At 34.1% G+C, this 72,089-nt stretch overlaps 3 non-coding genes across 3 annotated transcripts; 2 read left to right on the top strand and 1 right to left on the bottom strand.

The window, feature by feature from the left end:
- Window positions 1-7,458: 7,458 nt before the first annotated feature.
- LOC112805105 (small nucleolar RNA R71) lies at window positions 7,459-7,562 on the bottom strand. Its single transcript, XR_003203714.1, has one exon. It is a non-coding gene; the product is annotated as a small nucleolar RNA R71 (small nucleolar RNA).
- A 47,749-nt stretch (window positions 7,563-55,311) lies between these two features.
- Window positions 55,312-55,415, top strand: LOC112805022 (small nucleolar RNA R71). Its single transcript, XR_003203636.1, has one exon. It is a non-coding gene; the product is annotated as a small nucleolar RNA R71 (small nucleolar RNA).
- Window positions 55,416-60,087: 4,672 nt separating this feature from the next.
- On the top strand, window positions 60,088-60,191 carry LOC112804345 (small nucleolar RNA R71). The gene has a single exon (XR_003202954.1). It is a non-coding gene; the product is annotated as a small nucleolar RNA R71 (small nucleolar RNA).
- Window positions 60,192-72,089: the final 11,898 nt, after the last annotated feature.

The following is a 72,089-nucleotide window of genomic DNA, read 5'->3' as shown; positions in this document are numbered from 1 at the left end:
TTCAAAACATAATCATTTTCCAATCAAACAAAATTCAAACTTCCAAATATCAAATTGTTACCGAATCTCAAATCATTTCCATAATCAAATCATTTTTAATATCAAATTATTTTTACAATAAAATATACGAATCAGATTTTCAATAAACCATTTTGCAACAACTCAACTCGAGAAAACCAGCAAAATCCAGATTTCAAGCAACCAATCCCATCAATCATAATAATTCAGCCATAATCATCAAAACACATTCAAACACTCAATAATCATTTTATCACAATTCATAAATCAATCCAACAATCACGAATTCAACCAAATCAGTCAGATAAATATTCACCTCCATCCAAAACAGTTCAGTTCAATCTATAAAACTCACAAAACCATAAAAATTTATTTTTCATATTAATATCAACTTGTAACAATTCTTTAAAGTAAAATAAGTTTAAGAAAAGCAACCCTTACCTTAAATAGTCAAAATCTGAAAGCTATACAGCGCATCAAAAACGTCTTTTTCTTGGCACGCAACAGCGGTAGTCACAACCACAACTTCATTCCACCTCCCAACAACTGCCACGACTCTAATCACTACATGAAACCTTAAAAACTCAATCCTATTGCAATAACGCTGCAATTTTCTCAGCAACATATAATAGAAATAGTGACTAAAAAGATTCAGAACAAGGAACAGCTTATCAGACTTACGAATAATCAAGAAAATGGAGCAGCGGCAGCTCCAGTGACAACATAGCGACTTGGTGACGACGTACTAGCCCCTCTTTCTCGCATGCAACAACGCTAATATCCACCACCGTCTCTCCTCTAGTCAGACCTAAAGAGTGACAATGGTAGCTTCTGACGGGTTCGATGGTGACGACTCGTGAGGAGGACGACGACAGTGCAGATAGCAGCAGTGACAACGTCAACCCAGTAGCAGTAACTCCTTCTCGCGCGTCCTCTTCCCTGCCCTGTCCGGTGATGATGATGGCGACGATGGAGGCTCCGCGATGACAACAAGGCGCGGTGACCGGGCGATACTGCTCTGACGGCGGTGTGGGTCTCCTTCCTCCTCCTCTCTTCGATCGCATTGCTCCATCTTTTCGCGGTGGCCATTGGCTCCCCACGTGCGATAAATTGGCGGCGGATCGGCGGCAGCAAAGCCTCCCCCTCCCTTGCTTCTTCTCCATTCAGCTCTCTCTTCCCCCTTCTCTCTTGGCTTTCTTTCTTTCTTTCTTATCTTTGTCTGTGTGTGCGGCAGTGAGGAGAAAAAATGTGAGGGTTAGGATTAGTTAAAATTTGGATTTTAATTTGGGAATTAGGGTTTGGGTAGAGTATTAATTTAAAATTAAATTTAATCCAACATAATTAACTTTAAAGTTATTATTTATTTTTCAACCTACAAATATTTTTAATTAAGTACTCTAATTTAAAATTAGAGATAAATAAATAATTTTTTTAGTTCATAAAAATTAATCAAAACTTTCAATTATTTAATTTAAATGATATAAAATTCTCATTATTTTTAATTATGAAAATTTTCAAATTATAATTAAGAAATTATCTAAATAATATAAAAATCTTTAAAAGTATACTCTTGAATAAACAATATAAATCATAAATAATTTATTATTAAATTTTCAAAAAATTGGCATCTTACACTTTTCTTTTCTTTCTTTCTTTTTTTTTTCTTTTTTTGAGTATTTTGGATGTGGAGCTACACATGTAGGAGGAAGAAACATTAAAAAAAATTGTCTATAAAAAATATTTTCAAATAAAAAAAAGTTTTATATCTATTTAAAGAAGAAGATGTATCTCATTATTTTATAACATATTTTGAATATATTAAAAACGAAAGATACTCAAATTTTCTATTTTTACTCATTAAAATTCTTTATGATTAAATATTATATCTACTTTAAAAATATAATTTAACATAGAGATTTTTTTTAAAAATGTAGATTTAATATTTTCTTTCTACGATTTATAAATGTTGTTTGGTAATTTTTATGAATAAAAATATTTCTTTTGTTAAAAAATAAAAAATAAAAACCTTATTGCAAACTCCTCTCCCATTCCACAATAGTATATTTCCACTATCTATAACAAACACTGAAAAATGACAGATCCCTATCAACAGCCTTAATCCGCCATAATAGAGTCATTTGATGCGTCAATTAGGTTTTATTGGATGCCTATAGGCCCTACATGCAGTCTAAAAGTTTGATTATTGGTTCGTATATCAAAGTTTTCAAATACAGTACCTAATCTCTTTCTTTAAGCAAATTATTGTTTTACTATTAATAATGACCCCTTTTAAAATATTATCTATGTCATTATCTATAGAGATGGTGAGTGGTGATCATTGGCAAATGCATTAAGTAATTTAGAATTGGGTCGGGTTATCTCTTTCAACGACTATGAGTTTGTGCTAATTTGTAGAATTATTATATGTAAGATTAAAATGTCAATAAATTAATTTCAAGTTTAAAATTCATAATTTAAAATAAGTACAAATTTAATATTTTTAAAAATTGAATTTTATTTGCAAATTTTTTGAACCTTATAGCAATTTGTTAATAATTATAAAAAAATAAACATAGAAAAATTTGTTAACTGAAATATATCTTTAAATATCACAAATTTATTTATGTTCTTACATCTAATTAAGTTGCAGCGTTATAACTTTTCAATAACTAGAGTGATAGTTAGGAGTGGTAAACGGGTCGAAATTTGTCGGATCGGTTTGCGTAACCTGCCAAAAAGGCGGGCCGCACTTAAAATTTAAAATCGTCAAATCTAAAAAAGTCCGTCTAATTCGTACCCGCTAATCCATGGACTTTAGGGGGCTTCGACGGGGTGAGGTGGGTTTCTCCGGCGGGCCAAGCGTTTTTTTGTTAAGGCCGTTTTTTTATAAATTTTTGTGATATTATTAATCTACAAGAGGATGAAGATGATAATTGAAGATATTTTAAATTATATTTTGGATTATGTTTTATTTTTGATTAATTATAAATTTGAACATATTTAATTATATGTTTTAGAAATATTTGTTTTACTTTGGGTAATGATAATTTTATTATTTTATTTTAAAAAATTTAATTTATGATTGTGTTGATTACATATTTATAATTATAAGAAATTTAATGTTTGTGAATTTAAAAATTATAAATTTTTTAATATTTTTAAAAATTATAAATTTATTAAAATAATTATAAAATTATATATATTATTTAATATTTAACCATTTACAAAAAAGAATTTTACGAATTTGGCCTTGATCTGCTAACCCACCATTAAATAGAATAGGAGAAGAATTCAGGATCAACTCATCCATAGTGAATTAGTGATGGTTTACATCATCATAATTTATAATTATATTTATTTTTTTTATATTTTATACAAATATAATTTGTCAATACTTCCGGGCAGGCATGCGCACCTATCCTTTTCTCATAGTCACTCATGCAATTTTCGGTGCTGAAATCAAAAAAGAAAAAAAAAAGATATAAAAGCAAAAACCCTATCTAACTCGAGAAAAAAACAACAAAAGCAGAAGTCTTTTCTAAAAGGAACTTCTATTAAATCGGAACACACTGAATATGCCACGACTAATGGTGGCTTTGGCCTCATCACTTTTCCTCCATGTCACCACATCTTATCTATTTTCTTCCACCTTTATGATAACCATAAGTTACTTATCATCCTAATCTTTTATTATTTAGGTTCATATTTTTTTTTTAATTCCCACTTTTCATCTACTAATTGACTATTTGTTGATTCAACTATGCTAAGTAATTAACACAGAATCAACTTCAGCCAACTCCTATTTAAATTATATTTTAAGATTTATAAAAAAAATCAATAATATACTAAAAAAATATATATTCAAAAAAACATTTAAATTATATGAAAAAAAGTTTAAATTAATCTAAAAAAATTTAAATCACATTAAATTTATTGTTAAAGAATTATAAATATTTCTTTTTTTTATAAAAAAAATCGGCATCCTAAACTCCAATATACTTTTTACTAAAGAATAAAAAACATCCACAATATACCAAAAAATATCTAAATTAATATCCACTTTACATAAAAAAACATCCACAATATACTAAAAAAATTTCAAATTATACTCAAAATTCAAATTACATGAAAAAAAACCCAAATTATATCAAAAATTCTAAATCAAATCGAAAGAAGAAGACCAACGACGGCAGAGAGCGGGATATGAGGGCGGGGTGTGAGCACACGTTCGTGAATGGCAGTGTGTAACAACCTCATATACAAATTCTTATGCTCGAGTCATAAGTTAATAATAATAAGGTGATACGACTCGCGAAGTTTAGGTCGGTTAGGGTTACATAATTAAAACAGCTGACGAAAGTATTTTCTATCTCTCCTAAAGGTACATCATGGTCTCTATAGGCAAGTTTCAAACTAAATATATACATACATCATGTTACAGGTTTTCCAAAATAAAAGGAGAAATTCTTAATAAAGTATAAAACAGTACCAAAATAGACTTTGCCGTCATCCAAACGAATTCAGCTCACTGCTGAGTACCGAGACCTGCATATGAAAATTAAAAAATATATACGGAATGAGAACCCCCAACCCATGGGTTTTTAGTACGGTAAAAATGTCAAATAAATACAATGCACTATAACATGGACTCACTAAGTATTCCTAAGCTCCATACCTCAACATATTCATCCTAAGTTCTTACTAGTCCATAACTAAGCAACTGTTAGAAGGGATACTAAATCTAATCCATCTTTCTCATCTTTCCCAACTTTTAAGACTTCCAATAGAACAACACTCAATGTTAGACGACACCAGCATGAGAGACCTCTCAGGTGTTCAAGCATAAGCAAAGCAGACAAATAAATACACAAGTAGTTTCAAATAAAGCATTTAGCATATAGACATTTAAGATGCACAACTAGTCAAGCCAAGATAAGAATAGCAAACCCAACCAAGTCAAATTAACACAAATAATGTATGCGTGTCCTATGGCTAATGAACTCATCTGTCGATTATATAGCCAACCCAATATGTCCTGGTAGCTAACTTTGGATAATCCCTGCGTGCGCACATCTCTCAAGAGAAATCACTTCGTCTTGGAGGATAAAATCTGAAAAGGTTTAAGTGTCGACGACACTTACGAAGAATGGTCAACAAACCGAAAACAAGTAGAATCACTCTACTATGGCAAGTGGAATTCAAATGCCTTGCAAAACAAGTAGAATCACTCTACTACTGATGCGAGAGCATCTTATACCCTTTTTACTAGCATTTTCTAATTTACTTTTACTTGATTTTAGTGCAAAAATCCTATTTGGATGCTACTTTGAGTTGTCTTGATATTTTTATGATTTCAGGTGCAATTCAGAGTAATTTGACAGAGTTTGGAGCAAAAAGAGAAAATGCTGGCAACAACCTCGCTGGGCGCTAAACGCCCAACTGGCGTTTAGCGCCAGCAAGGGATTAGAATCAGAAGCATGCCACTCCCCCTAGGGTGTTTAACGCACATCTCTGGCATTAAACGCCAGCAAGCAGTCCGAATCACACTTATTTGGGCCTCCAATTGGACTTAGCACTTCTTTGTTTTATTTTATTTTTTTTTTTTAATTTTTATTTACAAATAATATCTTTTAGGTCTAGCATTAATTATTAGCTTAGTATTTAAAGAAAAAGATCATTGTTGTTTAGGATATTCTTCCTTCCACATGTTGTCAGAACCCTAGTTTCTCTGTAAGTCATGAGCAACTAAACCTCCTTGGTTAAGGTTAGGAGCTCTATTTATTTCTATAGATTAAAATTATTTCTATTTTAATTTATGTTTGATTCAGTTCTTTTTCATTCTTAATCTTATGAACTAGGTAGAACGAGAGTGTGACCCTTTTCTACATGAGTTCTTCTGATTCTCGAGAGAGTTATCTCGCTTGAACTACAACTTGAAAACAAATTCCTTTTCAATCACTAATTACATGAACTCAATTGGATATGTGACATATAATCCTGTTAGTTTTGGGTAATTAGGGTTTTCGTGGCGCTAAACTAGTTTTTGGAACTTCACCCTCTACTAAGAATTAAGTGACCACAAGAGTGGCAGTTAATGAAGGTTACAGGAGGCTAAATCACTAAGAGATTATGGTTTAGACATTTATGGTTTGCCATGAATGAATCACTCATTGTTAAAATAGTTGGTAAGATATTTTAATCCAGAAAGATAAACTTCTTTGAGACCTTAACTGTTTTCTTATACTGTTTCTACACCAACTGTTTATCTGCTTTCTTTACTTTCTTTTTTATTGTTTATGCATTTTTACCATCTACAAACCCCTTTTCTGATTCGCCTAACTAAGTCCAACCAGACAACCATTGCTTGCTCAGTACGACAATCCTCGTGTGATCGACCCTCACTCACCTAAGGTATTACTTGGATGACCCAGTGCACTTGCCGGTTAACTTTGTGAAAATCCTAAATTCTGCACCAAGTTTTTGACACCATTGCTGGGGATTATTTGTGATTGACAACAACCAGTTGTCTTGTTGCATAGATTAGGTATTTTTTATTAGTTTTTGTTTAGTTATTTTTTCTTTTCATTCTTCGAATTTTTATTATTATTCTTTATTTTTGAATTTTTATTTTCTTTTAGTTTCAGATTTTAAGTTTGATGTCCCTTTAGTATTTTTTTTCTTTTTAAATTTTGAAAATTTTTTATTCCTTTTTTTAATTTTGAAAATTTTTAGCTTATTTTTGCATTCTTATTTTCAAATTCTTTTAGTAAATTATTTACTTTAACTTATTTTATTTCTTTTACATAGGATATCTCACTGGGAGTTCTCTATACTCTGACATAGAGACTCCTACCTTTTCTTTGTCTCTTGTTTGTTTATGAGCAGAAACAGGGACAAGGAACCCCTTATCGAGTTTGATTCTGAACCTGAAAGGACCTTGAGGCGGCGTTTGCAACATACCAAAGCTTACAAAGCCAGAGAGAATCTCAAGAAGACTTTTGAGAAGGAAGCTGAAGAGCCCACTATGGCCGCTAATGGTGGAAACGTGAACGCTAGGGAGTAAGCAAGGAAAGTGCTTGGCTCATACGCTGCACCCATTCCTGACTTCTATGCGCGCAGTATAGCTGTACCTACCATTGGTGCAAATAATTTTGAGCTTAAGCCTCAACTGATCACTCTGATGCAGCAGAATTGTCAGTACCATGTACTTTCGTAGGAGGATCCCAACTGATCACTCTGATGCAGCAGAATTGTCAGTTCTGTGATACTGTGAAGACGAACGGAGTGAAACTTGAGGTATACAAGCTCATGATCTTCATTTTTGCTCTGATGGATAGAGCAAAGCAGTGACTTGACTCTCAACCCAAGGAGAGACTGGACATGTGGGATAAGGTGGTCACAGGGTTTTTGACCAAATTTTTTCTACCTCAGAAGCTGACCAAGTTGAAAGTTGATGTCCAGAGCTTCAGGCAAAAGGATGGAGAGTCCCTCTGTGAAGCCTGGGAGAGATTCAAGCTGATGATAAGGAGGTGCCCTCCTGACATATTTTCTGAGTGGACCAAGTTGCACATCTTTTATGATGGCCTTTCTAAAATGGCTAAGAGGTCATTGGATCACTCTGCAGGTGGTTCTCTACACATGAAGAAGACGCCTGAAGAGGCGAATGAGCTTATTGAGATGGTTACCATCAACCAGTATTTATACACTTCTGAGAGGAACCTTGTGAACAGTGAAACTACTCAGGAAAAAGGAGTCACGGAGGTGGAATCACAAATGCCGGGGAGCAAGCAAAGAGAGTGCTTGGCTCATACACTGCACCCATTCCTGACTTCTATGGGCGCAGTATAGCGGTACCTACTATTGGTGCAAATAACTTTGTGCTTAAGCCTCAACTGATCACTCTGGTACAGCAGAATTGTCAGTACCATGTACTTCCACAGGAGGATCCCAACAAAATCATCTCTAACTTTCTGCAGATCTGTGATACTATAAAGACGAATGGAGTGAACCTGAGGTTTACAAGCTCATGATCTTCCCTTTTGCTATGACGGATAGAGCAAAGTAGTGACTTGACTCTCAGCACAAGGAGAGCCTGGACATGTGGGATAAGGTGGTCACAGGGTTTCTAACCAAATTTTTTCTCCCTCAGAAGCTGACCAAGCTGAGGGTGGCTATCCAGACCTTTAGGCAAAAGGATGCAGAGTCCCTCTGTGAAGCCTGGGAGAGATTCAAGCTGATGATCAGGAGGTGCCCTCCTGACATATTTTCTGAGTAGACCAAGCTGCACATCTTTTATGATGGCCTTTCTGAAATGGCCAAGAGGTCATTGGATCACTCTGCAGGTGGTACCTTACACATGAAGAAGACGCCTGAAGAGGCGAATGAGCTTATTGAGATGGTTGCCAACAACTAGTATCTATACACTTCTGAGAGGAACCCTATGAACAGTGAGACTACTCAGGAGAAAGGAGTCACGGTGGTGGACACACTAGATGTTATTCTGGCTTAAAATAAGCTGATGTCTCAGCAGATTAGTATGGTCTCTCAGTACTTGACCAGGATGTAAGTTTCAGCTATCAACACTCAAGATGTATCCTATGACATGACTGGAAACTACACCCAAGGAGACGCTTGTGACATTGCTCAGCTCACTATGGAGGATGTTAATTACATCAGAAATTCCTCTAGAAATCCCATCAATGACCTTCTATTTGAATACCTTTAATCAGTGATGGAGGAATCTCCCTAACTTTGGGTGGATGGAGCAGCAGTAGAAGCCCTAACAAAGCTTCAAACAATGAAGGTGGAACTAATTAGAATAGGTTCAACTGCAGGCAATTCCAACCCTCTAAGCAGCAGCAAGAGTCCTCTCAAAAACACAGTTTCTCTGACTTAGCCACAATAGTCTCTGGCTTTCCAGGACCACTCATAGCTTCATACAAGAGACTAGATCTTCAATTCAGAACTTGGAAGTTCAAGTGGGTCAGCTGAGCAAGGGGATACCTGAGAGACCTCCTAACACTCTTCCAAGAAATACAGAGGTAAATCCAAGGGAAGAGTGCAAAGCCCTTACCATGGGCAAGGAGGCCAAGCTTGAAAAGGAGTATGCTGTGAAGTATTTAAAGGAGAAAAAGGCTCAAGAAGAGACTGGAAGTACACTAGTACACGCCCTAGTAGTGGTGAAGGAGCCTGAAGTACAGCATGGTGCGCGAAATTTCAACTCACACAACTAAACTGGCAAGTGCACCGGGTCGTCCAAGTAATATTTGTATGTTTCCTTGATACTTTTTTTTCCCTTCCGTAACTCCCTTACCTTCCTCTTTTTGTTTGTTGCTTTCTATCTCCCTTACTCTTTGGTGCACGAAATTGTGATCTCAATGGCGCCAACAACTTAGTACGCACAATTGTATTCTAAACTCTTTTTCACAACTTCGCACAACTAACCAGCAAGTGCACTGGGTTGTCCAAGTAATAAACCTTACGTGAGTAAGGTTGATCCAACGGAGATTGTCGGCTTAAAGCAAGCTATGGTCATCTTGTAAATCTCAGTCAGGCAGATTCAAATGGTTATGGAGTTTTGATAATTAAAAGATAAATAAACATAAAATAAAGATAGAGATAGTTATGTAATTCATTGGTGGGAATTTCAGATAAGCATATGGAGATGCGTTATTCCTTCTGAATCTTCGCTTTCTTACTATCTTCATTCAATCATTCATACTCCTTTCCATGGCAAGCTGTATGTAGGGGGATCACCGTTGTTAATGACTACCGTCCATCCTCTTAGTGAAAATGGTCCAGCTACGGGTTACGTAGGGCTAATCATCTGTCGGGGCGTAATCATCTGTCGGTTCTCACTTGTGTTGGAATAAGATCCAATGATCTTTTTGCGTCTGTCACTACGGCCAACAGTCATGAGTTTGAAGCTCGTCATAGTCATCCCATCCCAGATCCTACTCGGAATATAATAGACAAGGTTTAGACTTTCCGGATCTCAAGAATGCTGCCAATTGATTCTAACTTATATCACGAAGACTCTGATCTCAAGGGATTTAAGGCTCTGTTATCAGGAGAGGCAATCAAACGCATAGACCAGGAATCCAAGAGATATGCATTCAAGCTTGTTTTCATGTAGAACGGAAGTGTTTGTCAGGCACATGTTCATAAGTTGAGAATGGTGATGAGTGTCACATAATCATCACATTTATCATGTTCTTGTGTGCGAATGGATATCTTAGAACAAGAATAAGTATGAATTGAATAGAAAACAGTAGTAATTGCATTAATACTCAAGGAACAGCAGAGCTCCACACCTTAATCTATGGTGTGTAGAAACTCCACCGTTGAAAATACATAAGTGATAATGGTGTTCATTGGCTTTGGCCCCAGAGGGGGAACTAGAATGACCCAGACGTCTAATACAATGAGAAAAGTAATATTTATACTAAAACTAGAAGCTAAGGTTTACAGAAATAAGTAAATGATGCAGAAATTCACTTCCGGGCCCACTTGGTGTGTGCTTGGGCTGAGCATTGAAGCTTTCATGTGTAGAGACTTTTCTTGGAGTTAAACATCAGCTTTTATGCCAGTTTGGGCGTTTAACTCCAGCTTGTATCCTGTTTCTGGCGTTTAACGCCAGAATATGGCAGGAAGTTGGTGTTTAAACGCCAGTTTGCATCGTCAAAACTCGGGCAAAGTATGGACTATTATATATTGCTGGAAAGCCCAGGATGTCTGCTTTCCCACGCAATTGAGAGCGCTCCAATTGGCTTCTGTAGCTCCAAAAAATCTATTTCGAGTGCAGGGAGGTCAGAATCCAACAGCATCTACAGTCCTTTTTCAGCCTCTAAATCAGATTTTTGCTCAGGTCCCTCAATTTCAGTCAGAAAATACCTGAAATCACCGAAAAATACACAAACTCATAGTAAAGTCCAGAAATGTGAATTTTTCTTAAAAACTAAAAAAATATACTAAAATCTAGCTAGATCCTACTAAAAACTACCTAAAAATAATGCCAAAAAGCGTATAAATTATCCGCTCATCACTCTTCTTTTTCATTTTTTTGCTTCTCTTTCTTTTTCCTCCATTTCAGTTTTTTCTTTTTTACTTCTAATTTCTAGCACCATTTCTTTGGTTGATTTGGCTACTCTTTTGGTTTTGTTGTCATTTCGTTTGGATAATGTATATTCATTTTGAATCTTTCCCTCTTTGGCTATTTCTTTACTTGTTGGCCATTTTTCCTGTTTCTTGTTCTGTCCCTATAGTAGCTATTAGGCTTCTATTCCTCTCCCCCTCTTCGACAACCGATTGTTTATCGATTATTGTAAATTTTTCTAGCTTTTCTAATAACTTTTTTTGGCCCTGTTGGGTGGCTTCCTTCTGGTTTTGACTTGTTCTTGCCCCTTCTTCCTCTTTTTGCTTTTTGTTTGCTGCTACTTCCACTTTAATTCCTATCATTTCTGATCTTATCCATGCTCTAAGTTCTCTGGACTTCTGTTGTCTTCCTTCCTCTTTCTCTTCTGCTCTTTCACAATAGCTTTCATTGTGACCTAATAAGTCGTAGAAGTAGCAAAGGGTTGGGGAGTTTTTTATATTTGAAGTATACCCATGTGATTTCATCTGCAGTGCTGCCAATGTTCACTTCCCTTTTGATTGGCTGGTTCACGTTGATCTTCACCTTGGTTTTGATGAATATCCCTTTACTATTGTTTGCCTAAAAAAGGTTGTATTCTTGCACTTCACCTGCTACTGTTGCTAACTTCCATCCGAGCTTGGTTGTTTTACAATATTCTGGTAGGTTCTAGATCTGGACATACACTTTAGCTTTTGAGAAATCCGTCTCTGTAGGATTGGTATTTCTTTTCCATTGTGCCATTATGAGCCATGAGTTTCTGAAGATTCATGGGCTTCTTTTTAAGACTCTTTTCTTATATGTTTCCTTCTTGAAAAAGAACTGGTATAATTTGTTTTGAATCTCCTTCATTTGAAAACCTTTGGATTTTTTCTAGATGTTGAGCATTGTATTTTGAACCCAGTTTGTGTTGATGGTTTTCTCAGTGATACATTTTCTCACTAGGCTATATTTGTACTTTTGGATCCCTTCTTCAATGTGTCCCTCATCATATATAACCAGTGTCTCATCTTTCTATTCATTTTTGTGGTTTTGGGTCTCTTTTCGTACTTACTGAACTTGATGCTTCTATTTCAAGTTTGTGGTCAGCACTTGATGCTAAAGACTCAATTGTAGTAATGGATTCTGTTCACGATAATGTTACGGATTGGTATTTACTACACTCTCCATTTCTATTTGGTTTTGTGTCCTAGTAGAATGAGAGAGAATATCTATCTTTGACAGTTTTAATTGCCCTTAAGTTTTTTCTCCATTTTAAGTTACATTGCATTGGGAGATTTCCACTTCTATTATTATTTATTAGTCTCTCTTTTAGATAATTGTATTCTTTAATTACTTAAAATTTATATATTAATAACAACAACAACAACCACTACAAAAAAAACGTATTTTTCGATGCAAAAAATCGACGGTTATCCCTTCCATCGATATTTTTCGATGGCTTGCTGTCGATATTTTTAAAAATAAAATAATAAAATCGACGGCATAGTCGTCAATTTTTTTATGCTGCATTAAACCTTTTTTAACTATCGTCGTATCATCGACGAACTTGGGGTTGGAAATACTTTTATTTTAAAATCAACGAAAATGACGTCTATTTTTATATTTAAAATATCGACGATGTTTATGTCGATAAATTTGAACGGTCTAGATTGCTTTCTAAAATCGAATAAATGGTGTGGATTTAACGTATAAAATAGATGCAAAAGTCGTTGCTTTTTTTAAACTAAAATCGACAACCCTATCATCGATTTTTATTGCTAAAAACATCAGCCCCGTGCCCATTTTCCGCCTCCAAGTTCAGAAAAAATTTTACCCCAAATTCCTCATCAACTCTCCTTTTACCCCAAATTCACCAACCCGCATTCTCCCCTGCCGTGCCGCTGTCGCTCCCTACTGTCGCTCCTCTTGCTCGCGCCGCCTGTCGCTCCGCTGCTGCCGCGCCGCCGTCGCTCCTTCTCTTTGTTGCCGCCGTCGCTCCTCCTACCTTGATTTTTTTCCGCTCTCTCTCAATCAAGCTCACAAAAACCAGGTATTGTTGTTACTAAACTCTTTCCAAAGCCAACTTCAGATAATTTTGAATAACGTAGGGTCTATCAATCGACAATGTATTATGCATCACAAGAAATCACATGATACTGCCTTGAAATTGTTAGGAAGTTCATTGAAAATGCATACCCCACTTCTTCATATAATGTCCCACAGATTAGCCTCTTGAAATTAATGATATACATTATTATTACACAGTGAAGACCTTACATTGTACTACAGCTACTCCATTAATTAGTAGACATGCTTTAGACATCTCACATGTTTATTCAAATTGAGATTGTTTCTAACAATGAAATTCTAGACCTTGACTATGACTTTATCTATTATCTTTGAAACTATTGCTAGTAAGCCAATACCAACCTAAGCTTTTTCAAGTACACCAGATTAGAAGTTCCAACTGGAATTTGAAACCATGGACAAACATGTTCCAATTACGCTTCCTCTTGATTATATATGGTGGGCCTTCTAATATCTACCATGAACTAACATTTAAGTTTCACTTGAGCACCTAGCATTTGATTGCAAGTGGCTGCTTTATTAGCCATTCCTTGACGAGGTGGGGTATGCATTCTTAACAACAACTTAATCCTTGATAAAGGCCTCTAGGACAATACCATGTGATCTCTCATGTAGTGATGTATATGCATTCCATCATTTTAAAAAATATTTAATCTTAGAAATAGTTTTCTAGAGAATCTTAAAATCTATAAATACAGTTGCTCTTGCCTTCAAAAACAACACAACTCATTGACAATCTTAAGTGTTAAACACTTAAAAGCACATTCTTCTTAAACTTGGGAACTTTTTCTTGCTGTTATTCTTACATACATCTTTAAAAAATGGGTTTCCATTTACCTGTTATTCGAAGGACATCATCATTCTCAGCTAGCCAAGTAGCTTCAAAATCTGTGGAAGTCCCAAAGCGGCATCTAGCAGTATATGTTGGAGAGAAACAGAAGCGATTTGTGATCCCCGTTTCATACTTGAACCAACCTTCAATCCAAGACTAACAACTCTGCATTTGAAACCTTCGTTGATCCTAATTCCAAAATTAAATATAAATATAAATAATTATGCAGAAAAACTTAGAATAAACTAACCTTTTGTACAGGTTTGTTATGAACTTTTGGGTTCACAAACTCATTAACCCCAATAAGCATGAACAGAATATCATGAAAGAAATTAGACAGTTAGAGATGGTTAGTATAAATTAGACAATTAGAGAAGAGATGACTGTAACAATTTAGAAATATTTTAGGGAAGTGAATATAATTTATCCAAAATATTATTACTTAGGTGATTCAAATTAATATCTTCAAATAATAAGAATCAATTCTATTGAAACTAGGATCTATAAAAAAGAAAAGAATCCTATTGAAACTAGGAAGTAGGATTAGAGAAGAGCTATACTAGATCTTCGTACTAGATTTTGTGCGACGAATGAGATTTGAGTCTTTTGATTCTCTTTACTTCAGGCTCAATCGTAAAGGACTCAATACTTCAGGAGATGCAAAAGCTACGGTCTCTCTTGACCTAACCTAAATTATCAATTTCGCTGGTGAGTGAGGGTCGATCCACGAGGATTATAGGATTGAGCAAGCTATATTTATCCTGCAGATCTTAATCAGGCAAATAGAAAGATAGTGGTTGTTGTAAGTGTATGAAATAAACAATCAATAAAGAAAATAAGTAGAAACAATAATGAGGAATCGGTTAAGGCCTCGGAGATGTCTATCCTTCCGGATTGATACTTCTTACTGTCTACTTTAACAACGAGTGATTGATTCAATGGCAAGGCTGTAAATGATTAAAGCCGGGGCTATTGGTCATTAATCTCCTCTGATCCAGATCAAACGCCAGTGCTAATGGTCATTCAATCTGAATAAGGGTAAAACTCACGCAATGCAATCCCTAGTGATCCTATTCAAAACACCACAGATAAGGTCAGATCTTCTAGATCAGAGAATGATGCTCAGTATTCTAGCCTTAATGCCACAGAGACCTCAATTACCCATGACTAACGAAATTTTATGTCACATATCCCAATTAGCCTAGATACTCTCTTAGAACCTATGATGTATTCTCAAGTTGCAGCGCAATACTATCCGGCTAAGTGGAATCACTCAACTATGCCAAGTGGAATCACTCAAATGCTTTGCGAAATAAGTAGAATCACTCTACTGGTGATGCATGAGCATCTTATACCCTTTTTACTAGCATTTTGTAGTTATTTTTAGTTAGATTTTATTTACTTTTACTTGATTGTAATGAAAAAATTCTCTTTGGACGCTACTTTGAGTTGTCTTGGTATTTTTATGATTTCAGGTGCAATTCGGAACAATTTGGTGTAGTTTGGAGCAAAAAGAGAAAATGCTGGCAACACCATCGCTAAGCGCTAAACGACCAGCTGGCATTTAGCGCCAGCATAGGATCAGAATTATAAGCGTGCCACTCCCCCTAGGTTGTTTAACGCACATCTCTGGCATTAAACGCTAGCAAGCAGTCTGAATCACACTTATTTGGGCCTCCAATTGGACTTAGCACTTCTTTGTTTTATTTTATTTTTTTTGTAATTTTTATTTACAAATATTATCTTTTATGTCTTGCATTTATTATTAGCTTAGTTTTAAAGGAAAAGATCATTGTTGTTTAGGATATTCTTCCTTCCACACGTTTTCAGAACCCTAGTTTCTCTGTAAGTCATGAGCAACTAAACCTCGTTGGTTAAGGTTAGGAGATCTATTTATTTCTATGGATTAGAACTATTATTCTTCTATTTTAATTTATGTTTGATTCAATTCTAAGGATTGTTTTTGTTCTTAATCTTATAAACTTGGTGGAACAAGAGTATGACCTTTTTCTACATGAGTTCTTTTTATTCTCGATAGAGTTATTTTACTTGAACTACAGCTTAAAAACAAATTCAACTTAAATTGCTAACTGCATGAACTAATTTAGATATGTTACATATAATCCTGTTAGTCTTGGGTAATTAGGGCTTTTGTGGCACTAAACTAGTTTGCTGAACTTCACCCTCTAATCGGAATTAAGTGACCACGAGAGTGGTGGTTAATGAAGGTTAGAGGAGGCTAAATCACAAAGAGATTAGGGTTTAGACATTTAAAGTTTGTCATAGAATGAATAATTCATTGTTAAAATAGAAGACATTTTAATCCAAAAAAGTAAACATCTCTAAGACCTTAACTTTTTTCTCACACTGCTTTCACACCAAACTGTTTATTTGCTTTCTTTATTTTCTTGTTTATTGTTTATCCGAATTACAACTCACCAAACCCCTTTTTGATTCGCCTAACTAAGTTCAACCTGATAACCATTGCTTGTTCAGTCCGACAATCCTTGTAGGATCGACTCTCACTCACCTGAGGTATTACTTGGATGATCCAGTGCACTTGCCAGTTTAGTTTGTGGAAATCCTAAATTCTGCACCAACTGCAGCAAGTGGAATCACTCCACAACATTTCAAAACATGTATATTTTATTCAAAGTAAATTTCATTATTTCCTTCACTTCTCAATTCTATTTCCTCCCATAATCATAATCATCATCTTATTCCACTCAAGATCAATCATCATTCATCATTGTAGTTATCTTCAACATAATTCAATTTGCACTTAGTCCCTTGTCCATCAATTTACTGACTCAACTCTTTAGGTCTACTCCCTAGCTTCTCTATCATTAATTACATCGACTCTAGATTTTTTATCGGGGTTTATAGAGGTTTAGAAGGCTAAAAAAAGGGGTTAAAAGGTTTAAAAAAAACTTTTGCAAAACTAGGAATTTGTGCGTACACATGCATGGTGTGCATATGCATGAGGTGCAAATTGGGCATGTCACGTTCGTGACTCCCTGTCCGCGTACGTGAGAGTGTGAATACAGAAGTGTTTCCTCGCGTCATGTGTCATGTCCATGTACGCGAGTTTGAAATCTTGACATTGGCGCATACGCGTGCCTCTCTTTGCATCCGTAGGAATACTAGACAGAGACCAATATATGTGTTTATTGGCACCTCTGCGTACGTATCACATATTAGAATTGTAAAAAGCTTATATGTGCAGAAATCAGTTTTTAACCCAATTTTTAAACTTTCATATTCTTTTTACAAAATTTATTTTTCAACCATTCTTGAACCGTTGGAAAGATCGATAAATAATTTTTCATAAAAATCTAGTTTTGTAAAATTTTTAATTCCGAGGACCGAGTTATAATCCATCGAAGTTGGTCAAAATCATTTTTCACCAAAAACCAGAATTTACGAATTTTTCAAAGATTCACAAGCCTCATCAATCTCAACTCAATATAATGACCTCTAACCAAGCTTAATTCTAGGGGCATCTAACCTAGAAATTCATATCACACCACACGGTACTTAAATAAAACTTAAACCGTATCTTAATTATGGCAGTTTACACCCAACACTTGAATTTTCACCTCAATGACATCTAAGATTGAACCCCACTCCAAGGCTCGCCCAAAAGCTTCACAAGCAAATTTAAGTTCCTAAAGTACACTAAAAATCACCCAAACACTCTAACATAACCAGTTTTACACATATATCAACCTAGGATTCATGAAATTTGATGAATTCTAAGGGTGTGGTGATTTTTTACCTTAGCCCATGAAAATTGTTGATGAAACCCATATATAGCTCATACTAGAGCACCCTAAACAACCAAAACCTCAAGATTTCTCAATAGTCAAAGCTAAATTTTGAATTTATAGGGAAAAAACAAAACTGCAGCTGGGTGAAGGAGAAGCTTACCAAATTTTTAGATAGAATTGAAGAGAAAGAGAAGGGCTTCGCGTGGCCACAACTGGTGCGACGATCGGAGCTCTGGAGAAAAAGTATGATGGATTGAAGAATTAAAGAGTTAGGGTTTTTCTCTTTTGATTTTCTCTTCTCCATTTCAGCACAAAACACAAGTGAAAGGGGTTGTGGTTACTGAAATGGCCTTAACAAAGGCTATATATATGTTGGACTTGGGCCCAACTTGGGCTAAAACCTTTAAAATTAGTGTTTTAATCTACGTTTTGAATATTTTTATTTTTTCAAATTAAATTTTTAACTTCTTGCTCTCTTCACTCACAATTAATTTTTCCAGCCATAGTACCAGACATACTTAAGCCGGTACTGCCGATCAATATTTTAGTACACGTTTTTATGCCGAAAACTATATTTTTCTACTCGAAAAAATCCTTCAAATTCAAATATCATCGTTAAATTTTAAAATTACGATTTCTAAATTTTTCAATCCTTTTTGCCCAATTTAATTACTTATTTAATTATTATTTGACCAGATTTCACACGGTGGGGGTGGCGAGTACAGTTTTCATGATGGAGGAGGAGCCAGTGATCCCTGGATGGCGGGATGATAAAGCGGTGGTGCAACGATAAAGAGGAGGCGATGTAGTCTGTTGACTTGCATCGAGAGGTATGCAGCATGAATGGAGGCTACAACAGTATGCAATGACAACAAAGGGTGTGCAAACTCTGGTCAGTGCCACAGCAGCACGATGGAGGCACCACGGTGAAACTGTGGTAGCATGGGATGTTAAGGAGAGGGAGGCACATCGTTGACTGTTGGGAAAGAGGGATTAGGATTTGTGGTGTTGTGTGGTGAGTGAGAGTGAAATTAAAAGGTTTAATTACTATGTTGGTCCCTATAGTTTCGCGAAATTTTCAATTAGGTCCCTATACTTTTTTTTTCTTTTAATTGAGTCCTTGCACCAATTTTTTTTAATTAGGTCCCTACACTTTTTTTCCTTTTATTTAAATCCCTATACCAATTCTTTTTTTTTAGTTGGGTCCCTATAAAATTAAGCCAATTACTACTAAGAAGGACTTAATTGAAAAAAAAATTTAGTGCAGAGACTCAATTAGAAAGAAAAAAAGTATAGGGACCCAATTAAAAATTTTACGAAACTATAAGGACCAATAGAGTAATTAAACCAAATTAAAATTAGGGTCATTTTTTGTGTATAAGTTTTTTTTTAAAGTTGAAAATTATATGGGAGTGATACGGAAATATTAATTCGTATAACTACCGGCAAGTGCACCGGGTTGTATCAAGTAATAAAACTCACAAGAGTGAGGTCGATTCACAAGGATTAAAGAATTAAGCAATCAATAGTTAATTGATTATTCTAGTTAGACAATCATAGTTGAATGATAAGAAAACAGAAAATGTAAATAACTAGAAAGTAAAAGGAAAGCAATAAAGTGCAGGAAAGTAAATGACATAAATGTAAAGTACAAGAAAGTAAAGTGCTGGAAATGTAAAGTGCAGAAAATATAAAGTGCTAGAAATTAAAGATAGAAAACATTAGAGATTTGAGATGTTGATCTCTCTTGAATCAATGAACCTCTTTTTCCTCTTGTTCATGCAATGTTTAGATCTATGGCGGATCATAAGTAGTTGAGTTCCAAGGTCATGGTTACTCAACTTCTCTAGTCATGATCGATGCCAATTCCTTGATCCAATGCCATGAAAAGAGGTGAAGCTTAATTTCCAATCCAAAGCCACACACCCATAAGACCCCAATTTCAAAGTGATTATATGTCACGTATCAACTTTGAATTAAAATCAAACTCATTGTGAGAAGAGAGCTTCAAACTGAATTGCTATGACTCCTAGGCCAAGGTTATTATAGAATTCTAATAGATTCAAATCCTTTTCCGATGGATTTGAATCTTTGAAGCACAAAAACTCTCTCTTAGATAAATAAAACACAATTTTTAATCTCATATCACATAACTCCAAAGACTCCAATATTAGAGAGATTACATGTCACAATACCAACTCTAATTCAAGACCAAATTCATTATGAGAAAAGAGTTCAAAATGAATTGTTATGATTCTTTTATCCTCGTGCTAAGATCCTTCCTTCATCACCAATTTTGACTCCATCGTCAACTATGCTCGATTGTTACAATCCCATCTATGAGGTATTATTTGATAACAACAAGGTAAGAAACTACAAAGCTTCCTAGTAAAGTAATAAAAAGATAACTGCTTAATAAGGCAATATGGATTTATAGATATTCTGTAATTTTCAACCTATGATCCATTCATCCAAGATGTACCTTATTCATAACCATCTTTTTGCTAAGTTGTAATCATTTAGATCTTATGGACTAATAACACTGTTATCTCCACTACCTCTATCTAACCAACAGGCACATTCAATTCAGCGGAATATCAATTCAAATATAGACATAATTAGTAAGTACAAACAATTTATCACTACACCTAAACAAAAACAACACTAAATGTATCTGACGAATGTCTGCCTTGTTGACCATGAATTTATGTGATGGTTATATGCTAGACCTAATAACATCTGATAATTTTTACTAGATATAGTCTTTTTATCATCTATTCAATAAAAGGAACATAGAACTTTTTCAAAAGCTTAAAAACCTTTTGAGGGAGAATGTTCTATTACCTTCTTTTAGAAAAAAATTATTCAAATATTACGCGTCAGGCTATGCTTAAAAACAAAGAGAAGTCACATGTGGCAAAGTATATCATATATCATATGCTAATATAATCATTTCAGTCTTATCATTGATAATATCAATCTCATCATAAGGTTGAAATCAATCTCAATGTTAACTTTTGTCATCTCATTGACCATATTTATTGATATCATCTGGTTTATCATCATAGTGACACCTCAGACCTTGTTACAACTCCATCTCATACTCAATCTCTAGAGTTTCTCACATTTCACCACAATAATCATATGTAGGGGTTTGGCTTTGACTATTGTATAAAACTTGTGAGTCTAAGTTCTCTAATACAACCTTTTATACTTAATTAAGGTGAAGGATTCAAACCGTCTCATTCTCGCCAAAGCATCCATATCCCGTATATATAGGGTGCTGAGCAGTCAAGGCAATGCCACGTAGATGGCAATTTGATTTCTTATATACCTAGGACTTTTCTCAGTATTCCCAACTATCCTGTACATAGTCCCTTTTCACGTGTACAAATTTTCACTTGCTATCTTATCTCTACATTCAACTCCTTTTGCTTATGCGACTACCTTTTGCGTAAGCAAGGAATCTCATATATGAAACTCTATTCTGTACATGGTGATCCCAATCTTATTCAGTGTCACGTACATGAAACTTGTCGTGTATGTGGGGATCCCTCTATTGTTGGATTCCCTAAAAAATCACTATTTAACATCTCAACTTTAAAATTCATAATAAATTCTACAACATTATGATATTTTTGGATAGTTAATAACTGAGACACTAAGACTGGAAGACAGAGACTTAGAGTCTCTATATTGTATTTAGTGTAAAATATACAAGACTAAATTATATCTCAATATTATGTCTGAATTAAGATAAATATGGAGACTATAAGGTAGATTTAAAATTTGAGAAGTTAAATAAAGGTATTTTTGGAAAAAAATATTATTAAAATTTTAATTCATCTTCCTAAAAATTTCAATCTCCTATGTCTCCACTTGCTGGGGTATTGAAGGCATTGAAATTTTATGTTTCGAAATTAAAATTTTAGTTTTAGTATCTATCCACTAAATATAATATTAAGTCCTAGCTAGTCTTCCAATTTTAGTCTCAATATATTTTAAGCTGTATTTTTTGAATGCATTAAACAAGACTCTTCTAACTAGGGGTGACAAACAGGTCAAAACCCGCCAAACCAACCCATGTAACCCGCCAAAGAAGGGGGCTGGGCTGGAAATTTGAAACTATCGAACTTAAAAGCCCGCCTAACCTGCACCGCCTAATCTGTGGGCTTTGGCGGGTTTTGGCAGGACGGGACGGGCTTCTTTAGCGGGTCAGGCATTTTTTGTGAGGGCCATTTTTTTACAAATTTCAATGATGTTATTGATCTACAAGAGGATGAAGATGATAATTGAAGATGTTCTAAGTTATATTTTAGATTATGTTTTATTTTTTATTGATTATAAACTTGAAGGTGTTTAATTATATGTTTTGGACAATGTTTGTTTTGCTTTGAACAATGTTAGTTTTAGTATTTTGTTTCAAAAAATTTGGTTTATAATTATGTTTATTACATATTTATAATTATAAAGACTTAAATGTTTATGAATTTAAAATTTATACTTTTTTTATATCTTTAGAAATTATAAATTTATTGAAATGGTTGTGAAATTATATATATTATTTAATATTTAATAATTTATAAAAAAAGATAGATTTGGCGGGTTTTGCCCACGAATCCACCATCCCACCATTAGCCGAAACGAGAGAAAAATTCAGGACCCCCTCACTAGACAGAGCAAAACGGGCCAACCTACCAGATGATGGGCTTTTGGTAGGACGGGACAGACCAACCCGGTAGATAGCGGACTTTTGGCGAAATAGGACGAACTTCTCTGTTTGCCTCCCCTACTTTTAACAAGATTATTGGCACCTCAATTAAAATTAATTGAGAACATTTAGATAAATTTGACATTTGGTTCATGTTGAGGTTCAAATCTAGTACACTTTTATTTCACTTTGTTTAATAGTACCGAATTGAGAAAAACATATTTAATTATCAGTGACAGAAACATGTTTATTTAAAATGAAATATTTTAAATATTAAAAAAATTTAAAAATAAACCTAAATATGAAGAAATAAAATAATAATTTAACTAATTGTAAGCTAAGAAGAACGCTCTATAAAAGAAGAATAATAGAAACAGTCACTCTTTAATAAATGTTTCACCAACCTTTTAGAGAAAACAAAATCTGTTTTATCAAAAAAATTCTTTATAAAAAAAACCTTTATTAAAAAATTTCCACATAATATCCAATAAAAAAAGAGTAAACTTCTTACATAATATGTGTATGGAATGCCAAAAATCCCTTTATGTCCTAGCACAAGAGGTTGTGAATTCTCAATCTGTCACAGAAAAAGGCTAGAATCATGCTCTTTCTTAGCTTAGGCTACAATTTTTCTTAAGTTTTTTCTTTTTTTTTTGAAAGAAAGGTTATATTAAGAAGAGAGACCCATAATATCAAGGTGAACTAAGATAGAAATAATTATATGGGTTTCTTTCATCCACAGTAAATTTGGCTTGGTAAAAATTAAATTAGCAAGTACGTGTGCTACTGAATTTTCACTTCTTTTCACATGTGTAAAGTTGCAAAACCTAAAACTATTAAAAAGGGCTTTATAGTTTGCCATGATAGTACCGAAGGGACCCGTAAAGGCTTGTGTGGCTTTCAGAGCTTGTATTACTTCAACATTATCCCCTTCCACTTCTACTTTCGAAAAACACCCTAGTGCCACCAAGCTCAATCCCATAAAGATAGCCCATACTTCTGCCTTTGTAACTGAAAATAATGCAACAACCTCCATTGTGGCAGCAAGCACAACCATCCCTTTCCAGACTTTAATAACAATACCAACTCTTCATCTCCTTTCATTAATGATGACAACATCTACATTAACTTTGTATCTTCCTTACTCTGGAGCCCTCTATTCGCTCGCACTCTGACTTTTCGAAGGTGCTCTTCCTGACAAAAGGACATACAGGTAGGGCCTGGTTTCTTCCGTGAAGGCTCAGCACGCTTTCTTCAGCAGAGCCTCTGGCAGAGAGTCTTCCTGATTGAAGATTAGTTTGTTCTTACCGATCCAAATTGCATGAAGACAGCAAAGGAAGAGCCCACCCCTTTCATCTCCAAAATGATTGAGCATCGATGGAATCTATTGTTGTAGGGAGGTGTTGGTCGTTGTTTCTTTTTTAGCATAAATGGGGAGATAAACCAAAAATGCCTCGCCCAATTGCATCCATGAACAGGTGAGAATATGTCTCTTCCTTTTCCTAACACCTAGAGCACACTGCAGTTTCTCTCATGCCTCTCTTCTGTAAATTTGACTTTGTAGGTAGAGACCGGTTCATCAGTCTCCAGATGAAGTTTTGGGCTCTCAAGAGAATTCTTATCTTCCAAAATATTTTCCAGAATTGTTGCTCTGCTTGGATTGGGGTGATGGTACGAAATGCGGTCTAGTTGTGGCTTCTGATGAGGTGGTAAGCTCTCTTTACCTCATAATCTCCTTTTCTATTGTACTTCCAATAGTAACTATCTTTTTGTGCATGAATATCTATAGGTAGCTCTAGAATTTTCTCTACTCCAAAAGGTAGAAAAGTATTATTGATTATCTCCTGGTTCCATGTTTTATCTTCTTGGTTAATAAGGCTATCCACTGTGATTTTCTTATCAAAGCATGTTTTTGTGATCCACACTTTGAACTCGTTTTCGTTAGGAAGCGACGGATCTCTCCAAATCTTTGTATTCCTTTCTGAGCTAATTTTTCATAGTCCACCCAGCTCTAGCACCCACTTTATTTTCCATATGCTTCTCCATGTATAACTAGGATTATATCCCCTGTCTGAGTCAGTGAACTTTTTCCTAGCATAATATTTAGCTTTAAGCATTCTAGCCATGAGTGATTCTGGATTTTTGATTAAGCGCCATCCTTATTTAGCAAAAAGCTCTTGGTTAAAAGCCTCGAAGCTTCAGAAACCCAGCCATCCATTCTCTTTTGACTTACACATCTTGTCCTAAGCTACCTAGTGTATCTTTCTCTCCCTTTCCTTGCTCCCCTAGTAAAAATTGCTAATAATCTCCTCTATATGGTTGCAAAGACTTTTAGGAATTTGGAAACACCCCATAATATACGATGAAATAGATTGTTCCACTAACTTAATTAAGACCTCCTTCCCTACTTTGGATAGTGACTTCTCTTTCCAACCTTTTAACTTCTTCCAGGTTCTTTCTTGGACAAACTCAAAAATCTTTTTCTTGGATCTTCCAACCAAAGTTGGGATTCCCAAGTATTTTGAGTAATTTTTCACCGCCTTTATGTTCAAACAATCTTGGATAAGGATCTGTCTTGTAGGAGATACATTTCGGCTAAAGAAAATCTCTTACTTGTCCAAATTGATTCTCTGTCCAGAAGCTAATTTATAGTTTTAAGAATCTCTATCATCGATAGGATAGTTTGGTTTAATGATCTCAAGAATAGGATGCTGTCATCAGCAAAGAAAAGGTGTGTAACCTCAGGAGCTATCCTTGCTATCTTAATCCCTTGGCTTTTCTTTCCTGAGCTCTTGTCAGAAGACCAGAGAAAACTTCAGCACACAGAATAAAAAGGTAAGGGAAAAGTGAGTTCCCCTGCCTAATTCCTCTCTCAGGCTTAAATTCCTTTGTTGGGTAGCCATTTAGAATGATTGAGAACGAAACTGAGCTGATGCATTTCCAAATGAGGTCAATCCATTTTCGCGAGAATCCCATAGATTTCAATACCTCCATAAAAGCCCATTTGACCCTATCGTATGCCTTCTCCATATCCAATTTTAGTCCCATGTAGCCCTTGTTTTCATCTTTCTCTTTTTTTTCATACAATGAAACATTTTGAATGCCACTAGCCCGTTATCCGTTATAAGTCTTCCTGGAATAAAAGCACTTTAAAAATTATCAACTATGTCCGGTAGGATCAGCTTCATTCTATTTGCTATGGCTTTGGTTACTATCTTGAAAATCACATTACAAAGTGATATTGGCCTGTAGTTTTTTGTATGAGTAGGGTTTCTGGTTTTTCGTATTAGGCAGATGTAGGTTTTATTCATTTGGATTAGAGCAGATTTGACTTCTCTTGTGAAATTCTCTTGTAAAATATTTAGTCTTTCTAGCATTATTCTGCCTCTAACCACTTCTGTGACTTCCTCCACATTTTCAGTTCTTTCACCAGTAAACAGATTTTCAAAAAAATTAGTAATCACCTCTTCTACTTTCCCTTCCTCCTCATAGACTATTTTCCCTTCATCGGTGATCTTTAGAACTTTATTCCTTTTCCTCCTTCGCGTGATTTTTTGGTGAAAGGACTTAGTATTTCGGAACCCACTTTTAGCCATGAAGCTCTTGATCTTTGCGCCCACCAAATCTCCTCTTGTTTGAGGAGTTCGTCAAATTCTCCTGGCAAAACTTTGCTTTTAGCTATGTTCTCCTCTGATTGTAGGCCTGCCTGCACTTCTTCAAAGTTTTTTTTTTGTTTTTCTTTTATTGCCTTAAAAATCTGTCCGAAATGTACCTGTCCCCAATCTTTTAAAATGCTGCTGCAATTTCGGAGTTTTCTTGTAATTCCTATATTACTTGGTATCTATGTCTTCTTAACTATCTCCTCACACTCCTCTTTTTCCAGCTAAACCTCCTCAAATCTGAACCTGTATGATCTATTCTTCTTTCTTTCTATTTCTTCCAGCATGTCTATAAGGATTAGACTGTGGTCTGATCTATACCTTTGAAGGTGTTGTACCACTACTCTAGGAAATGCTTCTTTCCAGCTTATATTTGCCAAGACTCTATCCAATCTCTTCTAAATATTTTGCTCTCCTTTTTGGTTGTTAGACCATGTGAAGGCATGGCCTACGAAATGTAGATCTAATAATTTGCTAGTTCGTAGCACCTCTTTGAATCCTCTTGTTTGTGAAAAAGTCACCAGCATCCCTCCTTGTTTATCCTTCTGCTACAAAACTTGATTGAAGTTCCCGAAAACTATCCACGGCATATTCTTTGACTGTCTGAGAGATTTAAGAATCTTCTAGGACTTATTTTTGTTTGCCACATCCGGATATCCATAAAACCCGATAGCGCTCCATGAGTTAATGTCCCCTTCTTTACTAATCACCATATCAATGTGGTTTTCTGACATTGAAGATATTTTCACTATAAAATTATTTTTTCACAAGACCGCCCAAGCCTCTAGCTCTACTTCTCCTCTCTCCTCTGTAATTTACACCAATAATATTGTCTAGTCCTCTTCTTCTTCTCAATCTACCAATCTCATCAACCTTCTTTCCTTTTTCCATTAAGAAAACAAGGTTGGAATATTTTTGTCTCAAGATCTTGTTAAGATTTCTTACTGCCCATGGGTTCCTAAGTCCACAACAGTTCTATCTTACCAATATCATTGTTCTTGGCAGGGTTGCTTAGCAACCACTGTCGTTGGTGAGTTTGTTTAGTGCTTCTTGGTTATGCTTTCATCTTCTCTTTCAATTATATTCTGTGTATTTTAATTATTATTAACAATAATTAATAATAAAAATTCTTATGAACGGTTTGTGGATGTCACCAACCCTTTTTAATAATAAAAATATTTTTTAATAATATAATTCATGTTGTGTGCTTTGTTGTTCAGATTTCTGTCAATAAAAAGAAAAAAAAAAGGTACCAAGAGGAATTGGAGGAGCGCATTGTGTCACTGATTTCTTCATTATTTGGTAAGCAGGCAAGTGAGGTTTCTATGGAGCTCACTTAGGATGTTTGATACAAGAGTGAATAGCTTTTACATTTTGTATGTAATTTATCTGACAGTCTAATTTTTAATCTTCCTCAACTGCATTATTTGACCTTAGTATAAGATGTTATTTTGATTTTATAGGCAGAAATGTCTTTGTTTAATTTCTTATTTCATTTTAATTTTTTAACTTATTCATCTTAAAATATCATTATAGTAGAAGATGCTTCTCACGCTGTGTTAATTAGTTCTAATATGAATAAATCATAATATTTTAGATGTGTACATATATGTAATAATCACCGTTGATGGATGTAAGTGAATTTAACACATTAGACTATGCATGATATTTTGTTTTAATATAGAGATTTACTAAGGAAGTATCCAGCCAGTATTCAAATCATTCATCCTCAAAACTCTTTCCAAACAAACCCTAGAATATCAAGCTTTACATACCTTGAATTTGCAGATCCATAAAGGTAGAAAATTTGTGTGTTTCATTGTTCTTTATATATAAGACTTAAATTAGGAAAACTATTAAGCTTCACATAATTGAATCTTGAAAGCTTCAATTGCTCTTTTTTCTTTTTGGTAATACTGGAAGAAGATATCGGTATAATTTTTCACTGGTGTGTATGATTTTGGCCTTAACTCGTTCACTAGCTGCTCAATTGGTCCAATCTCTTTATCTGGATTCGGAGTGAAGAACATAGCTATAGTAAGTCTGTCCTTTTCTTGCTTATATTTACTTCTATTTTTATACTTTCTCTTAAATAAAAAACAATTTAAAAAAAGTGAAAAAGGCTATATTTTTATACTTTCTTTTAAACTATTAAATACAAGTTTAGTTAACGTATGTATCTGAATATAAATTGTCCACATTCTTTTATCTTTTTCTTTTCTGCATCTGATTGAGCCTTTTCTTTTCTGTATATACAAGTTCATCAAAAATTTTAAAAAGTCGGAATAAATATGGTTGGTAGAGATGGAGATCGCGGCCGCGGCCATGGCCGAGGCCAAGGTCGAGGTCAAAAGGAGAGGCCTAGGCTTTCTACCGGTCACCCCCTTAACTTGCATGTGGATACATACACTCTTGTTGGGTCATCATCAGGCACGACTGTTCCGACCAATGGGAGACCGCCACCTATTGCTACTACTACTCCCTCTCGTCAGGAGCCTCCGATACACATGATTCCTACTCCGGGTGTGCCAAGATCATGCACTCAACAAGCCAACAAACCTTCCAACACTGCCTAACATGATGTGCAGAGTAATCCAGCTATTGTAGCTCCCAGCCGAGCAGGATCTTGCGGAGAAAGACAAACCACATCTAATGGTACCCAAGATACTAAGGGTCAAGGAACTTTCGCTACTACTTGTCACCCTAGCACAAGTGCTCCCAAGCTTAGATATGATGGTGCCAAATGGTTTGTTATTGATTTAAATTTTATGAATAGCATGTCTCATTTTTACTAAGTAATATGTCTTTATCCTTTTTTTTTGTTTTTGATGTAGTTGGCACCCACCTAAGCCTGGCTTGAAGTGTATTTCTCAGGTTTTTAAGAAAAACTACAACAAGCCTTGGTTGAGTTTTGATGAGGCAGATGATGATACTCAAAAAATATGATGGACAGAATGGAGGGTAAATTTTAATTACTATATTATAGTAATTAACTCAATAGAATTATATGGCTGAGTTTTTAAGGACCTGCATGTTTTCACTGCACATGATAATCTCATTAATTAATTACTAATGTATATGTCATAATCTGTTTAATTTAGACATGATGCAGGACTAATTTGTTGTTGATACATTTTTGTCTCAGATCTTGTTGTTTAGAATTTTAATGCCATATTATATACTTGCTAGCTGTTTTAATTAACATGTATGAGAGATTTATATATAATTTTTTGTTTAGTCCTCACCATCATTCTTAATCAAATCATTGCACTTAAAAATTAGCTAACATAGTTGATGTAATTGGTCAAAGAAAAGAGAGGTGGACTGCATGGGGATTCAGTTTAAGCCAACTGGGTGTTGGGTTCCACTTCCATGTTTTTTTCCACAAAAATAATGTCATTTATATTATGTAATCTATTGAATAGAATTTTACTAAAATTTCTTTTTATTAAAATATAAATGCTTTGACATTCTTGACATGGAACGAGATGATATCTATCAAGCTTGGAAGTTTAGGGCTGTTAAGCACTTGCAAGGTATGCTCCATGCCATTCGCAAAAAAGGTGCCCGTCCATATTGGATCCTACCAGAAGTTCTTGGTGAATTGATGAGACATTGGGACACTGATGCCTATAGACAATTACAGGCGAGAAATACAGCTGCCAGAAAATTGACTCGAGGTACCTCCCTTCATACTGCAGGAGGCACCACCTTTCCAAAAGCAAGGTTACACTTGGTAAGTTGCTTATAGAACCCTCTTTTTTACTCTACACTATCAGTTGCCATCATAATTTATACTATCAAAATTTAACTATTCATTGAGCTATATATGCTGCTATGCTATTTCAAAACATGTTAAGACATTCAAGTCTTGCTCTCTTAACAATTTAGGCTTTAGAAGTGTCTGGTAAATAGTCATAATATTGATGGGATTCTGTGACTAAACCTGCGCTAGTCTCCATGTCTCTTTGCTTCAAATTGCATGAGTATCTGTCTCCTGTGGCTACTTTCCATCATCAGAATATGTCACATGAAGGTTTATTATATATAAGAAAAGAAATTGGGAGTAAAATCTGCTTCCTTTAAGGTTTATGTTTGTTGTCACTGTTTTGCTTGACAGAGCATAAAATGCTGCCAAACATGCAGATGGTGGCTGAGTCTATAATCCTATTCTACTAGGAGAGGAAAACTATATCTTCTTAATAATTTCTCATGTGCGCTCCCATGCTTAAGCTAGGCATGTAATAAGCATAGTTCAGAATCTTGTGAAGATAACTATAATTAGAGTTATGCTAGTGAAGTCATTTCTCATGGGACAATGCATTGACTCATCCATTCTTTACCATTGAATGAGCTCTAAGTGGAGTGCACACATATTCAATTACAAATTATGGATGAATTTGGAAGATATCCCATAATGAATGAGTTTACCAAAGATTTTTCTACTAATTAAGACAAACATGATAACAAGGATTAAGATGATAATTGTTGAAAATGGTCAATGAAACTTTGCTTCTATGTTGGTATCCAGATGATAATTAAGGCCTGGGAATGGTTCTTATTAATCTCTCTAACTGGTTTAATATCACCTTTAACATGTCACTTGTTGCATCCCTTAAAAATTTAGAAATGTTACTATCTTAAATGTCAGCCTGTTCTCAAATGTAATTTTTCTCTTTGTACTTTGTAAGCTGTTCTAAGTGTAGTGGCTTAGTTCAGTACATCATCAATTATACACTCATATTTGTTGATAATTTGGTTACATTATGTAGAATCATTCACTTGGAAGACCATCACGTATGGATGAACTTTTTGAGCACACTCATACTCGCAAAGAGGATAGGACTCAATGGGTTGATGAACACTCCCGAAAGACAAAGGTAACTTACTTTCATTGTAATGTTGGACTTATTTTTTTCACATATCCTCTTAATTTTTGCATTATTGATACTTATAGTAGTTTATCAATCATTTCTCCTCATTGTAGGATATATTTCAAGAGCGTATATTTCAGGCTGAGCAAGAGCGGCAGACTGATATAGAGGCTGATGTAACTGATCCACCGCCTATCTATGAGGAAAGCATATGGATTGAGATAGTGGGTAGAAAGCGAAGAGGTAGGGTATATGGCATGGGTAAGGTAAGAGATTCTTCCATAGTGCGACCTTGAGTTGATGGGCCAACCACGACCACCAGCACTGATGTTTTGGATCTTAAAGAATAAATCGCAATACTCAATAGGAAAGTTGAACAACATGCCGCTGAATATAGAGAGCTTGAAGACCGCTACCAAATGGAGAAAAGAGAGTGGCAACAGACTACTGAATCCTTGCGTGAGGATCTCAACACTAGTAACTCACAGATGGATCAGTTTAGTCATCAATTGAGCAGCTTGACTGAGTATGTGAGGGCCATGGGTCCTAGTAGTTCTGGATCACGTGTTCCCCCACCTTCTCCTTTTACTTTTCCAAGCTCCCAGAAGAGTACAGCCATAGGTAGAAAGCTCCCACCTATTCTCAGCGACCAGAATAACCACAGAGTTCTCAAAGGGACGATGATTTTGATGATCTTGATGACTCGGATGATTATTTAGATGAGTATGAGTAGGGTTATTTACTTTTCTTTGAATATTTTTTTATTATTAGTAGATTACAATTTAAACGAATATAAGTCTAAGTTTAGTTATTTATCTTGTCTAGAGTCTTTATGTTAGAGGATTATTTATTATTTTGGTAAGTTTGTAAACTCATTATTTTTATATTTAAAAGTTTATTTACCTAATATTGTGTATAAATTTTATTTCTATATTTAAAAGTTTATTTGTATTAATTGTCTACTAATTTTCAAATAGAAAAATAATTAAAAAATTATAGCTATTAAAATCGATGGTGATATTGTCGCTTTTAAAATTTAAAATAGACCAAAAGAACAAAATACAGACACAGAATTTGTTGGTATCTAAGTAATTAAATCGACGGCTCTTTTGTCGATTTTATTAAATCAAATATCGACAAAAGTGGTGTTGATTTTATATAATAATATCAATGGCTATGTTGTCGATTTTATTAAGCATATGTCGGTATTTAAATAATTAAATCGACGGCCTTTTCATCGATTTTATTGAATCAAATATCGACAAAAAATTTGTTGATTTATATAATAATATTGACGGCTATGTTGTTGATTTTAGTAACAATGTAGAATTCTCAAACTCATATTATAGACAGACACACCATCGATTTTATTAAGTTATTATCGACAGCTAGCCAATCCGTCGATTTTAATAGAATTTTAAAAAATCGACAAGCTTAATAGTGACCATCTCTGCCGTCCATTTCACTGTCGAATTTTAATATTATCGATGGCTTAGCCGTCGATTTTAACGATGTTTCTTGACGACAACGACGACGACAACAGTATTAATAATATTAACGACGATTTTAACGACGACGACGACGACAATAATAATAATAATAATAATCTATTTATATATAATATTTATATCAAATTAAATCAATTTTAAAAACTAAATGTGAAATTTGATTTCACATACACGATTTATTAGAAATAATGAAATTCCATTTAATTTTAATTTTTACTATTTTAATCAGTTTTCAATTAAAATGGAATTAAACTAATTATCATTGTCATTATATAATAAACGTACTGAATTTGCTGTTTTATTTTTATTCAAAGTAAAATTCAAATGAAATAATTTGAAGTCTATAATATTTTTGAACCATAAAGAAAGAGATCTAAAAAAATAAAAATATATATAACTGTAATAGTAGCATGTCAATTTTACACTAAACTTTATATCAAAAGGCTAATGAAAATTTATCGATAACCTAGTATTTTACTAACCTCATTAGAAAAACAATTGGCATATGATGTTGTGTTCTCTGTTACACATTTTATTTCAAGTCTGAAAGAGTGCAAATGTTTATTGTAGAGTAAACTTCTTCCTCTATTAGCTTATTTTAAAAAAGGCAAACATCAGATAGCTCAAGATATGATATTAATTGATAGTCTCTTAAAGATTTTGCATTGTTGTTGAGTATCTTCTCAATCGTAATAAGACAGAGGTTTTTTAATTTATCATCAGTCATATTTAGTCCTAACAAAAGTACATGATGGTTTTGTGAAATATTTAATAAGTAATTCCAAAATAAAAACCATTATTATTAATAAAAATAAAGTAAAAAGAGAATACAATTTTGATAATAAAAAAAAGCATAGTAAAATACCTTAGTTTTTTAATGTTTTTCTTTTCTCCTATAGTATCACGTCAGCTAATAATATTCAAGTTACATTCCAAACACGATCTGATTTGCTAACGCTATTAGATATCAGTAGCATCACAAATAATTTTCTCAATTTATGACCAGATAAAAGTTCAACTACCTCATTAATAGCTACAATAAAGTCCCTATTGTCACACAATAGTCCTATGAAATAGCAAACATATTGAAAATTAGTATATGTAATCCTATTAACTGTCTTAATAGACTCATATGTTGTGCAACCTCTTTGAATAGTTAATAAATTTCTCATATAGTAGATATCACTTGTACCCGGTGGAATATAATTTAACCTCCCAATAGAATATTCTCTTTTGCATGGATGTCATTTTCTTGTTTTTCTATCATAAACAAATTGATTAAAACTCAGCATACGTCAAAGCTTGTCATACTTCAAATTCTTTGTTGGCCTACATCCATGTTAAGAACATCATACATTTTTCTTCATCTTTTTTCACGATTTTCTCAAGATCGTCATAATCTTTAAAGATGATATTTTACTCTCCAGACAAACGAAAGGTTAATCTCATCACTGAAGGCTGCCTCTAATGAATATCATAAGTCAAAGTTCTCCATACAGCCTCACATGCAGAAAAATATCTCCAATCATAAAATTATTTGATCTCATCAATAACCTAAGAATCCTCTCCATTGGAAGCTTCTTTTAAAACTCCAACTGCTATCCTGGACCTTTATTCACGTACTTGAAAAAATATTTGATAGCATTTGACTTGTTGCGATACTCTACATTAACATGCACTTGATAAGATAGTAGTAGATATGCATTGTATGAAATCATATTCCTGTTATCTATATGGATTCCCTTCTTCTCAATAACTACTCTTGTGTCTCATCTTCTATATGATTGGTATTCACTATCATCGATAACTATGGTGCTATTGAATATTTTATGATAATATTTGGTGCAATACCCATATTTCATGCAGAGAAATTTTGAGAAAGCTCTACCATGCACAAGGTTCATGAATAATATATGTAAACACAGCTCTAAATAATTTTGGATACCAAATAGGATCAAACAATTCTAACGATATTAACCAGTCTATTTGAGTTGTCGTTGTTATCTTGTCTCCACTCAACCATAAAAGAATGAGAGCATGTGGCAGACCTCTTTTTGGAAATTTCACCATGTAAATCTCTTATAACAAAGAAGAGACAAAAAAATAATATATTATAAATAAACTATCTATTCTATATATGTGCTTTGATAAATTAAGGGTAATCATAAAAAATCAATAATATATTAAAAATAAAAAATTATTTTGCCATTTATTTTATTATAATTTAAAGGATAATTTCTCTAGAAATAAGGTTGGATGATGAACAATACATGTATCTAGCACTCTAAATGAAATTCTTTATTTAAGATCCGAGATTATCATGTCAAGCTTAATTTTAAATACTTTACATAATATATTCGGTCGGTCTTTAACTTTTAAGTTTTTTTTAAATTTTAAATAGAGTTTTCTAATTAGTAAATAGAAATTAGAATTATAATATTAAATATTAAATGTTCGTTGTTCACTTAGAAATATAGAAATTTGAATTATAATTTTTTTAACATAAAAAAGTTTAAATTTAAAAATCAAATAGTTAAAAGAAGTTACTTAACTAAAAATTAGTATTAAAATTTTAAATAGAATTTTTTAATTAACAAATAAAAATTAGAATTAAAATATTAAATATTAAATGTTCATTGTTCACTTAAGAATATAGAAATTTGAATTAAAATTTTTTTTAACATATCCTATTTAATTGTGTAAGATGTATATTAATGTTAATTTAAAAATAAAGATAAAATAAAAGACATAAATTTTATTTATTTGTTGTTCTATTTATATGTTGTCTCAACTCTTAACAATTAAACATAGCGTATGAGAATATTTTCCAAACGTGAGCTAATTTTAAAATTTGCGTTGTCTTTATAATATTCTTTTTTTTTTTCTGAAAAAATTAAAAACCCTTACGGAATATTGAGCACAAAGAAATAGTATTTGGCTTGTATTGTTTTGTATTTTGGACTTTAGCATGTACAGTTGTACACAAAGAAATCATATTGTGTCTGTAGTTAAATTGTAATTCAATGATTACATTAAAAATTTAAAATGTAATTGAAAGATCACATATCCTGTTTAATTGTATCTACCATGCTAATATTAATTTTTTCTATCGTTTTTTAATTTCTATTACTTATCTTTATTTAATCTAATAAAAAAATAGAAATTAGAAATGATTTTTAGTTTTCTCATAAATTATATGAATCCTATTAGTTTTTTATAAAATAATCAAAATTAACAACAATTTAAAAAATAATAATCTTATAAATTATGTAAATTTAAAATATATATTTTAAATTTTTCGAAGAACTAAATTAGATCAATTTTTCAGGAACAACAATAAAAATAAAATTAAGTATAGAAAAATAAATATTAGATTTTTTTTAAATAACATAAATGACCACACATTTTAACAAAATATGTAATTTCATTCAATTTAATATATTCTTTTGTAGTTAACATATTTATTTTTAAATTATGTAAATTCTTAAAAAATATTTTTAGACATATTTTTTTATTTAAGAATTCAAACAAAATTGTATTCTAAATTTAAAATTTTAAACACAGTGTTTTAATTAGTAATTAAAAATTAGAATGAGAATTTTTTAAATAAATACACATTAAAAAATAACAACCGACTTAATTGTATTAAAAATAATTTATTTAGAAATTTAAAACTTTATTACATTAAATACTAAATTAAAAATTAACAAAATATTAACAGTATGAATTAAAAATATAATCATAAGTAATAACTAAATAACTGCAAATTATATTGTTAAAAAAATTAAATTCTAAACATAAAAAAAAATTAAAAAAAATAAAAAAATAATAATTCAAAAAAAAATAATGTTTTCACCAAAATAAACAGATAATTTTGACATTATTCCATTAGATAGATTTTAAAAAGAGATTCTAAAACATGTGCATTCAAATTTTCAATTTTTATTCTCAATATTAATCACCGTGCAAGTTTTGGTATCTTCTTTCACCCTCGAATTTTCAGACTCCAAGAATAATCGTTTGGTTGGCATAATAGCATTTTCCAACACCTCGCATTCACCATTATCTGCAACTTTATTAGAAAATTCAAGTAATAAATTATGTACAAAATACTTGTTAAATTAAAGACATTCTCCTCATATTTTATTTTAACTTAATAATATTTTTTGAATAGCTACCTTTACATTTTCTATTTCCTCTCCTTTAATGAATAAGGATATCTTTGAGATTAAAAACAAACCATTAGTATAGTCAACATTTTGAAATTATAATTAATTATTATATATAAATTAGATATTATCAATGGCTAAAGAATCAAAAAGTTAATTAATTTTTAATAAAAAATTATAATTGTAACTACACCTACAATTTGAATAGGGTGAACCTCTATGAATTTATTTATGAGATCCATATTATCAGTCATTTTTCTAATTTTATAAAAAGGTAAAAAAAAAAGTTGATTATCAGGTATTTAGATTTCAACGATAAAGAGAAAGGTCTTGTCAATTAGGTTGAACAAAAGTGTAGGTGTATCCAATAAATCTTCTTTTATGCAAGGTATCATTTAACATATTAATAATGAAAAAAAAATTGTCATTAAAAAATAAAAATATCTCCATTAATGTTTCTAGAAATAAATGTATACTAGTTAGAACTTACCAATAAGAGTGAATCAAGTATCTCTACACAACTCTTTTTCAATACTTGTTCTGCCTCTTTATCAAAGACTATAAAATACACACCGTCATAATTATCAATAATATCAAACTTGATTCGATTCCTGCTTAATAAAAAAATTAGCATAAAAAAATTAAATATAAACCTATTCAATATTTAATTCACTGTTATTAGATTTTAATTTAAAAAATAAATAAATAAATTTGGAGTTATAGATAAAAGAAGATAGTCACAACTTGAATACTTAAAAATTTTTGTAAGAGTATTGTTATATTCAAATTGGCCATACCACCAGTTTGGAGTATCCATAATATAACTTATGATGGTCAAGATAATACAAATAATATTCTGAAAAAAAATTATTGATTTAAAATAAGAATAGAAAGAATAAAAACGTGAGAAAATAAAGTATGATATGATAGTAAAAATAAAGTTTAAGTATAATTTGAATTTAAAAACAAATTTGAGTTTGATTTGAATATAAAAAACAAACAAATCTTCCTAATTCAATGAGTTTTTAATTCTATATTCCTATTTTTATGTTTAAGAAAATAAAAAATTTAAATTAATAGCTAAAGAATCAAAAAATTTAATTATCCATCATCGACTTTTAATTCATAAAATTATATTTGATAGACTTGTGATTCTTTTTAAGAATCTTGTCATTTTCAATTCCAGTAAGATATCCAATAATATCTAAAATAGATTAAGATAAAAATAATTTTTTGTCAATAACTTTGCTAAGAAAAAATCGATAAAATAAATAAATTGATCAATGAATTTTTTTATAAAATAATAAATTTACCAACCAAATAGATGTAATCGAATCTAAAAACATTGAGAGTATCAAAAACTCACAAATCTAAATCTATATTGTGGGATACTTGACGATTCAGAAAATCTATGCACAATGGTACGTTGGTTTAATTCACCACACATTCATGATGTGTAGTCTTGAAGTTACCCATATTGCTCCCAACACTAAAATATGTGATTTGATACGTGATTCTTTTTCTTAGCAAATTCACGAATCGATACATAAGAGAATTTTTAACTAAGACATGTATTTTTTCTCCTTATAATTGATAGATAAAAACAAAAAAAAATAATTAAAATAAGGTAAATAAACACATTTGAAATATCAATAATATAATTTTAATATTATTTTAAAAAATGGTAGAAAACTCACGTTTTCATCGAGTCAAAATCATCTCAATTGACTATGGCAATGGAAAATTTTCGTAACTTAGTAGTGTCTATAACTTTATCATCATTTGTATATGTACACATAAATTATCTCAACAATTTTGTGAACACGAACCGCCATTTAAAAAAATAGAAAAATTTTAAACCAGTCAAATATGCAAAAAAAGTAATTGACTGTACTAAGTAATGGAGATGTTGTACTATGCATTTCTAACTCGTACTTTTATGGTTGACTCATATCTAGAGTTTACAGATAAAACAAATAAATTTAAATTGTAAATCCTAATAATTAACTACTTTAACATGAAAGTTTTTTTCAAAAGTAAAAGAGTGAAGAGGAATATGAGGTAATTACGATCAATTACATGAACTTATTTAGGATTTAGTAGTTATTAGGTGAACTTAATTTTTCAAAAATTTTAATTTATTAACTTAAAATTTAAAAAATAACAACGTAAACAAAACAACTTAAAGCAAATAACTTAAAATTAAAAATTAACAATTTAAGCAAATAATCATTTATAATTTAAAAGAGTAATTTGTAAATAACTTAAAATTTAAAAAATAACCATCTGAGTAAATATTTCTAGTGATAATATATGGAGATAATATAGAAACTAAACAACGTAAAAAATAAAATAAAAAATTAATTAATTTTAAATTAATTATAAATCAGATCAATTAATTAGAATAATCAGTTTTTGAATTTGAATTATTAGGATTAGGCAATATAACTTCTTCCTAACACACTGTTACATCACATCTCTATTCAATCTCAACCCTCTTACTCCTTCATCACCCATGCCACCGTTCAGCCTGACACTCCTCCCCGTCCGCTACTCAGCTGGATGCGCCTTCCCTCCCTCCACCCCACCCCCTGCAGTGTGCCCGCACCGATTGTTGAAGCTATATTGCGTCGCTACTGTTTTCTTGTGCCGTTGTCATTATTTTTGCGTCACTCTTCCTTGACAGCATTGCTACGATGTCACGCCACCCTCTTGGTAGTTGCTGTTGCATCGTGCCGATTTTTCGTCTGAGACGTTGTCATTCTCGGTAAAAGTCATTGGAGAGTGAACCATTGATAGATCCATCAATTCGTTTATCTCATCGTCTAGGTTGCCGCTTCGCGCGAGTGATATTATCGCGCGCGTTCTCCATGCGCCACTGCAGCTGTCTCGCATTCCACGGGCGTCGTTGCTACTGCCTCGCGATCTTTGGGTGACGCTATTGTTGTCTCATCGCCATCCTCTCTCTGCCACCTGAAAGAGCCTAGTAGGGGAAACGACACAAATGTCCAACACAAGAACAATATGGAAGTACTCACAATACAATATGGCCGCAACTATAACAAGCAAATATAGCAACTAAAGCAATAACAAGAATACACCGAGATTTTAACGTGGAAAACTCCCTCAATGTGAGAGGTAAAAACCACGGGTCATCCAGACCAATGAAATAGCTCCACTATAATCAAATGAAGTATAAGAGAGTCTCAAACAAAGCATAAAAAACATACATATAACCATCCAAAAATTTCAAAGTACCAAAGCTCACAAATAAGAAGCAAGAAGATGAAATATACCCAAAAAACAGAGCTGATGTCGAAGCCAATTTCTCTCTTTACAGACCTCCAATTAAAATCTTCACCGTCCACAATGAAGCATAAAATGTGAAATATCTACAGTTAAATTTTCAAGTCGATCCAACGGTGAAAGCATGAGAAACTGCCATTCCAAGGTTGCTGCTCTGTGTAAAAATGAGAAACCTAATTTCTCTCTTGCGAAGCCTATTTCTCTCACTAAACATCTTCAATCAACATCTCCACCATCCAGAATGAAGAATAAGATGATAGAAACATGCAGTTTAAGTTTCAAACCGATCTAACGGTGAACAACTGAGAAACTGTCATTTGAAATATACTACTTTGAGCAAAAATGGGAATTCTGTTTTCTCCCTTCTTTCTCTCTTTTGGTGGCTACTCTCTTTCTTTCAAAAGATCTCAAAAATCTGAATTAGGATTGTGACACTAGGGCTCAAGAATACACCCCAAAATGTTGGGCTTGAGCCTCACAAAGGAGAGAAAAACCCAACAAATCTCCCCCTTCTCGACTAGGTGGAGGCCCTCGCCATTCCGGCGATCAAACAACATGTTTCAAATTTTTCTCTTGACAATGCTTTTGTCATCATATCAGCACCATTGTCATTAGTGTGAACTTTCTCAAGTTCCAACAACTTGGAATCTAACACATCCCGTATCCAGTGATACCTAACATCAATATGTTTAGATCTTGGATGAAAAGTAGAATTCTTAACAAGATGAATAGCACTTTGGCTATCACACAATAACACATAACGGTCTTACTTGAAACCAAGTGCTGTAAGAAACTTCTTCATGTACAACAACTCTTCACATGCTTCAGTTGCTGCAATAAACTCTGCCTCTGTGGTAGAAAGTGCAACACACTTATGTAGCCTTGACTACCATGAAATAGCTCCCCCTACAAACTTGACTAAATAACCTGAAGTAGACTTTTGAGAATCAATATCTCCTACCATGTCTGCATCAGTAAAGCTAACTAGCAAAGGTTTTTCACCACTAAAACTCAAACTCAAGTTAGTTGTACCTTTGAGATATCTCATAATCCATTTAACTGCATTCCAATGTTCTTTACCTGGATTAGAGAGAAAATGACTCAGTACCAACCGCATGAGCAATGTCTGGTCTAGTACACACCATATCATACATCAAGCTTCCAACAGCTGAGGCATAAGGAATTTCATCCATTGCTTGTTTCTCCTCATCAGTGGTTGGACACTGCTTGGTGCTCAACTTAAAATGAGGAGCAAAAGAACTAGCAACACATTTGGCATCATTCATGCCAAACCTTTAAAGCACCTTCTTTATGTACTTCTCCTGTGACAAATAAAACTTCTTGGAATCTCTATAACGAGTAATAGTCATGCCCAAAATCTGTTTGGCAGGACCCAAGTCCTTCATAGCAAAGAACTTGCTCAACTGTTTCTTTAACTCATTAATCCTCACAGCATTCTTGCCCATAATCAAAATATCATCCACATAAAGCAAAAGAATGAGCTCATCTTTGGGAATATGAACAAAATCTTTACATCCAAAGACTCTTAAATGATCATAAGAAACATCTTTACCTGACCATACCTTCTCTGGCACTTCAAATTGCAAGGAAACACATGGTGTCCGGTTCAAGACATGAACAACAATGCTCAAAGCTTCACCCCAAAAGAATTTTGCCAATCCAAATTGTGACAATAAGCACCTAACTCTTTCAACCAATGTTTTGTTCATCCTTTCAATAAGGAGTCATTTGAGGAGTCTTTGGAGGAGTCTTCTGATGTTTTATACATTGCTCTTTACAATAAGCATCAAATGGACCTGAGTACTCACCACCATTATCAGTACGAATGCATTTCAACTTCTTCCCAGTTTCTCTTTCAACAGAAGCTTGAAATTGCTTGAACACATTCAGAACTTGATCTTTGGTCTTCAAAGTGTAAACCCATAATTTCCTAGAATGATCATCAATAAAGGTTATAAAATAGATAGACCCTCCAAGTGTTCTTGTCTTCATCGGCCCACATACATCAGAATGCACCAAGTCAAGTATCTCTGACTTCCTTGAAGGCGGATGGCTTTTGAAAGAAACCCTATTTTGTTTCCCAGCAAAGTAATGGTTGCACTTTTGCAAAGCAACCTTACATATTCATGCCCTTCTCACTCATATGACATAATCTCTTATGCCATAAATCAGTTTCATCAACAACCTCAGCAACATTAACATCTTTCACAATCTTTGCTTGAGTTAAATAAAGAGTAGAGTGTCGAGTACCTCTAGCAACAACCATGGAACCCTTGGTGAGCTTTCAACTAGCACGAAAAAATGAGCTATCCAAGTATTCATCACACAACTCACCAACAGAAAGTAAGTTTAACCGAATATCTGGAACATGCTTCACACGCTTCAAAGTTAACCTGCTACCGTTGGAGGTTTCTAAGCAAACCTGTCCAACACCAGCATATTTTGCAACACCTTGATGAGCCATTTTCACATCACCAAAATTACCAGGAGTATAAGAGGTAAACAAATCCCTCCTAGATGTAACATGAATAGAAGCATCACTATCAATCACCCAACTAGTGCTATTATCAACAAGGTTAACATATTCAAACTCCTCAATAACAAGAAAATCATCATGAGTTACATTAACATTGTCTTCCTTGCTACCATCATCTTTATTTGTGCTCTTGTCTTTACTTGCCTTGGCTTTCTCCTTCTTTAGCTGCCAACAAAATTTTTTCGCATGTCCCTTTTGACCACAAAAATGACACTCAATATTCTTATACTCTCCTCGAGACTTGCTTCTGCTTTGATCTCTACTTTTAGGACCTCGACTTTTGTTTCTCCCCCTAGACTCGGAAACAAGAACATCTGAATGTGTAGTTGATGTACCTTGTGACTTTCTTCTCATCTCCTCATTCAAAACATTGCTCTTGGCAAGATCCATAGAGATTACACCATCAGGAGCAGAATTAGACAATGACATTCTGAGAATTTTCCACGAGTCTGGTAAGGAGCCAAGAAGTAATGCACGGAATTATGATACACAACTCCGATACAACTAACCAGCAAGTGCACTGGGTCGTCTAAGTAATACCTTACGTGAGTAAGGGTCGATCCTACGGAGATTGTCGGCTTGAAGCAAGCTATGGTCATCTTGTAAATCTCAGTCAAGCGGATTCAAATAGTTATGAGGTTTTGATAATTAAAAGAGAAATAAAACATAAAATAGGATAGAGATACTTATGCAATTCATTGGTGGGAATTTCAGATAAGCGTATGGAGATGCTTTGTTCCCTCTGAGCCTCTGCTTTCCCATTGTCCTCATTCAATCTCGCGTACTCCCTTCTATGGCAAGCTATATGTTGGTGGATCACTGTTGTCAATGGTTACCATCCGTCTTCTCAGTGAAAACATGTCCGCTACGGTTTCCCGCATGGCTAATCAGCTGTCGGTTCTCGATCGTGTCGGAATAAGATCCATCGATCCTTTTGCACACCGTCACTGCGCCCAATAGTCACGGGTTTGAAGCTCGTCACAGTCATCCCATCCCAGATCCTACTCGGAATACCACAGACAAGGTTTAGACTTTCTGGATCTCAAGAATGCTGCCAATTGATTTTAGCTTATACCACGAAGACTCTGATCTCACAGAATGGAAGGCTCTATTTTCAGGAGAGGCATGGCCGAATACATAAGTGATGAAGGTGTAGAAACTATGAGGTGTAGAAACTCTACCGTTGAAAATACATAAGTGATGAAGGTCCAGGCATGGCCGAATGGCCAGCCCCTCAGAACGTGATCAAGAGATCAAAAGTGATCCAAAGATAGTCTCAAAAATGATCTAAAGATATGAATATAATAGTAAAAGGTGCTATTTATACTAAACTAGTAAACTAGGTTTATAGAAAATGAGTAACGAAGTGTAGATAGTGCAGAAATCCACTTCCGGGGCCCACTTGGTGTGTGTTTGGGTTGAGCATTGAAGCTTTCACATGCATAGGCTCTTCTTGGAGTTTAAACGCCAGTTTTGGTGCCAATTTGGGCGTTTAACTCCAGCTTTGGTGCCAGTTCTGGCGTTTTACGCTAGAAAAGGGTCTCTGGTGGGTGTTTGGACGCCAGTTCGGGATATCAAAACTCGGGAAAAGTATGGACTATTATACATTGCTGGAAAGCCCAGGATATCTAATTTCCAACGCAATTGAGAGAGCACCAATTGGGCTTCTGTAGCGCCAGAAAATTCACTTTGAATGCAGGGAGGTCAGAATCCAACAGCATCTTCAGTCCTTTCTCAGCCTCTGAATCAGATTTTTGCTCAGGTCCCTCAATTTTAGCCAGAAAATACCTAAAATCACAGGAAAACACACAAACTCATAGTAAAGTCCAGAAATGTTATTTTTGCATAAAAATTAATAAAAATATACTAAAAAGTAACTAAAACATATTAAAAACTATGTGAAAACAATGCCAAAAAGCGTATAAATTATCCGCTCATCACAACACCAAACTTAAATTGTTGCTTGTTCCCAAGCAACTGAAAACAAAATAGGATAAAAAGAAGAGAATATACAATAAATCTCACAATATCAATGAAACTTAGTCCCCATTAGATGAGCGGGGCTAGTAGCTTTTTATTTCTGAATAGTTTTGGCATCTCACTTTATCCTTTAAAGTTCAGAATGATTGGCATCCATTAGGAACTCAGAATTTAGATAGTGTTATTGATTCTCCAAGTTTAGTATGTTGATTCTTGAACACAGCTACTTTATGAGTCTTGGCCGTGACCCTAAGCATCTTGTTTTACAGTATTACCACCGGATACATAAATGCCACAGACACATACTTGAGTGAACCTTTTCAGATTGTGACTTAGCTTTGCTAGAGTCCCCAGTTAGAGGTGTCCTGAGTTCTTAAGCACACTCTTTTGCTTTGGATCACGACTTTAACCACTCAGTCTCAAGCTTTTCACTTGGACCTTCATGACACAAGCACATGGTTAGGAACAGCTTGATTTAGCCGTTTAGGCCAGAATTTTATTCCTTTGGGCCCTCCTATCCATTAATGCTCAAAGCCTTGGATTCTTTTTACCCTTGCCTTTTGGTTTAAAGGTGGCTTTTTCTTCTTGCTTTTTCTTTTTCTTTATTTTTTTTGCAAGCTTGTGTTTTTCACTGCTTTTTCTTGCTTCAAGAATCAATTTTATGATTTTTCAGATTATCAATAACATTTCTCTTTGTTCATCATTCTTTCAAGAGCCAACAATTTTAACATTCATAAACTTCACTATAAAAAATATGCACTGTTCAAGCATTCATTCAAAAAACAAAAAGTATTGCCACCATATCAAAATAATTAGACTAATTTCAAGATAAAAGTCGAAATCCATGTACTTCTTGTTCTTTTGTAATTAGGAACATTTTTCATTTAAGAAAGGTGAAAGATTTATGGGACATTCATAGCTTCAAGGCATAGACACTAGACACTAATGATCATTAATAAAGACACAAACATAGGCAAACATAAAGCATAAAAAAATCGAAAAACAGAAAAATAAGAACAAGGAAATTAAAGAACGGGTCCACCTTAGTGATGGCGGCTAGTTCTTCCTCTTGAAGATCTTATGGAGTGCTTGAGCTCCTCAATGTCTCTTCCTTGCCTTTGTTGTTCTTCCCTCATGGCTCTTTGATCTTCTCTAATTTCATGGAGGACAATGGAATGCTCTTGGTGCTCCATCCTTAGTTGCTCTATGTTGGAACTCAAATCTCCTAAGGAGGTGTTGAGTTGCTCCCAATAGTTGTGTGGAGGAAAATGCATCCCTTGAGGTATCTCAGGGATTTCTTGATGAGGAACTTCCTCATGTGCTTGTTGAGGTCCATGAGTGGGCTCTCTTGTTGGCTCCATCCTCTTTTTCGTGATGGGCTTGTCCTCTTCAATGAGGATGTCTTCCTCTATGACAATTCCAGCTAAATTACATAGGTGACAGATGAGATGAGGGAAGGCTAACCTTGCTAAAGTGGAAGGTTTGTCAGCAACCTTGTATAGTTCTAGAGGTATGATCTCATGAACTTCCACTTCCTCTCCAATCATGATGCTATGGATCATGATAGCCCGATCCACAGTTACTTCAGATCGGTTGCTAGTAGAAATGATAGAGCGTTGGATGAACTCCAACCATCCTCTAGCCACAGGCTTAAGGTCAAGCCTTCTTAGTTGAATCAGCTTGCCTTTGGAGTCTCTCTTCCATTGAGCTCCTTCTACACATATGTCCATGAGGACTTGGTCCAATCTTTAATCAAAGTTGACCCTTCTAGTGTAGGGGCGTGCATCTCCTTGCATCATTGGCAAGTTGAATGCCAATCTTACATTTTTCGGACTGAAATCTAAGTATTTCCCTCGAACCATTGTGAGCCAATTCTTTGGGTTCAAGTTCATACTTTGATCATGGTTCTTGGTGATTCATGCATTAGCATAGAACTCTTGAACCATTAAGATTCTGACTTGTTGAATGGGATTGGTGAGAGCTTCCTATCCACTTTTCCTAATCTCATGTCAGATCTGCGGATATTCACTTCTTTTGAGATTGAAAGGACCTCGGGGATCACCTTCTTCTTGGCCACAACTTCATAGAAGTGGTCTTGATGGACCTTTGAGATGAATCTTTCAATCTCCCATGACTCAGAGGTGGAAGCAATTATCTTCCCTTTCCTCTTCCTTGAGGTTTTTCCGGCCTTAGATGACATAATGGTTATGGAAAATTAAAAAGCAAGGCTTTTTCCACACCAAACTTAAGAGGTTTGCTCGTCCTCAAGCAAAAGAAGAAAGAAGAGAGTAAAAGAAGAAGAAAAGTGGGAGATAGAGGATTGAGAGGGTTCGGCTAAGGGAGGTTTTTAGTGTATGTGACGTGTGAAAATGAAGGAGTAAGGAGGGATATTTATAGGGTAAGAGAGGGAGTTGGTTCGTGTGAGAAGGGATGGGTTTGGGAGGGAAATGGTTTGAATTTGAGTGGGTGGCGGTAGGTGGGTTGTATGATGGGTTTATGGGAATTAAGGAATGGATGTGAGTGGTGAAGGGAATATGGAGAAGAGGGTAAGATTTGATAGGTGAGTGTTATGGAGAAGTGTGAAGAGGAGAGAGAGTGAGGTGGGGTAGGTGGGGATCCTGTGGGGTCTACAAATCCTGAGGTGTCAATGATTTTTCATCCCTGCACCTTTCTGGCATTAAACGCCCTCTATGTGCCATTCCTGGCGTTTAAACGCCGGGCTGATGCCCTTTTCTGGTGTTTAAATGCCCAGAAAGGTGCTAGACTAGGCGTTTAAACGCCTATTTTTATACCTTTAATGGCGTTTAAATGCCAGTTTGCCTGATAGTTCTAGCATTTAAACGCCAGACTGCTGACCATTTCTGGCGTTTAAATGCCCAGAATGGTGCCAAGTTGGGCGTTAAACGCCCATTTTGGTATCCTTACTAGCGTTTAAACGCCAGTAAGCTCTTCCTTTAGGGTGTGCTATTTTTATGCTGTTTTTGATTTTGCTTTAATTTTTGCAGTTATTTTTGTGACTCCACATGATCATCATTCTAAAGAAAATATAAAATAACAATAGAAAATAAAATAAAAGAGTAAATAATATATGTAAATAAAATTGGGTTGCCTCCCAATAAGCGCTTCTTTAATGTCAATAGCTTGACTAGAAGCTCTTATAGAGTTTCACAGGTGCTCAGAGCATGATTGTGGCCTCCCAACACCAAACTTAGAGTTTGAATATGGGGAGTTTGCTTGACTCTGTATGGACAGAATTTTATGAAGCTTTTCATGCTTCTTCCCCATGTTTACAGAAGAAGATCCTTGTGCCTTAAACACAAGGTAGTCCTCATTCACTTGAAGGACTGCTATGGCTAGGAAGGGTCTTCCAAGGATGATGGATTCATCCTCATCCTTCCCAGTATCTAGGATTATGAAATCAGCAAGGATGTAAAGGCCTTCAACCCTTACCAAGACATCCTCTACAAGTCCATAAACCTGTTTCTTTGATTTGTCTGCCATCTCTAGTGAGATTCTTGCAGCTTGTACCTCAAAGATCCCTAGTTTCTCTATTATAGAGAGTGGCATGAGGTTGATATTTGATTCTAGGTCACACAGAGCCTTTTCAAAGGTCATGGTACCTATGGTGCAATGTATCAAGAACCTTCCGGGATCCTCTTTCTTTTGAGGTAATTTCAGCTGAACCAATGCACTTAGTTCATTGATGAGCAATGGAGGTTCATCCTCCCAAGTCTCATTACCAAATAATTTGGCATTCAGCTTCATGATTGCTCCTAGATATTGAGCAACTTGCTCTTCAGTAATATTTTTGTCCTCTTTAGAGGAAGAATATTTGTCAGGGCTCATGAATGGTAATAGTAAGTTCAGTGGAATCTCTATGGTCTCTAGATGAGCCTCAGATTCCTATGGTTCCTCAATAGGGGACTCCTTGTACTCCAGTGGACGTCCCATGAGGTCTTCCTTACTGGGAATCACGTCCTTGGTGGACGAAATTGTGATCACTATTCTTTAAGTTGTATGAAATTATTATTGTGGCACCAGTTGAATTCACAACTCCGTTCAACTAACCAGCAAGTGTACTGGGTCGTCCAAGTAATAAACCTTACGTGAGTAAGGGTCGATCCCATAGAGATTGTTGGTATGAAGCAAGCTATGGTTACCTTGTAAATCTCAGTTAGGCAGATTAAATTGGTTTATGGGTTTTGAAAATAGAAATAAGAAAATAAATAATAAAAGGGATAGAATACTCATGCAGATTCATTGGTGGGAATTTCAGATAAGCGAATGGAGATACTGTATGGCTCAAGGACGCCTGCTCTCCTACTGCTTCAACTCAATCCTTCTTACTCCTTTCCATGGCAAGTTGTGTATAGGGGTTCACCATCATCGGTGGCTACTTTCAGTCCTCTCGGGAAAATGATCCTATGCGGCTGTCACTCGCACGGCTAATCGTCTGGAGGCATCACCCATGGTTGATGGCTACATCCCATCCTCGCAGTGAAAACTACGCTCACGCACTCTGTCACAGCACGGCTAATCACTGGTTGGTTCCTGCGCCTACTGGAATAGAATCCCTTGATTCTTTTGCGTCTGTCACTAACGCCCAGCACTTGCAAGTTTGAAGTACGTCACAATCATTCATTACCGGAATCCTACTCGGAATACCACAGACAAGGTTAGACCTTCCGGATTCCCAGGATCCTACTCGGAATACCACAGACAAGGTGAGACTTTCCGGATCCTCATAAATGCCGCCATCTATCTAGCTTATACCACGAAGATTCTGTTGGAGAATCTAAGAGATACACATTCAAGCTCGGTTGCATGTAGAACGGAAGTGGTTGTCAATCACGTGCGTTCATAAGTGAGAATGATAATGATCGTCACTTTCATCATTACACTCATCATGTTCTTGGGTGTGAATGAATATCTTGGAATAAGAATAAGAGAGATTTGAATAAAAGAAAATAGAATTGCATTAATACTTGAGGTACAGCAGAGCTCCACACCCTTAATCTATGGTGTGCAGAAACTCCACCGTTGAAGATACATAAGTAAAAGAGGTTCAGGCATGGCCGAATAGCCAGCCCTCTCCATGATCAAGTGACCGAATATTCAAGAGATTATATTGTCAAAAGATGTCTAATACAATAGATAAATGTCCTATATATACTAGACTAGCTTCTAGGGTTTACATGAGTAAGTAATTGATGCATAAATCCACTTCCAGGGCCCACTTGGTGTATGTTTGGGCTGAGCTTGATCAATCCACGAGCTGAGGCTTCTCTTGGAGTTGAACTCCGAGTTATGACGTGTTTTGGGCGTTCAACTCCGGATCATGATGTTTTTCTGGCGTTTAACTCCAGACAGCAGCATGAACTTGGCGTTCAACGCCAAGTTACGTCGTCATTCTTCGAATAAAGTATGGACTATTATATATTGCTGGAAAGCCCTGGATGTCTACTTTCCAACGCCGTTGAGAGCGTGCCAATTGGAGTTCTGTAGCTCCAGAAAATCCATTTCGAGTGCAGGGAGGTCAGATTCCAACAGCATCAGCAGTCCTTTTGTCAGCCTTCTTCAGAGTTTTGCTCAAATCCCTCAATTTCAGTCAGAATTTATCTGAAATCACAGAAAAACACACAAACTCATAGTAAAGTCTAGAAATTTGAATTTAACATAAAAACTATTGAAAACATCCCTAAAAGTAGCTCAAACTTACTAAAAACTATCTAAAAACAATGCCAAAAAGCGTATAAATTATCCGCTCATCACAACACCAAACTTAAATTGTTGCTTGTCCCCAAGCAACTGAAAATCAAATAGGATAAAAGAAGAGAATATACTATAAATTTCAGAATATCAATGAATATTAATTTAATTAGATGAGCGGGACTTGTAGCTTTTTGCTTCTGAACAATTTTGGCATCTCACTTTTTCCTTTGAAGTTTAGAGTGATTGGCTTCTCTAGGAACTTAGAATTTCGGATAGTGTTATTGACTTTCCTAGTTAAGCATGTTGATTCTTGAACACAGCTACTTATGAGTCTTGGCCGTGGCCCTAAGCACTTTGTTTTCCAGTATTACCACCGGATACACAAATGCCACAGACACATAACTGGGTGAACCTTTTCAGATTGTGACTCAGCTTTGCTAGAGTCCCCAGTTAGTGGTGTCCAGAGCTCTTAAGCACACTCTTTTGCTTTGGATCACGACTTTAACCACTCAGTCTCAAGCTTTTCACTTGGACCTTCATGACACAAGCACATGGTTAGGGACAGCTTGATTTAGCCGCTTAGGCCTGGATTTAATTTCCTTGGGCCCTCCTATCCATTGATGCTCAAAGCCTTGGATCCTTTTTACCCTTGCCTTTTGGTTTTAAGGGCTATTGGCTTTTTCTACTGCTCCTTCTTTTTCTTTCTATTTTTTTTTCGCCACTTTTTTTTTTCGCAAGCTTCCTTTTTCACTGCTTTTTCTTGCTTCAAGAATCAATTTCATGATTTTTCAGATCATCAATAACATTTCTCTTTGTTCATCATTCTTTCAAGAGCCAACAATTTTAACACTCATAAACAACAAGATCAAAAATATGCACTGTTCAAGCATTCATTCAGAAAACAAAAAGTATTGCCACCACATCAATATAATTAAATTAAATTCAAGGATAAATTCGAAATTCATGTACTTCTTGTTCTTTTGAATTAAAACATTTTTCATTTAAGAGAGGTGAAGGATTAATGGATTTTATTCATAGCTTTAAGGCATGGTTACATACTAATGATCATGAAGTAGAGACACAAAACATAGATAAACACAACATTAAAAACCGAAAACAGAAAGAAATAAAGAACAAGGAATGAATCCACCTTTAGTGGCGTTTTCTTCTTGAAGGTCCAACAATGTCCTTAAGCTCTTCTATGTCCCTTCCTTGCCTTTGTTGCTCCTCCCTCATTGCTCTTTGATCTTCTCTTATTTCTTGGAGAATGATGGAGTGCTCATGATGTTCCACCCTTAATTGTTCCACATTATGGCTCAAATCTTCTAAGGAGGTATTGAGTTGCTCCCAATAGTTGTTGGGAGGAAAGTGCATTCCTTGAGGCATTTGTTGATGATGAACTTCCTCATGTTCTTCTTGAGGGCCGTGAGGAACTTCTCTTGTTTGCTCCATCCTTTTCTTGGTGATGGGCTTGTCTTCTTCAATGGAGACATCTCCATCTATGATAACTCCAGCTGAGTAACATAGATGGCAAATAAGGTGAGGGAAGGCTAGCCGTGCCATGGGTGAGGACTTGTCGGCTATTTTATAGAGTTCATTGGAGATGACCTCATGAACTTCTACTTCCTCTCCAATCATGATGCTATGGATCATGATGGCCCGATCCACAGTAACTTCAGATCGGTTGCTTGTAGGAATGATGGATCTTTGGATGAACTCCAACCATCCTCTAGCTACAGGCTTGAGGTCCAGTCTTCTTAGTTGGACTGACTTGCCTTTGGAGTCTATTCTCCATTGGGCTCCTTCCATACATATGTCCGTAAGGACTTGGTCCAACCTTTGATTGAAGTTGACCCTTCTAGTGTAGGGGCGTTCATCTCCTTGCATCATAGGCAAGTGAAACGCCAACCTCACATTTTCCGGACTAAAATCCAAGTATTTCCCCCGAACCATTGTGAGATAGTTCTTTGGATTCGGGTTCATACTTTGATCATGGTTCCTAGTGATCCATGCATTGGCATAGAACTCTTGAACCATCAATATTCCAACTTGTTGCATGGGGTTGGTTATGACTTCCCAACCTCTTCTTTGGATTTCATGTCGGATTTCCGGATACTCATTCTTTTTGAGCTTGAAAGGGACCTCGGGGATCACCTTCTTCTTTGCCACAACATCATAGAAGTGGTCTTGATAGCTCTTGGAGATGAATCTTTCCTTCTCCCATGACTCGAAGGTGGAAGCTTTTGTCTTCCCTTTTCCTTTTCTAGAGGATACTCCGGCCTTTGGTGCCATTGATGGTAATGAAAAAACAAAAAGCTTATGCTTTTACCACACCAAACTTAAATATTTGCTCGCCCTCGAGCAAGAAAGAAAAGAAGAGTAGAAGAAGAAGAAGAGAATATGGTAGAGAGGGGAAGACGTAGGTTCGGCTATGTGGGAGAAGAAGGGGTTGTTTTGTGTGAAAATGAAGTAGAATGGAAGGGTATTTATAGCAGAGGGGAGGGTGGGTGTTCGGCCATTTTGGGTGGGAATGGGTGGGAAATTGAATTTGAATTTTATGAAGGTAGGTGGGGTTTATGGGGAAGAGTGGGTTGATGTGAATGGTGAATGGGGTAATTGGGAAGAGGAATTGAGGTGATTAGTGAAGGTTTTTGGGAAGTGTAATATGGGGAAGAGTGAAATGAGATTTGGATTAGGAGAGTGTGATTAGGATTAAAAGAAAAGGTGGGAATATGGTAGGTGGGGATCCTGTGGGGTCCACAGATCCTGAGGTGGGGATCCTGTGGGGTCCACAGATCCTGAGGTGAAAAGAAATACCATTCCTTCACCATATAGGCATGTAAATTGCCTTCGTGCATCATTCTGGCGTTCAAACGCCCATTGGTGCATGTTCTGGGCGTTCAACGCCCATGTAATGCATGTTTCTGGCGTTGAACGCCAGTTTCATGCTTGTTGCTGGCGTTTAACGCCAGCTTGTCTCCTCCAGGCACATTCCTGGCGTTCAGCGCCAGGATGTTGCTTGTTTCTGGCGTTCAGCGCCAGAATGGTGCTCTGTTCTGGCGTTGAACGCCAGCCAGATGCATCTTACTGGCGTTGAACGCCAGTCTGCGATACCTCCAGGGTGAAAATTTTTTTCTTATGTTTTTAACTCTGTTTTTAATTTTTCCTTGATTTTTTTCGTGACTCCTCATGATCATGTACCTAATAAAACACAAAATAACAAAGAAACAAAATAAAATAAATTTAGATAAATAAAATTGGGTTGCCTCCCAACAAGCGCTTCTTTAATGTCAATAGCTTGACAGTGGCTCTCATGGAGCCACTAGGTGATCAGGTCAATTTTTGTGTGGGCCCAACACCAAACTTAGAGTTTGGATATGGAGTTTGAACACCAAACTTAGAGTTTGGTTGTGGCCTCACAACACCAAACTTAAAGTTTGACTGTGTGAGCTCTTCTTGACTCTGAACTGAGAGAAGCTCTTCATGCTTACTCTCTTCTGTCACAGAGGGATGGCCATGTGCCTTAAACACAAGGTAGTCCCCATTCAATTGAAGGACTAACTCACCTCTATTGACATCTATCACAGCTCCTGCTGTGGCTAGGAAAGGTCTTCCTAGGATGATGCATTCATCATCTTCCTTCCTAGTGTCTAGGATTATGAAATCAGCAGGGATGTAAAGGCCTTCAACCTTTACTAACACGTCCTCTACTGTCCCATAAGCTTGTCTCAATGACTTATCTGCCAATTGCAATGAGAACAAGGCAGGTTGTACCTCAATGATCCCCAGCTTCTCCATTACAGAGAGTGGCATAAGATTTATCCCTGACCCTAGATCACATAGAGCTTTTGCAAAGTTCATGGTGCCAATGGTACAAGGTATTAAGAACTTGCCAGGATCTTGTTTCTTTTGAGGTAGAGTTTTCTGAATCCAAGTATCTAGTTCACTAATGAGCAAGGGAGGTTCACTTTCCCAAGTCTCATTACCAAACAACTTGGCATTCAGCTTCATGATAGCTCCTAAGTATTGAGCAACTTGCTCTCCAGTCACATCTTCATCCTCTTCAGAGGAAGAATAGTCTTCAGAGCTCATGAATGGCAGAAGGAGATTTAATGGAATCTCTATGGTCTCTATATGAGCCTCAGATTCCTCTGGATCCTTAATAGGAAACTCCTTCTTGCTTGAGGGACGTTCCAGGAGGTCTTCCTCACTAGGATTTTCGTCCTCCTCCTCCCTAGTGCATTCGGCCACATTGACTAAATCAATGGCCTTGCACTCTCCTTTTGGATTCTCTTCTGTATTACTTGGGAGAATACTAGGAGGAGTTTCAATGATTTTCTTACTCAGCTGGCCCACTTGTGCCTCCAGATTTCTGATGGAGGATCTTGTTTCATTCATGAAACTGAAAGTGGCCTTTGACAGATCAGAGACTATATTGGCTAAATTAGAAGTGTTTTGTTCAGAGTTCTCTGTCTGTTGCTGAGAAGATGATGGATATGGCTTGCTATTGCCCAGCCTATTACGTCCACCATTGTTAAAGCCTTGTTGAGGCTTTTGTTGATCCTTCCAGGAGAAATTTGGATGATTTCTCCATGATGGATTATAGGTGTTTCCATAAGGTTCACCCATGTAATTAACCTCTGCCATGGCAGGGTTCTCAGGATCATAAGCTTCTTCAGAAGCTGCCTCTCTAGTACTGTTGGATGCATGTTGCAATCCATTCAGATTTTGAGAGATCATGTTGACCTGTTGAGTCAACACTCTGTTCTGAGCCAATATGGCATTCAGAGCATCAATTTCAAGAACTCCTTTCTTCTGAGGTATCCCATTATTCACGGAATTCCTCTCAGAGGTATACATGAACTGGTTGTTTGCAACCATGTCAATGAGTTCTTGAGCCTCTTCAGGCGTTTTCTTCAGGTGAATAGATCCACCTGCAGAATGGTCCAATGACATTTTCAAAAATTCAGAGAGACCATAATAGAATATATCTAATAGGGTCCATTCTGAAAACATGTCAGATGGACATCTTTTGGTCAACTGCTTGTATCTTTCCCAAGCTTCATAGAGGGATTCACCATCTTTTTGTTTGAAGGTTTGAACATCCACTCTCAGCTTGCTCAGCTTTTGAGGAGGAAAGAATTTATCTAAGAAGGCAGTGACCAGCTTATCCCAGGAGTCCAGGCTATCCTTAGGTTGTGAATCCAACCATATTCTATCTCTGTCTCTTACAGCAAAAGGGAAAAGCATGAGTCTGTAGACTTCAGGATCAACCCCATTCGTCTTTACAGTCTCACAGATCTGCAAGAACTCAGTTAAAAACTGATAAGGATCTTCAGATGGAAGTCCATAAAACTTGCAGTTTTGTTGCATTAAAGCAACTAGTTGAGGCTTAAGCTCAAAGTTATTGGCTCCAATGGCAGGAATGGAGATGCTTCTTCCATCAAACTTGGATGTTGGCTTTGTGAAGTCACCAAGCATTCTCCTTGCATTATTATTATTATTATTTTCGGCTGCCATGTCCTTCTCTTGTTCGAAAATTTCTGAAAGGTTGTTTCTGGATTGTTGTAATTTAGCTTCTCTTAATTTTCTCTTCAGAGTCCTTTCAGGTTCTGGATCAACTTCAACAAGAGTGCCTTTTTCCCTGTTCCTGCTCATATGAAAGAGAAGAAAACAAGAAAAGAAAGAGGAATCCTCTATGTCACAGTATAGAGATTTTCTTATGTTAGTAGAAGAAGAAAAGGGTTAGAAGAATGGAGATGGGGATTCGGATTTTTGGATGAAGAGAGGTGAAGAGAAGTGTTAGTAATTAAATAATTAAATAGAAGAAGAAAAGAGAAGGAAGATTTCGAAAATAATTTTTGAAAAAGAGGTTAGTAATTTTCGAAAATCAAAGACAAAATATAATTAAAATTAAAATTTAAAACAAAAAGAATTTTTGAAAAAGAGAGGGAGAATTTTCGAAAATTAGAGAGGGAAAAGTAGTTAGGTGGTTTTGAAAAAGATAAGAAACAAACAAAAAGTTAGTTAGTTGATTGAAAAAGATTTGAAATCAAATTTTGAAAAAGATAAGAGGATAAGAAGTTAGATAAGATATTTTGAAATCAAATTTTGAAAAAGATAAAATTTTTGAAAAAGATAAGATAAAAGATAAAAAGATAAGATAAAAATTTTAATAAAAAGATATTTTGAAAAGATTTAATTTTTAAAAAGACTCAACTAACAAGAAACTACAAGATAAGATTCTAGAACTTAAAGATTGAACCTTTCTTAACAAGAAAGTAACAAACTTCAAATTTTTGAACCAATCACATTAATTGTTAGCTAATTTTCGAAAATTTGATTTAAAGATAAGAAAAAGATTTTGAAAATATTTTGAAAAAGATTTTTGAAATTTTCGAAATTTATAAAAAAAATGAAAAAGATATGATTTTTGAAAAAGATTTTGAAAAGATAAGATTTTTAAAATTGAAATTTTGACTTGACTTGTAAGAAACAACTAATTTTAAAAATTTTTGACCAAGTCAACCCAAAATTTCGAAAATTTGGAGGAAAATAAGGAAAAGATATTTTTTTGATTTTTTGAATTTTTAATTATGAAAGAGAAAAACAACAAAAATATTCAATGCATGAAATTTTTAGATCAAAACAATGAATGCATGCAAGAATGCTATGAATGTCAAGATGAACACCAAGAACACTTTGAAGATCATGATGAACATCAAGAACATAATTTTGAAAAATTTTTAATGCAAAGAAAACATGCAAGACACCAAACTTAGAAATCTTTAATGCATGGAAAATATGAATGCAAAAGTGCACATGAAAAACAACAAACAACACAAAACAAGAAATCATCAAGATCAAACAAGAAGACTTATCAAGAACAACTTGAAGATCATGAAGAACACTATGAATGCATGAGATTTTTGAAAAGAATGCAAGAAAAATTTTAAAAGCATGCAATTGACACCAAACTTAAAGATTAACACAAGACTCAAACAAGAAACACAAAATATTTTTTGGTTTTTATGATTTTCTAATTTTTTTGTATTTTTATTTTATTTTTTTTCGAAAAACATTTTTGGAAAAACGAAAAATAAAAGAAAAATTTTGAAAAAGATTTTTGAAAAGAAAATTACCTAATCTGAGCAACAAGACGAACCGTCAGTTGTCCATACTCGAACAATCCCCGGCAACGGCGCCAAAAACTTGATGGACGAAATTGTGATCACTATTCTTTAAGTTGTATGAAATTATTATTGTGGCACCAGTTGAATTCACAACTCCGTTCAACTAACCAGCAAGTGTACTGGGTCGTCCAAGTAATAAACCTTACGTGAGTAAGGGTCGATCCCACAGAGATTGTTGGTATGAAGCAAGCTATGGTTACCTTGTAAATCTCAGTTAGGCAGATTAAATTGGTTTATGGGTTTTGAAAATAGAAATAAGAAAATAAATAATAAAAGGGATAGAATACTCATGCAGATTCATTGGTGGGAATTTCAGATAAGCGAATGGAGATACTGTATGGCTCAAGGACGCCTGCTCTCCTACTGCTTCAACTCAATCCTTCTTACTCCTTTCCATGGCAAGCTGTGTATAGGGGTTCACCATCAGCGGTGGCTACTTTCAGTCCTCTCGGGAAAATGATCCTATGCGGCTGTCACTCGCACGGCTAATCGTCTGGAGGCATCACCCATGGTTGATGGCTACATCCCATCCTCGCAGTGAAAACTACGCTCACGCACTCTGTCACAACACGGCTAATCACTGGTTGGTTCCTGCGCCTACTGGAATAGAATCCCTTGATTCTTTTGCGTCTGTCACTAACGCCCAGCACTTGCAAATTTGAAGTACGTCACAGTCATTCATTACCGGAATCCTACTCGGAATACCACAGACAAGGTTAGACCTTCCGGATTCCCAGGATCCTACTCGGAATACCACAGACAAGGTGAGACTTTCCGGATCCTCATAAATGCCGCCATCTATCTAGCTTATACCACGAAGATTCTGTTGGGGAATCTAAGAGATACACATTCAAGCTCGGTTGCATGTAGAACGGAAGTGGTTGTCAATCACGTGCGTTCATAAGTGAGAATGATAATGATCGTCACTTTCATCATTACACTCATCATGTTCTTGGGTGCGAATGAATATCTTGGAATAAGAATAAGAGAGATTTGAATAAAAGAAAATAGAATTGCATTAATACTTGAGGTACAGCAGAGCTCCACACCTTTAATCTATGGTGTGCAGAAACTCCACCGTTGAAGATACATAAGTGAAAGAGGTTCAGGCATGGCCGAATGGCCAGCCCTCTCCATGATCAAGTGACCGAATATTCAAGAGATTATATTGTCAAAAGATGTCTAATACAATAGATAAATGTCCTATATATACTAGACTAACTTCTAGGGTTTACATGAGTAAGTAATTGATGCATAAATCCACTTCCGAGGCCCACTTGGTGTATGTTTGGGCTGAGCTTGATCAATCCACGAGCTAAGGCTTCTCTTGGAGTTGAACTCCGAGTTATGACGTGTTTTGGGCGTTCAACTCCGGATCATGACGTTTTTCTGGCGTTTAACTCCAGACAGCAGCATGAACTTGGCGTTCAACGCCAAGTTACGTCGTCATTCTTCGAATAAAGTATGGACTATTATATATTTCTGGAAAGCCCTGGATGTCTACTTTCCAACGCCGTTGAGAGCGTGCCAATTGGAGTTCTGTAGCTCCAGAAAATCCATTTCGAGTGCAGGGAGGTCAGATTCCAACAGCATCAGCAGTCCTTTTGTCAGCCTTCTTCAGAGTTTTGCTCAAATCCCTCAATTTCAGTCAGAATTTACCTGAAATCACAGAAAAACACACAAACTCATAGTAAAGTCCAGAAATGTGAATTTAACATAAAAACTATTGAAAACATCCCTAAAAGTAGCTCAAACTTACTAAAAACTATCTAAAAACAATGCCAAAAAGCGTATAAATTATCCGCTCATCAGTCCTCCTCCTCTTCTATAGGTTTGGCCATTTTGGTTGTATTAATGGCCTTGCACTCTCTTTTTGGATTCTCTTCTGTATTGCTTGGTAGAGTACTAGGAGAATTTTCAGTAATTCTTTTACTCAGCTGACCCACTTGTGCCTCCAAATTTCTTATGGAGGACCGTGCCTCAGTCATGAAACTGAGGGTGGTCTTAGATAAATCAGAGACTATGTTTTCTAAGCTAGAGATGCTCTGCTCAAAATTCTCTGTCTGTTGCTGAGAAGATGATGGGAAAGGCTTGCTATTGCCAAACCTGTTTCTCCCACCATTGTTGTTATTAAAGCCTTGTTGAGGCTTCTATTGATCCTTCCATGAGAAATTTGGGTGATTCCTCCATGAAGGATTATAGGTGTTTCCATAGGATTCTCCCATGTAATTTACCTCTTCCATTGCAGGATTCTCAGGGTCAAAAGCTTCTCTTTCAGAGGAGGCGTCTTTAGCTTGCAATCCAGTCAAACTCTGAGAAATCATATTGACTTGCTGAGTCAATATTTTGTTCTGAGCCAATATGGCATTCAGAGTATCAATCTCAAGAACTCCTTTCTTCTGAGTCACCCCATTATTCACAGGATTTCTCTCAAAAGTGTACATAAACTGGTTATGTGCAACCATTTCAATGAGTTCCTGGGCTTCTGCAGGTGTTTTCAAATAAAGAGATCCACCAGTAGAGTGGTCCAATGACATCTTGGATAACTCAGACAGACCATCATAGAATATATATATATGATTCTCCATTCTGGAAACATGTTAGAAGGACACCTTTTGGTTAATTGCTTGTATCTTTCCCAAGCTTCATAGAGGGATTCACCTTCCTTCTGTCTGAAGGTTTGGACATCCACTCTGAGCTTACTCATCTTTTGAGGTGGAAAGAATTTGGTCAAGAAAGCATTGACTAGCTTGTCCCAAGAGTTCAGACTTTCTCTAGGTTGTGAGTCCAACCATGTCCTAGCTCTGTCTCTTACAGCAAAGGGGAAAAGCATAAGTTTGTAGACCTCGGGATCAACCCCATTGGTCTTAACAGTATCACAGATCTGCAAGAATTCAGATAAGAACTGATGAAGATCTTCTGATGGACATCCATGAAACTTGCAGTTCTGCTACATTAGAGAAACTAATTGAGGCTTAAGCTCAAAATTGTTTGCTCCAATGGCAGGAATTGAGATGCTTCTTCCATAGAAGTTGGAAGTTGGTGCAGCATAGTCACCAAGCATCTTCCTTGCATTGTTGTTATTATTTTCGGCTGCCATGTCTTCTTTATTTTTGAAAATTTTTGTCAGGTCCTCTCCAGAGAGTTGTGCTTTAGCTTCTCTTAGCTTCCTCTTCAGAGTCCTTTCAGGTTCAGGATCGGCTTCAACAAGAATATCCTTATCCTTGTTCCTGCTCATGTGAAAAAAAAGAGAACAGAAAAGAAGATGAATCCTCTATGTCACAGTATAGAGATTCCTTTATGTGAGTAGAAGAAGAGAAGAATGAGGTAGAGAGAAAATAAAGAGAATTCGAACACAGAGAGGGATAGAGGGTTCGAATTTTAAGAAGGAGAGAAATGTTAGTAAATAAATAAATAAATAGAAAAAGATGAGAGAGAGGGAATTCGAATATTAAATAAAAGAAAAGGAAAAATCTTTTTGTTTTTATTTTAAATATTAGTTAGTATTCAAAAATTAAGAAATGAATAAAATAAAATTAGATTTTAAAAAAATTAGTTAATTAAAATTTTTTTGAAAAAGTTGTTAGTTATTTTCGAAAGGTGAATGCTATGGTGCCTAACACTTTGTACCTAAGTTACTAAAAGAGGTAAATAAATTATATTTAATAAATTTTACATGATTTGTTTTTTATTTTAAACATTTTATTTTTTACTTTAAAAAGGAAGTTAGGCAATTTAGGCACCACAGAACTCACCTTTTCGAAAATTAGAGAGAGAGAAAAGTAGTTAGGTAGTTTTGAAAAAGATAAGAAATAGTAAACTTTTTAAAAAGATAAGAGGTTAGAAAAAGATTTTGAAATTAGGATTTGAAAAAGATGTTATTTGAAAAAGATTTTAAAAAGATTTGATTTTTAAAATTAAAATTGATGACTTGACTAACAAGAAACTAAAAGATATGATTCTAGAATTTAAAGATTGAACCTTTCTTAACAAGAAAATAACAAACTTAAAATTTTTTGAATCGAATCCTTGATTGTTAGTAAAGTAATCGAAAATATGAGTTTGAAATTAAGAAAAAGATTTTGAAAATCAAATTTAAAATTTTCGAAAAATATGAAATAAAAATGAAAAAGATTTGATTTTTGAAAAAGTTTTGAAAAGATAGGATTTTTAAATTGAAAATTTGACTTGACTCATAAGAAATAACTAAATTTTAAAAATCTTTGACTAAATCAATCCAAAAATTCAAAATTTATGAGTAAAAAAAGGAAAAGATATTTTTTATTTTTGAATTTTAATGATGAAAGAGAAAAACAACAAAATGACTCAAGACATAAAAATTTTGGATCAAAACCAATGATGCATGCAAGAATACTTTGAATGTCAAGATGAACACCAAGAACACTTTGAAGATCATGATGAACATCAAGAACTTATTTGTGAAAAATTTTTAAGAAAAGAAACACATGCAAGACACCAAACTTAGAAATATTTTTATGCTTAGACACTAACAAATTAAAAAATGCATATGAAAAATAAGAAAAGACACAAAACAAGAAAATCACAAGATCAAACAAAGAAAATCATCAAGAACAACCTGAAGATCAAGAAGAACATATGCATGAGTTTTCAAAAAATACAAGAAAAATAAAAATATCCAATTGACACCAAACTTAAAATTTGACACAAGACTCAAACAAGAAACACAAAATATTTTTGATTTTGTGATTTTATAAATTTTTTGTTTTTTTTTTTGAAAATTATTTTGAAAAAGAAAATAAGAAACTCAAAATTTTTAATAAGAATTCTAGGAATCATGCAATGTTAGTCTAAAGCTTCAGTCTAAAAAAGATTAGGCATGGCTAGCCAAACTTTAGCAGAGCATTACATACGACACCCAACTTGATGGGAATAAAAAAGGCTCATGTGATGATGAAAGCATCATCTGAAACTCTAGAATTCATTTTTAAAATTTCTGAAGAAGAAAATAAAAGAGAAAAATACCTAATCTAAGCAACACGATGAACCATCGGTTATCCAAACTCGAACAATCCCCAGCAACGGCGCCAAAAACTTGATGCACGGAATTGTGATACACAACTTCAATACAACTAACCAGCAAGTACACTGGGTCATCCAAATAATACCTTACGTGAGTAAGGGTCGATCCCACGGAGATTGTTGGTTTGAAGCAAGATATGGTCATCTTGTAAATCTCAGTCAGGCGGATTCAAATAGTTATGAGGTTTTGATAATTAAAAGAGAAATAAAACATAAAATAGGATAGAGATACTTATGCAATTCATTGGTGGGAATTTCAGATAAGTGTATGGAGATGCTTTATTCCCTCTGAACCTCTGCTTTCCCATTGTCCTCATTCAATCTCGAGTACTCCCTTCCATGGCAAGTTGTATGTTGGTGGATCACCGTTGTCAATGGCTACCATCCGTCCTCTCAGTGAAAATATGTCTGCTATGATTTCCCGCATGGCTAATCAACTGTCGGTTCTCGATCGTGTCGGAATAAGATCCATCGATCCTTTTGCACACTGTCACTGCGCCCAACAGTCACGAGTTTGAAGCTCATCATAGTCATCCCATCCCAGATCCTACTCAGAATACCACAGATAAGGTTTAGACTTTCCGGATCTCAAGAATGCTACCAATTGATTCTAGCTTATACCACGAAGACTCTGATCTCATAGAATAGAAGGCTCTGTTGTCAGGAGAGGCAACCATGCATCGTGAACCAGGAGGCCAAGAGATACATACTCAAGCTCTTGCAGATAGAACAGAGGTGGTTGTCAGGCACGCGTTCATAAGGGAGGATGATTATGCGTGTCACGGATCATCACATCCATCAGGTTGAAGTATGAGTGAATATCTTAGAACAAGAATAAGCGTGAATTGAATAGAAGAACAATAATACTTTGCATTAATTCATGAGGAATAGCAGAGCTCCACACCTTAATCTATGAGGTGTAGAAATTTCACCGTTGAAAATACATAAGTGATGAAGGTCTAGGAATGGCCGAATGGCCAGCCCCCAAAACGTGATCAAGAGATCAAAAGTGATCCAAAGATAGTCTCAAAAATGATCTAAAGATATGAATGCAATAGTAAAATGTGCTATTTATACTAAACTAGTAAACTAGGTTTACAGAAAATGAGTAACTAAGTGTAGATAGTGCAGAAATCCACTTCTGGGGCCTACTTGGTGTGTGTTTGGGCTGAGCATTAAAGCTTTCACGTGCATAGGCTCTTCTTGGAGTTTAAACGCCAGTTTTGGTGCCAGTTTGGGTGTTTAACTCCAGCTTTGGTGCCAGTTCTGGTGTTTTACGCCAGAAAAGGATCTCTGGTGGACGTTTGGACGCTAGTTTGGGCCATCAAATCTCAGGCAAAGTATGAACTATTATATATTACTGGAAAGCCCAAGATGTCTACTTTCCAACTGAATTGAGAGTGTGCCAATTGGACTTCTGTAGCTCCATAAAATCGACTTTGGGTGTAGGGAGGTCAGAATCCAACAGCATCTTCAGTCCTTTCTCAGCCTCTGAATCAGATTTTTGCTCAGGTCCCTCAATTTCAGCCAGAAAATACCTGAAATCACAGAAAAATACACAAACTCATAGTAAAGTCTAGGAATGTGATTTTTGCATAAAAATTAATAAAAATATACAAAAAAGTAACTAAAACATATTAAAAACTATGTGAAAACAATGCCAAAAAATGTATAAATTATCCACTCATCAAGTAACAATCCTTGAACCTCTTCATCAAACTTGATACCCATGGAAGATAACTGATTCATAATTATTTAGAAGTTATTCAAGTGATCTGTCATTGATGTCCTATCTATATACTTCAAAGCCAATAACTGCTTGATTAAAAACATCTTGTTATTCCCAGTTTTCTAAGCATACAACTGTTCAAGCTTAATCCAAAGGGTCCGAGCATGTGTCTCTCCAATAATATGGTTCAAAACATTATCGTCAACCCACTGCCTAATATATCCACAGACTTGTCTATGCAACAAAGTCCAGTCATCATCAGATTTATCAATAGGATTCTTTGTACCAAAAATTGGTTGAAGAAAATTTTTGACATAAATCAAATCTTTCATCTTTAACTTCCACAAATCATAATTAGGACCATTAAGAGTGATCATCCTACTAGTATTAGTATTAGCTTCCATTGTTCACAGAATCACAAGCCCAGAAAAAATACCAACAAGCTCTGATACCAGTATAAAAGAGCCTAGCAGCGAAAACGACACAAATGTCCAACACAAGAACAATATGGAAGCACTCACAATACAATATGGCAGCAACTATAACAAGCAAATATAGCAAGTAAAGTAATAAAAAGAACACACCGAGATTTTAACGTGGAAAACCCCCCTCAATGTGAGAGGTAAAAATGACGGATTGTCCAGACTAATGAAATAGCTCCACTATAATCAAATGAGGTATAAGAGAGTCTCAAACAAAGAGCAAAAAATGTGCATATAACCAGCCAAAGTTTTAAAGTACCAAAGCTCACAAATAAGAAGCAAGATGAAATATACCCAAAAATTAGAGCTGATGTCGAAGCCAATTTTTTCCTCTCCAGACCACCAATTAAAATCTCCACCGTCCAGAATGAAGAACAAAATGTGAAGAATCAACAGTTTAAATTTCAAGTCAATCCAACGGTGAAAGAATGAGAAACTGCCGTTCCAAGATTGCTACTCTGTGTAAAAATTGGAAACCTAATTTCTCTCTTGCGAAGCCAATTTCTCTCACTGAAAATCTTTAATCAATATCTCCACCATCCAGAATGAAGAACAAGATGATAAGAAAATGTAATGTAAATTTCAAGCCGATCCAACGGTGAACAACTAAGAAACTACCATTTGATATTTACTGCTTTGGGCAAAAATGAGAATTCTGTTTTCTCCCTTCTTTCTCTCTTTTGGTGGCTACTCTCTTTCTCTCAAAAGATCTCAAAAATCTGAATTAGGGTTGTGACACTAGGGTGCAAGAATACACCCCCAAAATATTAGGCTTGAGCCTCACAAATGAGAGAAAAATCCAACACCACTGTGGTTATTCTCTTTCTCTTCTTCCTCTTCTTCTTTCCTTTTTTCGAATGTGAATTTTATTTTGCGGACGTGGAATTCTTTAGTTTAACTAGGTGAATTGTTTTTCATTTAACTAGGTATGCAGATGATTATTTTCATTCTAAAGTGGATGTTTATTTAATTTAGAATGGATTTAAGTAGATACAATGAAATTTGTTAGATGTTCATTTTATTAGGTATGTGAATGGTTATTTTCATTCTAAAGTGAATATTTATTTAATTTAAATTGAATTTAAGTAGATACAATAAAATTTGTTGGATGTTCATTTTATTATGTATGTGGATGGTGATTTTTATTTTAAATCGATGGCTTGATGGAGAAGAAGCTCGGCGGCGCTGAGACTGGCTGGTGAGAGAGGGACTGATGATGCAATGAGAGTTTGGGGAGGGGGTATGCAACAATAAAAAGGTTAAAAAATAGATGGTTAAAATGTAAAAAATAAAAATAAAAATTTTGGGAGAATAATCTGTGATGGACCGTATTTTTTTTACCTTCTATAGACTAAAAATACAACCTATTATTTATAACTAGTGTATGTTCTCGTGCTCTGCACGGGATAATACATAAAATTATATAAAAATTTTATTAAAAAATTAAACAAAAAATATATATAGTAATTATTATGATAAATATTTTACAACTTTAAAATATTAAAAACAATTAGTATTTGTTTTAACCAATTTATATTGGTTGAATGGTCATCTCATTTATCTGCTTAAGCAAGTATTTGGAGTTCGAATTTTGCCTTGTGTGTATAACAATCCATTAGTTAGCGGCAGACTCTTAATAAATAGAGCATCAATATGTAGTGGATTAATCCTCGAGTTAGGAAATTCGTAGAAAAAAAATGCATTTGTCCTTAAAATAGATTAATTTTCATTAATAGCAATACTTATGAACTTTTATCTTTGTTAAAATTTACCTGGGACAATTTTATTTGTTGGTATCGTATTCATTCTTGAAGTCAAAATAATATGATCAACATTGTTACTTGTTAAAACTTCACATTTTATGAAATGAGTTTTAAATTTTGCAAACTTATAAATTTGTCATTACAAAAGTTATTAGATCGATTAATATTTCTTGGTAACATGGTGTACTGAAACACCATTGTTAAGTATTAGTTAGTGTAAAAAGAAACTAATAACAACTTTTGTTATTCAATATATAATTTACTCTATTGAAAAATAAATTAATATTTTTTAACTGGTAATACATTTTCTTCTAATTTCTTACATCATTTTATTTGACAATACTTGTCATTAAAAATAGCAAATGACCACACTATGCTACAATATATATGATGTACAAAGTAATTTTTTATCTTAAAATTAATTCTAGTTAGTAAAATAAAATTTAAATTTTTTTTATTTTCTCATTCAAATTCAAAATTAAATTTAGAATTGATTAACAACTCATCTTTTTTTAATTTCAATAACAAATTAAAAATAAAATTAGTTAGGTGCAAAATATTCAACATTTAATAATTTTAATCATTTAAATTATGGTTACCAAAAATTGGGTTAAAAATTAATTATAAACTTAATAAACAATAATATTATATTAGTAAGTAAATAATAATATCTAATGTATTAATTATTTATTTTTTTATAGGATTAATGTATAATCTATTAAAGATTGATTTATTATCCAAAATTTTTTCATAAAGAACATAGTAATCTTATTTCTTATTATTATTTAAAAAATTATTCATAATTTTTTAATTATATAATTAACCTAATTAATAAACTTTATTATTATTTTTATACTAAAAAATATCAATTTATAATATTTACATATTTTTTTACCATTAATAAGTACGTAATTATTTGCGTTATAATATTTATTGTACTAGATGATGATTTAAGTTACTTATTTTGTATATTAAATAATATTTTATATGTTAAATTCATTAAATATTAAGATAAAAAAATTATTTAATAAATTATATAAATAGTCATTATAGAAAAAAAATTATTTATCATATATAATAATTCTTAATATATGTAGTGTCATGTATATATTATAGGATTATCTATTTTAAAATTTTAATTATGTGAGTGATTATTGTTATTTTTTGTAATATTAATAAATAATATTTAAAACTAAAAAATATATATATAATTAATTTTTTTAATTTGAATTAAAAAATCTCTTGTAAATATATCCCACTTTTATATATACTAAGTACTATAATATTAAATAGTATAGAATTTGTTATAACAATGACTCAAAATATTAATTCAAGATATATTTAGGCCTAGTAAGATCTCAATGCAAGTAAGATCAATCCAAGCCCATTGCTAGGATATCAAATCTAACTTAGATTCATTACCTTAAAAGCTCAATGCAGATGTACTCCATATATCCCCTCTCAAATCGACTCATATTGGATCTTCATTGCTGGTTAGGTATGGTAATGGGTATTCAACGGAGCGTGACAAACCCCCTTTTCCATCCCTCACTCCTGTTTAAAAAAAATACTCCTATCCCTACTCCGTCTTTGCAGGTCCCTCTTTAATTATCCCTTAGAAAACGCAGATCTCCTTGGATATATACGAATATTCTTTAAAAACTTCTAAAAAAAATTGTCACAAAAATACATAATATAATAATCATAAAATAATCAATTCAATATAATTTAATACAATTCATAACATATTCATTATGAAATAACATTTCAAAAGAAAAAAATATAAAAACATATTCCAACGTAATTTCGTATAAAGGATCTTCATCGCTATTAAGATACTTAAATGCTATTAATCGTTGAGAAAATATAGGAAGATAATATAGAAACTAAACAACGTAAACAACAACATAAAAAATTAATTATTTTAAATTAATTATAAATCAGATCAATTAATTAGAATAACTAGTTTTTGAATTTGAATTATTAGAATTAGGCAATGTAACTTCTTCCTAACACACTATTACATCACGTCTCTATTCAATCTCAACTCTCTTACTCCTTCGTCACTCACGCCACCGTTCAGCCCGACACTCCTCCCCGTCCGCTGCTCAGCCGGATGCGCCTTTCCTCCCCCCCCCCCCCCGCCACGGCAGTGCGCCCTCACTGATTGTTGAAGCCATATTGTGCCGCTGTTGTTTCCTTGTGATATTGTAATTGTTTTTGCGTCACTCTTCTTTGGCAACATTGCTGCGATGTCGCGCCACCCTCTCGGGAGTTGTTACTGCGTCGTGCCGATTTGTCGTCTGAGGCGCTGTAGTTCTCGATAAAAGCTATTGGAGAGTAAACCATCGATGGAACCATGAATTCGTTTATCTCGTCGTCCAGGTTTCCGCTCCCGCGCAAGTGATGTCATTGCGCGATTTCTCCATGCGCCACTGTGGCTGTCTCGCATTCCATGGGTGTTGTTACTGTTGCCTCGCGATCTTTGGGCGACGCTGTTGTTGTCTTATTGTCGTCCTCTCTCCGCCACCGTGGTTATTCTCCTCCTCTTTTTCCTCTTCTTCTTTCCTTTTTTCGGATGTGAATTTTATTTTGCGGACGTGGAATTCTTTAGTTTAACCAGGTGAATTGTTGTTCATTTAACTAGGTATGCGGATGATTATTTTCATTCTAAAGTGGATGTTTATTTAATTTAGAGTGGATTTAAGTAAATACAATGAAATTTGTTGGATATTCATTTTATTAGATATGTTAATGGTTATTTCCATTCTAAAGTGAATGTTTATTTAATTCTAATTGAATTTAAGTAAATACAATAAAATTTGTTGGATGTTTATTTTATTATGTATGTGGATAGTGATTTTTATTTTAAATCGACGGCTTGATAAATAAGAAGCTCGGTGGCACTCAGACTAGCTGGTGAGAGAGATCGCAATGAGAGTTTGAGAAGGAGATATACAATAATAAAAGGGTTAAAAAATAGATTCTTAAAACGTAAAAAATAAAAATAAAATTTTTGAAAGAATAACCTGTGATGGACTATTTTTTTTGCTTTCTATAAACTAAAAATACAACCTATTATTTATAATGTTTATAATTTTTATTGTCTATCTAACAAAATTGTTGTCAATCATTTAATCCAGTGTCTCAATACACTTACTATATGATTTTAGTTTCCACAAAACGCGTTTATCTAAATTATATCATATTATATTTATAAATATATTTTAAGCAAAAATGAGAAAATTGATACGAAACTTAATCATAAATTATTCGTGATGACCACGCACGTTGGATAACTGACTGGCACCAAATCATTAGATCAAGATTAAAACAACACAGACTATTTTAAGATTAGAAAGACTGCTGTCTAATTGCAAATTTTGAATAATAGAGAATAAGAATATTTTTTTATATATCTTTTGTTTAACAAAATAGTGATTAATTATATTACCACTTTTAATTAGTACCACATACATGAAAATATTCGCATTCTCCAATCTATCTATTCTATTATAAAAATCGAATATCTGCACTTAATGATAAAACTGACATGGCATGCTTCGAAGAGTGTTTTTTAATTTAATTATTTTAACTCATTCAATGTAATTTATTGCACTGACTTAATTATATCAACTAATTAATTTGATTAGATATTTAAATATTAATATAATTAATATAATTTATTATAATTTATATTACTTAATTAATTATATTACATTAATTATAATTCATTATATTAGTGAATTAGTCTTTTCATTTATAAAGTCTAAAATAAAATAAATAAATTGTTATTTATTTTAATTAAATTTATTTATATACTATATATGAATTAACGTTAATTTATAAAATATAGAACTTGTGGACTATGATAAAAACACAAATCAGAAAAAAAAAAACGCATACAATTATAGAAGAATTAAATCTATCCTCTTTATTTATTTTTAACCATCGTTTTAGATTTTAATTTTTTTTAAAATCAGTGATAGTAAAATTTTATTAATACTAGATAAAATTATAGAAGAATCTACGAAACAGTATAAATTGTTGCTCTTTCAATCAAATCATACCACATACAAAAATAAATTAAATTAAATAAATCGAATTTGTATTTCTATATAATTCAATTTAATTTAGGCAAATATGTAGTAAATTGAATTCATAAGGTTCGAATTGTATGTAACTTCTAAATAATTATAATGATATGGGTATTTTATATAAAAATTAATACAAAAATAATTTAAATTTCATACAATATTTTTTTTGTATTTATGAGCTAATTCATTAATATATGTAATTTGAAACCCTAATTTCAAATTGCGTGCGACCCATATATAATTAATTTTATCATACAATTGATCCTAATTTTAATACGTCTTTTCATGTAACTTTTTTTATTTTGTCTAAATTTTGTATGTTTTTTTTATTTGTCTTGTGTTGCAATAATTTTTTTGGAGCCAATAAAAATCAAAGTCTCAAATTTTAAATTATAGAAAATATGATACTATGTTATAAAATTATTTTTTCTAATAATTTAAGCTCATAAAAAAGGCATATGAATAGGATAAAATTATCTTAAATTTGTTGAGTATGATGTCTGGTTTAGAAAACAACAATAAAAGAATGAGAAGACACATATTTGTTGAAATAGGTGTGGTTCACGAAGAAAATAGCACAAGTTTTAAGCAATCATGACATGAGACCGATATATATTATTCATATCCTAAATTCTTCAACCTGAAACTCAAAATCCGCAAATAAAAATTAGTATATGAATTTTTCTGAAATAAAATAATAACAATAATAAAAGGTACTTTTAATTTATTATTAATTAGTCATTGAACGTTAAATTATCAAATAAAAAATATTATTAAATGAGAGTAGTTACTGAATGAGAGTAATTATTAGGGTGTTGGTATTGTATGCTGCTGTAATTGTTGTCAATCATTTAATCCAGTGTCTCAATGCACTTACTATATGATTTTAGTTTCCACAAAACGCGTTTATTTAAATTATATCATATTATATTTATAAATATATTTTAAGCAAAAATGAGAAAATTGATACGAAATTTAATCATAAATTATTTGTGATGACCACGCACGTTGGATAACTGACTGGCACCAAATCATTAGATCAGGATTAAAACAACACAGACTAATTCAAGATTACAAAGACTGCTGTCTAATTGCAAATTTTGAATAATAGAGAATAAGAATATTTTTTTATATATCTTTTGTTTAACAAAATAGTGACTAATTATATTACCACTTTTAATTAGTACCACATACATGAAAATATTCGCATTCTTCAATCTATCTATTCTATTATATAAAAATCGAATATCTGCACTTAATGATAAAACTGAGATGACATGCTTCGAAGAGTGTTTTTTAATTTAATTATTTTAACTCATTCAATGTAATTTATTGCACTGACTTAATTATATCAACTAATTGATTTGATTAGATATTTAAATATTAATATAATTAATATAATTTATATTACTTAATTAATTATATTACATTAATTATAATTCATTATATTAGTGAATTAGTCTTTTT

The sequence above is a fragment of the Arachis hypogaea genome, chromosome 5 (genome assembly GCF_003086295.3).
Source record: "Arachis hypogaea cultivar Tifrunner chromosome 5, arahy.Tifrunner.gnm2.J5K5, whole genome shotgun sequence".
Classification (NCBI taxonomy): domain Eukaryota; kingdom Viridiplantae; phylum Streptophyta; class Magnoliopsida; order Fabales; family Fabaceae; genus Arachis; species Arachis hypogaea.
Note: the sequence above shows the minus strand (reverse complement) of the source record. Positions and strands in the feature narration are given on the sequence as shown.